Source organism: Mustela erminea, chromosome 4, assembly GCF_009829155.1.
Source record: "Mustela erminea isolate mMusErm1 chromosome 4, mMusErm1.Pri, whole genome shotgun sequence".
NCBI classification, from domain to species: domain Eukaryota; kingdom Metazoa; phylum Chordata; class Mammalia; order Carnivora; family Mustelidae; genus Mustela; species Mustela erminea.
The window spans coordinates 99,429,590-99,501,678 of record NC_045617.1 but is presented as its reverse complement, the minus strand read 5'-3'; positions in this window follow the sequence as shown (position 1 = coordinate 99,501,678).

Below are 72,089 nucleotides of genomic sequence, written 5' to 3'. Positions count from 1 at the left end.
CAATATGTAGTTTCAATGCAATCCCTATCAAAGTACTAACAGTACAAAGTAACAAAATAACAAAGTACTAACTAAGCATTTTTCACAGAACTGTAACAAATAATACTGAAATTCATATGGAACAACATTAACAAAAAAACCCCAACAGCCAAAACAATCTTGAGAAAGAGAACAAAATTGAAGGTATCATATCCCCAATTTTAAGATCTATTATAAAGCTGTGGTAAACAAAACCATATGTTCCTGGCACAAATGTAAACTTATAGATCAATGAATCAGTCTAGGGAACCCAGAAACAAACCTGCACTTAGAAGGGAGGGGGTTCGGGGGATGGGTGAGTTTGGTGGTGGGTATTAAGGAGGGCACATATTGCATGGAGCACTGGGTATGGTGCATAAACAATGAATCTTGGAACACTGGATCAGAAACTAATGATGTATGGTGATGAACATAACAGGATAAAAAAATAAACCCACACTTATATGATCAATTAATCTAAAACAAAGAGGCAAGAATATAAAATGGGGAAAATAATTTTCTTCAATAAATGATGTTGAAGAAAACTGGACAGCAACATGCAAAAGAATGAAACTGGACCACTTTCTTTCTTTCTTTTCTTTTCTTTTTTTTTTTACTTATTTATTTGAGAGAGAGAGTGAGAGAGAGCATGAGAGAGGAGAAGGTCAAAGGGAGAAGCAGACTCCCTGTGGAGCCGGGAGCCCGATGCGGGACTCAATCCCGGGACTCCAGGATCATGATCTGAGCTGAAGGCAGTTGCTTAACCAACTGAGCCAACAAGGCTCCCCAGAAATTGGACCACTTTCTTACACCATACACAAAAATAAACTCAAAATTAAAGGCCTAAATGTGAGACATCAAACCATTTAACTTTTAGTAGAAAACACAGTTGGTAAATTTTTGGATATTGATCATAGTGGTATTTTGGGGGCTGTATCTCATCAGTGATGGGCAACAAAAGCAAAAATAAACAATTAGGACTACATCAAACTAAAAAGGTTTTACACAGTTAAGAAACTATCAACAAATAAAAAGCAGCTTACTGAATTAGAGTATATAGATATTTGCAAATGGTATATCTCATAAAGGATTAATGTTCAAAATACATAAAGAATTCCTACAACTCAACTAAAAAAAAAAATCTTATTAAAAAATGGGCAGAGGATATGAATAGACATTTTTCCAAAGGCATACAGAGGGCCAACAGACACATGAAAAGATGTTCAACATCACTAATATATGAAATAGGGCATAGAACTTAATATGTGATATATCAGTTATGTAACAAATATAGGTGAGCAGACTAAAAAGAATGGAAACAATTTGAGATGTGTATGATGATTTCTTCTGGTTGGTCAGACTTGGGGCGATTTTATTTCAATCTTCATACTTTTTTTATTCGTTTTTTATTTTTTCCCCATGGTCATTCAAGGTCTTCAGTGGAATATGCGATCTTTACCTTCAGTTACCTATGAGCTCTGTGAGCCAGCGGTTCTCAATTAACTGACATTTGGGTTAACATCAATTAGCTCTTTTTCAGATCTCAAGTTTATATTTGTGTCCTAGACTCAAGTCAGACTTAAAATGAGTCCTAGCGGTCTTACTTTTTATTTATTTATTTATATTTTGTACTTATATTTGTATGTAGTAAGATATACACACAAGATTATTATAATTTTAATGACAATTAACATTATTTATTTTTAAGAGCAATTAAATATATTCCTAACAATATCACCACAATTCTTATATTGCCATAAATAAGCTTTGTTCAACTTTGTTCTGTAGAGTATCTTTCTGAAAAGCATTATCGGAGAAATCATAGAGAAAGAGGTTTCATTATAAAGTAAGTTTGGGAACCTTGCTACTTTTCTTTAAAACTTCTTTCACCATAAACTTCTGTTACCAAGTAATGGCTGTGAAACTAGGAACCCGTTCGTGAAGTGCTACAGTAATAGGAATGATAACAGAAAGCTGGTTAAACGTGAGAATGTACTTCTTGGAAAAAGTAGGGTTTTTGTTTCTACTATAATATGAACTAAAAATATATTTAATAGATGAATTCAGTGGTGTGATGGGCTAAATTATCTGAGACTGTGACTCTATTTGGAGATAAGATCTTTAAAGAGCTGATTAAGTTAAAATGGGGTCATTAGGATGAGCTCTTATCCAACATGACTGGTGTCCTCATAAGAGGAAATTTGAGCACAGACACACACACACACACAGGAAGAAGACAGAGGGAGAGGATGACCATCTACAAGCCAAGGAAGAGAACCCTCTAAAGAAACCAATTCTGCCAACACCTTGATCTTGGACTTGGCTCTAGAATTGGGAGAAATTTTATTGCTGTGCTTTAAATCACCCAGTCTGTGGAACTTCACTATGGCAGACTTAGTAAATGAGTACAAGTCATGCATACTACTGTTCAGTTGGAAGTAGGAGGAACATGACAGAAGTGGCAGGAAGTCCCCTGGTAAGGAGGAATACTGGACCACCGATGTTGCTTAGAATTCTGGGAGCATGGTGATAATAAAACTGCTTTCAAACTCTGTGTGGACAATGTAGACCTTATTACCTGCACCTGGATGTGTTACTCCCTTCACCATCTCTCATGGCACCCTTTGATTTAACTGTGCCCTGGTTTGGGCTGTGTTCCCCCAAAAGATGTGTTGATGCCCTAATCCCCGCTACCTGCGAATGTCACCTTATTTGGAAATAAGTCTTTGTAGATATAATTAAGACAAGGTCATATTGGATGAAAGATACCACCTTACACCAGTTAGAATGGCCAAAATTAACGAGACAGGAAACAACATGTGTTGGAGAGGATATGGAGAAAGGGGAACCCTTCTACACTGTTGGTGGGAATGCAAGTTGGTGCAGCCACTTTGGAGAACAGTGTGGAGATTCCTCAATAATTTAAAAATAGAACTTATCTATGACCCTGCAATTGCACTCCTGGGTATTTACCCCAAAGATACAGATGTAGTGAAAAGAAGGGCCATCTGTACCCCAATGTTTATAGCAGCAATGGCCACGGTTGCCAAACTGTAGAAAGAACCAAGATGCCCTTCCACGGACGAATGGATAAGGAAGATGTGGTGCATATACACTATGGAGTATTATGCCTCCATCAGAAAGGATGAATACCCAACTTTTGTAGCAACATGGATGGGACTGGAAGAGATTATGCTGAGTGAAATAGGTCAAGCAGAGAGAGTCAATTATCATATGGTTTCACTTATTTGTGGAGCATAACAAATAGCATGGAGGACATGGGGAGTTAGGAGAAGGGAGTTGAGGGAAATTGGAAGGGGAGGTGAACCATGAGAGACTATGGACTCTGAAAAACAATCTGAGGGTTTTGAAGGGGTGGTGGGGTGGGAGGTTGGGGGAACCAGGTGGTGGGTATTAGAGAGGGAACGGATTGCACGGAGCACTGGGTGTGGTGCAAAAACAATGAATACTGTTACGCTGAAAAAAATAAATAATTTTTTTAAAAAAAGAAAGTAAGTCTTAAATCCAAGGACCAGTGTCCTTATAAGAGAAAGATTTGAAAACCCACAGGGACAAAGGAGTTACGAGGATGAAAAGCAGAGATCGAAGTTGTTCCACCACAAACCAAGTAATGCCCAAGATTGCTGGCAAGGAAGGATCCTTCCCAAGAGTCTTCAGAGAGATGATGGCCCTGCCAACACTTTGGTTTAAGATTTCTAATCTTCAGGGCGCCTGGTTGGCTCAGTCGTTTAAGCAGCTGCCTTCAGCTCAAGGTCATGACCCCAGGGTCCCGGGATTGAGCCCCGCATTGGGCTCTCTGCTTGGTGGGGAGCCAGCTTCCCCACCCACTTCCATACTTGGGATCTCTGTCTGTCAAATAAATAAATTAAAAAAAAAAAAAGATTTCTAACCTTTACAACTGTTGCAGAATAAATTTCTGTTGTCTTAAGCTTCCCAGTTTGTTGTGTTTTTCTATCGCAGCCCCAGGAAACTAATAACAACAAAGAGAACTTGAAACTTGTTGATTACTGAGTTAAACAATTCACTTCATATTTCAAAGTTTACCTACCATGTGGAATGCAATTACTTATCTATATCCTCCTAATCTGAGCTCCTCGTTGACTGACCAATTAGAAAAGATGGACATGTCTTGAGCTCCCTGAATGATCTAGGCAGGCTACCAGCCCCTCTATGGATCTAGAATGTTTTATGATGACTCATTACTAAGAAAGGGAAAGGACCCTTCCCAACATCCTTTGATTTTTTTGGTAACTCTGTATAATATTTAAAACATGAAACAGCAGAATATAAGTTTCCTGCTATAACTGTGTCACCTTGAACAATGGCTGACATACAGGATGCACTCAATAAATTTTGATCAAAGAAATGCATAAGCACACAATTCCCACAGTGTAAGATGAGCACTGTCCATGCACACGTTTCCCATCACTCCCGAGACTTTCCTCAGTCAGATCAAGCACTGTTCTAAAGTCACTCTTTCTTCATAGGCAAAGAAAACTGAGGTGCAGCTTCCAGTCTTCACTCTCAGCAGTGAGGTAGATGTTCTCCTGTCCCACCTGACCCCCCCACCCCAACTGGACCTCTAAGATGGCCTTTAGAAACAAGTATCAAGTTGTCCTCCAGAAGCCTTCAAACATCCTGTAAGGCAGTGACCTGAAGCCTAATCAGCTAATATCCTTGCTGAGACCAAAGCAAAACCCTGGGTTGCGGGTGATGTGGGGTGCAGTAAAGGTTAGCCTCACCTGTGGCACGATTTCACAAGGGGCCATCTCTGTTCAGGATATGAAGAGAATTCCCTATTCCATACTTAGGAGATTGACCTATGACTCCTGGCCTGTGTTGTTTTGTAAAGTGCTGACATGAAAACAGCAATGAGGTAATTTAACAGAAATAAGGTCGCATCAGGCCTATGGGAACAGGCTGTCCTCAAAGAGAAGATTATGGCATTTGTTAGCCTCCCCCCTGGGTTCCAGCTTTGTTGCCTGCAAGCAACCTGGCACTTTGGAGTGTCTTCTCTCTTTTGCCCATTGTTTCTGACCCAAACTGCTCATTTGTTCATAAGCTTTTTCTCTTCCTTCAACCTCCTCACTCATAGGGCACAGGCCCCCATCCTGGTATATAATTCCTTTCATCTCAGAGAGCAGTAGCTTCCTGGGCCTTTGCTTCTGAGCTCAGGAAAGAACAAAGGGCCTGGACAAAGTGTTCTTTTGGCCAATGATACTGGATCTGAACCCACTGTCCTCCCCCTCCACCATTCCTGTTAGAACCTGCTATCATACCAGGCTCACTTCTTGCCCAACAATATCATACCAGGCTCACTTCTTGCCCAACAATGTGTGGCCACACTGCAAGGGGGGCTGGCGTGGTGATGGACATGTAGACCTTCACACAGTCAGCACACTGTGGCCTGGCCCTAACCTCCCTCACCGGCTCATCACTTCCTTAATCCTTGACTCCACCAGGATGATGAGCTCTCAGGTACTCTCTCAAAGCCATGAGGCCAGCCCCTCCTCTGTAATGTTGCATGTGCTCTTTCCTCTGCCTGGAACATTTCTTCCTCCTCCTCTGTTGGATGACTAATCATTTTTCAAAACTGAGGTCAGTGTCTCTTAGAATCCAAAATTCTTATTTTGGCTTGCAAAGACCACAGTGACCTAGCCCAGCTTCCTCTCTGATCTTATTCTCCTAAGACTCTCCCATCTCATTCTATTGAGATCACATTGGGCTCCCTCCTGTGCCTTGAGCTTCCAAACCCACACTGCCCCAGGACCTTTGGACATACTATTTCCTCTGCCTGATATGATCTTCCCCTCACTAGTCCCATAACTCACTCCTCATTTCAGTCCTCTTCCTACATAGAAGGAGCTCTCTCAGGAGGCTATTGCTGACCCCCATGTAAAATAGCATGTGCCCCCTCCTACACACACATCATCATGCTTGATCAACCCCCACATTTGTCTTCATGGCACATATTACAATCAGATTTTTTTTTTATTATTATTTTTTAGAGAGAGTACACATGCAATCCGGGGCAGGGAGGGGCAGGTGGGAGAGAATCTCAAGCAGACTCCACACCGAGTATGGAGCCCGAAGTAGAGCTCAGTCTCATGACCTCTGCCAAACCAAGATCAATCTCATGATCTCTGCCAAAACCAAGAGTCAGATGCTTAATCAACTGAGCCACCCAGGCATTGCCTCCTAATCTGATTTTATGGTACATATATATGTGTTCTGTTCATTGTCTGGCTTCCACAGGAGAATGTAAATGAGATGGCTGTGGTGACATTCGTGTTCACCAGTGTGTTCTAAGCTTCCTAGGACAGCACCTGGCATGCAGTGTGCCCCAGTACAGAGCAGCTGAATAAAGATTGTTTCGAACTTGATATTCTAGTTGTTCTAGGCATATCTGTGAATAAAGAGAGAACTCTAGGTAAGGCTCATCATGTGAATTTGACTCAAACGAGATATACACATGCACGCGGGTATGTGTATTACAGGTTCAAATCCCCAACGTGGAAGATTTATTTCAGGTTGTCTATATGAGGCATCATAAAATTGTAAGCGTTTCCCTCACAGTTCTTTTGGGGCACACTGCTCTGACAGTGGGTTCCCTTCCCACCTTCTAAGCAAGCAGGGATGCCAGTTTGAGCTATCCATTTACCCAAACTCTACACTGAAAATGAAGGCTGACTACATGGGTACGCAACCAGTCCGATTGTACCGGGTCCTGCACTCAGTCCCACACTTGTTTCAGTGCTCTGCTGTTGTTGTCTTGAAATTCTTAATAATTTTTTAAGAGGCCTCTCTTTTTCGTTTTGCATTAGCCCCAGCAAATTATGTTAGCTAGCCTTCCTTAAAATGGAGTCTGACTCAAAGTGCCTCAGTTCCCTGAAGATTCTCAGTTCTCAAATACCCACAGGACACCCCTCAGGGCTCCACTGAGACAAGAGAAAAGCAATTTGCTCCCTTCCCAAATAGCCCATTCTCTGACCCTCTTTTCCCAACCACTCCTGGATCACCGCTTGCAGACTCATGTACTCTCCTCATGACTGGCTCTGCATTTCTCTCTCTGAACCAGCCTGAGGTCACATCAAATGGCAACCTTGAAGAATTCTTTCTGAGTCTTCCCCTTGGACTGCTCTGCAGGGATTCGAGTTTCCTAAGCTCTAGTAAAGTCTATTCTGGCACCAGCCAGGCCACTGCTTCAGGGAGGTAGGATACTGCTCTGTCTTGGCTGCTACATTTCTGGAGAACAGGACTTGGGGCATCAAGAAGACTTCTCCTGGATATCCAAAGCTAAAAATTCTCCTGTGGCCGCTTGAAATATAAACTGTTTCCCTACACTCCACTATGCAAACTCTAGCCCACTTGCAATGTAACACAGTGTCTGGCACATAGTAGGCCCTCAATAAATAACTACTGGAAGAACATGGAGATTTCTCTGAAAGGAAAGTGAAGCAGTGGTCTGAGGCTATCCATCTTGCTATGACATTATGCAGGTTTATTTTCTCTTGAGTTTCCCTTCTGTCCCAAGCCGACTCAACTACTAGATCTTTAGCATGAGGATATTTCTAGGAAGCTTCATTTGTTTTCCAAGCCCCTCATCACAATCTGCCCCAAATTCTATATACATATATTTATATGTTCTTGTCTCCTTTGTAACTGCACACTGCTCTAAGACACTTTGGACACTTTTGATTCACTTTAGTGAACACCACAGCAACTAGTTCAGTGTCTTGCACATGATTGTTTCTTATAAATAATTGCTGAATCCATAAATAAAGAGAAAAGCAACATCTCATTGAGTCTGAAATACTTCAGCTGATTTCCATCCCATATCCATGATGAAATCTCACAGCTCTGAACATTTTGCTTCTATACTCACCCTCTCTGCCCTCCATCAATGGCCAAGAGATGTGACCCATCTGCTTGGAGATTAGACCCTTCAACTGTGCATCTGCCCCAGACCATCACATCCCCTCCAGGACCAGCCTCCTCAAGCACCCTTCCCATCAAAACCCTCAGTCTGTAATCACAGGCCCCCAAAACACCTTGTTTCTCCCACCTTTTTCTCTTTTTCCCCCTTTTCTTATACTGCCTTTTGAAAGAATGAGATACAATTCACTACATTCATTTACTCATTTATCATCAGGGCTGGCCTCATGGGCATAGGACTACTGCCTTCACTGGTCAGATGGGGCCCTGGCTTAATACTCTGCTGTTGCCCTAAAGCGCTTAATAATTTTATCTTTGAATCTGTCAGGTGGGACAGTGAAGTTTGGAGCCTTAGCTCATATGCAGTCTCACCTTTTTTGCTACCTGCTTCCCTCCCCGGGCACCTTGTGCCCTGCCAGCCTCCACCACTCAGTAACAACTGCACCCTGTGCCCCAGCCGAGGTCTGAGCATCCCAGTTCCTGGTGCCAAAAAGACCAGGGTCCCTGTCTGCCAAGTCTCAGGGAAGACCCTCCTGCCTGTGAGGGTCTGCACTTATTTCATGAGAATCCCTGTGCCCAAGGCAACATCATTTTTTTTTAAAGATTTTATTTTTTTATTTGACAGACAGAGATCACAAGTAAGCAGAGAGGCAGGCAGAGAGAGAGAGAGGAGGAAGCAGGCTCCCTGCTTAGCAGAGAACCCGATGGGGGGCTCCATCCTGGGACCCTGGGATCATGACCTGAACCGAAGACAGAGGCTTAACCCACTGAGCCACCCAGGTGCCCCCAAGGCAACATCATTTAAATAAAAAATAGAAAATTCTTTAAGAAATCTCCCCCCAAAACATATTGAATCACTATACTGCACAATTGAAACTAATGTAATACTGTATTTTAACTAACTGGAAATAAAATAAAAACTTAAAATAAAAAAGAAAATCCAAAAAGACCAAAACAGTTCAAGACAGATCAAGAGAGACTCTAGAAGAAAGGGAAGTGCTCTTATCTTGCCCTTTGAATGACAAGCCCTGCATTTTCATTTTGCACTGGACCCCAGTACACTATGTGATCAGCCCCATTTCACAGTTATTGATGGCCACCTGGTATATGTTAGGAAATGTGGGTAATTCTAAACAAATGAACACATGGTCCTACCTTCTCCATGTAGCAGCTCACAGTATAATTCCGGAGAAGTTCACATACTCAAATGAAATAGCTCCCTAACAATGGCATGTGGAATATAATCAACCTTTAGACAAGAGAAATCACTCCAGTCAGGTGGGGCCAGACTTGAGAACTTGGACCAGACCTTGAACAACAGGCGACTATAAGATTGCTGAGGAGCATATAGGATTCCCAGCATAACGGGATATTGCCATGGCCCTGTGATGTACCTTCAACCATTGTTTCAGTACTGAGGCAGCACATTTGGAGACTGTCAATGACCTTGAATCACCAAACCCACTGGACCTCCTAAGTGTGTACTCTGCTCCTTCTTTCCAGGCAACAGACATTGCTGAGAACTATCTATCTGGCTTAGGAAGTCTTTCATCTCTAAATTGTGATGAAGCCAGTAGGAATCAAAGGGAAGGGAAAGACTCGAGCAATATTATGGAGAAAGAATTGATAGAATTATGTCCAAGAGCAATTAAGAGAGAGGCTGACTAGAAAAGAAATGGAATTAAGGGAATGTTGAATCTCAAGCCTGGGTAACAAGGTGAATGATGGGCCATTGAAAGACAAGGAACATTTTGGAGTAAGCTCGTTTCTGACAAGGGTTGAAGGAATGAGAGAGGTGGGAAATGATCTCTGGGTGGTGATCATTGTTGCAGAATCACCCTTGGCTCAGTAACACCTCACCACACAAACCTGGGAGCATAATTCATGCAGAGAACCCTATGATGATGAGGTGGGCTGTGCCTCATAGAATCTCAGGTGACAGTGGAATATTCAAGTGTAAATATCTACAAGGAAGTTTTATTAATGAAACCAGTCCTCAAGTTATATGTCAGGGATAGAGATATGCTTGGGAATCATGGTGGGGAGAGCCAAAGTCATGGGGAATGGAGTAGGTCTTTGAGGAGAGGTAGAGAAACAGAAGAGCCAAGCAATCTGGATGGGAACTTTTCCAATTAAGTGGGTAAAGAGGAACCAACAAAACAATCTGAGCTGTACTTTGAGTAGAGGAGAGTTGTAGTGTCAAGAAGATTGGTAGAGGGGCGCCTGGGTGGCTCAGTGGTTTAAAGCCTCTGACTTTGGCTCAGGGCATGATCCCATGGTCCTGGGATCGAGCCCCGAATTGGGCTCTCTGCTCAGTGGCGAGCCTGCTTCCTCCTCTCTGCCTACTTGTGATCTCTGTCTGCCAAATAAATAAATAAAATCTTTTAAAAAAATTGTGAAAAATTAAAAAAAAAGATTGGTGGACATTGGTGCTATGAGCATTGGGGTACACATGGCCCTTTTTCTCCACTACATCTGCATCTTTGGGGTAAATACTCAGTAGTAAAATCGCTGGATTATGGAGCACTAGGTGTTATACACAAACAATGAATCATGGAACACTGCATCAAAAACTAATGATGTACTATATGTTGACTAACATAACACAATTAAAAAAAAAGAAGAAGAAGAAGAAGAAAGGAAGATTAGTGGAAACATTTCCAAAAAGAAGGGGTAGTGACCATGTCAGATGCTGAGACTCAAGAAAGGTTCTGGGAAGAGGGTTTGGATTCATCAGATGGGAGGTTCTTGATGAGAACAATTCATGTTTATACCTGTTGTTTAGTATCATTACTAACAGCATCTCTTTCACTCTCCAGAGCCCCTGTTTGGCCACTCTAGTTTCTGGTGACCTTTTCAAGAAACAGTTTCAGATTGAGGGTTAGAAACAAGTACCAGATTTCACGGGGTTAAGGATGTAGATGAAAACGTGGAGGTAGGAACTTTCTTCACATTCAGCTGCTCTCAGCTGCAATAGCTTGATAGTGAATAGAATAGAGAAAGAGTAATGCATCTAGGTTTTTTGTTGTTTGTTTGTTTGTTTAAGGTTTTATTTATTTGAGAGAGAGAAAATGAGCAAGAGAGAGAACACGAGCCACGGGAGGAGCAGAGGGAGAAGCAGGCTCCGCCCTGAGAAGGCAGCCTGACGTGGGGCTCTACCCCCATCTCAGAACTCTGGGTTCATGGCCTGAGCTGAAGTCAGATGCCTAACTGACTAAGCTAACCAGGCGCTCCTGCATCTAGGTTTACAGAGAGATGTTTATTCTTTGGTTTACTTGTTTTGTTTCAATAAAGAAAAAGATAAAAACAAAGAAACCATCTGTCCTCCGTTAACTGAGAATAAGGGCAGCGCATTCCCTCGCAATCTGCTGGGTGCTTCGATGGAAGGTCCTTGTGGAAATTCCCACATATCCCGTCTGTGGGGGAGTTGGCTGCCCTCTCCCTGCTGCAGGACTGCTCTTCAGAAAGCCTAGTGTAGCTAATATTTGTGTGTATCATTTTACAGAGAAGAATAGAGTTCAAAGCAATCAGAAGGGGATTGCAATGGCTTTTAATGTGTGTGTGTGTGTGTGTGTGTGTGTTTCATCTCCTTTTTCTTTTCTTTTTTTAAAATTTAAATTCAAGTAGCCAACATATACTAGATCATTAATTTCAAATGTAGTGTCCAATACTTTATCAGATGCGTATAACACCCAAAGTTCATCACATCACATGCCCTCCTTAATGCCCACCACCCAATTAGCCCATCCCCTCACCTACCACCACTTCAGCAACGCTGTGTGTTTCCTATAATTAAGAGTCTCTCATGGATTTTTCCCTCTCTGATGACTCCCCTTTCAATTTTCCCTCCCTCCCGCTATGACTTCTGCACCATTTCTTATACTCCACATATTCATCTCCTTGTTTTGTTGGAGTGTGAAATAGTGAGAACATTTTTAAAACCATGGTTTATTTATTGAAATGAACCTTTTTTTTTTCTTTTTCTGAGATGCATGAAGATGTGAAACAACAGAGAAAATAGACTTGAAAGGAGAGATTTTAGGGTTCAGGAAACTAGAAAATACTACGTTAGGAAAGAAAAAACACTGTGGTAAGGGGGAGCTGCCTTATTTGTTTGATAGATAAACAAATGGGAGAGTTATATAAAGTATATGAATGAGTATTCAAATAAAAGGAAAAGAGGACATTAGGACTTCTATTAAGTCAATGCTTTTCTCTAGAAAAACTACCTTCCTGGTCCCTTTCTTCTTCTGTGCAACCAAAGGATCTGGCTCAGAGATGGTGTGAGTTAAGAGCAACCATGTGGCAGGTTTGGTGACCATCTACAGACATCACAGGGGACGTTTTTTCGAGGCACAGCAAACTGTGTCTCCCAGATGAGTGACAACAAGTGAAGAGATGAATGCTGGTAACAGACGTGAAAGTCACGGCAGTTCCCTCAGGAGACTTAACTTCCAGGGAAGATGATGGAGTAAGAAGACCCTAGGCTCACCTCATCCCATGGACACAACTAGATAACACTCACATCAGAGTAAATAACCCAGAAAACAACTGGCTCAGGTCATGATCTCAGCATCCTGAGATCAAGCTCTGTGTTGTGCTCCACGCTCAGCAGGGAGCTGCTTGAGGATTCTCTTCCTCGCCCTCTGCCCCTCCCCCCAGTCACATGCACATGCACTCTGTCTCTCTCTCTCTCTCTCTCAAATAAATAAATAAATCTTTTTTTTTTTTTAACACAAGATGACAGAACGGATTAAAAAAACAAGGCCCATGTAATTGCTGCCTATAAGAGACTTATTTCAGATCTAAAGACACATGTGGATTGAAAGTGAAGGGACGGAGAAGCAAATGGATGTGAAAAGAAAGCCAGGATAGCAATACTTACATTGCACAAAACAGACTTTAAAACAAAGACTGTAACAAGAGACAAAGATGTACACTACACAATAATAAAGGGGACAATCCAACAAGAAGATACGACAATCATAAATACTTATACACCCACATTGGGAGCACCCAAATGCTTAAAGCAGTTAATAACAAAGAAAAATGAAATAATTGATAGGAATACAATAATAGTGGGGGACTTTAACATCCCACTTACACCAATGGAGAGATCATCCAAACAGAAAATGTACAAGAAAATTGATGGCTTTGAATGACACACTGGAATAGACGGATTTAACAGGTATAGTCAGAGCATTCCATATTAAAACAACAGAATATACATTCTTTTGAGTGCACGTGAAACATTCTCCTTAAAGATCGCATGTTAGGCCACAAAACAAGTATGAAAAATTTAAAAAGATTGAGGTCATTCCATGTATCTTTTCTGACTACACGCTCAGAAAAGAAATCAGCCACAAGAAAAAAAATCTGAAAGGAGCAAAAACACATGGAGGTTGAATAACATGCTACCAAATAATGAATGGGTCACCAAGAAATCAAAATGGAAACCAAATAATACATGGAGATAAAATGAAAACACTAAATGTCCAATATCTTTGGGATGCAGCAAAAGTGGTTCTAAAAGGAACCTTTCTGTTCATAGGCCTACCTCAAGATGCAAGAAAAATAAACAACCTAACCTTGAAAACATCAAAAAATTGATAAACCTTTAGCCAGACTCCTCAAAAGGAGAGAGAGTGAGGATTCAAATAAACAAATTCAGAAAGGAAACAGGAGAAATAAAAACTAACACAGAAAAACAAAGGATTATAAGGAAATATTATGAAAATTTATATGCCAATAAGTTGGACAATCTAGAAAGAGTAGATAAATTGCTAGAAACATATGAACTACCAAAATTGAATCAGGAAGAAATGGAAAGTTTTAACAGATTGATTACTAACAATGAAATTGAATCACTAATCAACTCCCAACAAACAAAAGTCCAAGACCACATGGCTTCAGGTGAATTCTACCAAACATTTAAAAAAGAGTTAATACCTATTCTTCTAAACTATTCCAAATAACAGAAGACAAAAGAAAACTTCCAAATTCATTCTATGAGGTCTGCATTACCTTGATACCAAAACCAGATAAAGATATTATAAAAAAGAGAGTACTATGGGTCAATATCTCTGACGAACATACGTGCAAAAATGTTCAACAAAATATTATCAAAAGGAATGCAACAGTACATTAAAAAATTATTCACCATAATCAAATGGGATTTCTTCCTGGGTTGCGAGGGTGGTTCAATTGTCATGAATCAATCAATGTGATATGCCACATTAATAAAAGGAAGGATAAGAACCATATGATCATTTCAATAGATGCAGGAAAAACATTTGATAAAGTACAACAACCAATCATGATAAAAACCCTCAGCAAATAGGTTTATAATATAATTATAGTACTTTTATAATATAAGTAGGTTAATATATATTATTAATATACAATAAAATTATATATGTTATATATAACATATATTATATTATATAAATGTATATAATATAAGTAGGTTAATTAATATAATTTAAGTAGGTTAACTAGGTTAATATAATTCAAGTAGGTTTAAAATATAATTTATAAGATAAAGGCCATATATGACAAACCCACAGCTAACACCATACTCAATGGTGAAAAATTGAGAGCTTCTTCCCTAAGGTCAGGAATAAGACAAGGATGTCCACTCTCACCACTTTAATTCAACATAGTACTAGAAGTTGTACCTGCAGCAATCAAACAAGAAATAGGAGTAAAGTCATCCAAATCGGTAAGGAAAAAGTAAAGTTTTCAATATTTGCAGATGACATGATACTCTATATAGAAAACATGAAAGACTCCACCAAAAAACTATTAAACCTTATAAATGAACTCAGTAAAGTCACAGGATACAAAATTAATGTACAGAAATCTGTTGCATTTCAGTATACTAGAAATGAAGCAGTAGAAAGAAATGAAGAAAGCAATCCTAGGTTCACCTGGGTGGTTCGATCGGTTAAGCATCTGCCTTTGGCTCAGGTCATGATCCCAGGATCCTGGGATCGAACCCCACATTAGGCTCTCTGCTCAGCAGGGATCGTGGTTCTCCCACTCCCTCTACTCCTCCTCCCAACTCGTGCTCTCTCTCTCTAAAATAAATAAATAAAATCCTTTAAAAAAAAAGAAAAAGAAAGCAATCCCATTTACATTTGCACCAAAAATAATAAAATACCGAGGAATAAACTTAACCAAGGGGGTGAAAGAGCTGCACTCTGAAAACTATTAGACACTGATAAAAGAAATTGAAGATAACACAAATGGAAATATATTCTATGCATATGGATTGCAAGAACAAATATTGCTAAAATGTCCATACTACCCAAGGCAATGTACAGACTTAATGCAATCCCTATCAAAATACCAACAACATTTTTCACAGAATAGAACAAAAAGCACTAAAATTTGTATGGTACTTCAAAAGACCCCGAATAGGCCAAGTAATCTTGAAAAGGAAAAACAAAGCTGGGGGTATCACAATTCCAGATTTCAAGTTTTACTACAAAACTATAATCAAAACAGTATGGTACTAACACAAAAATGGACACAGATCAATGGAATGGGATAGAGAGTCCCCAAACAAATTCATGTTTATATGGTCAATTAATCTTTGACAAAAAAGGCAAGAATATGCAATGGGAAAATGGCAGTGTCTTCAACAAATGGTGTTGGGAAAACTATACAGCCACCTGTAAGAGAAAGAAACTGGACCATTTTCTTATACCAAACACAAAGATAAACTCAAAATGGATTAGGGACCTAAATGTGAGAACTGAAACCATAAAAATCCTAGAATAGCGCATAGGCAGTAATTTCTCTGACATTGGCTATAGCAATATCCTTTTAGACATATATCCTGAGGCAAGGAAAACAAAAGCAAAAATAAACTATTGGGACTATATCAAAATTAAAATGTTCAGTATAGTGAAGAAAATAATCAACAAAACTAAAAGGCAACCTATTAAAATGGGAGAAGGTATCTCCAAATGACATATCACATCTGACAAAGGGTTATTATTCAAAATATATAAAGAACTAATACAACTCAACACCCCAAAACTAAACAACCCGATTAAAAATGGCAAAAGGCATGAACAGACATTTCTCCAAATAAGACACACAAGATGGCCAACAGACACATGAAAAGATGTTCAACATCACTCATCATCACGGAAATATAAATCAAAACCACAGTGAGGTATCACTTTACACCTGTCAGAATGGCTAAAATCAACAACACAAAAACAACAGGTGTTGATGAGGATGTAGAGGAAAAGGAACTTCCCCTTATGACCTGCTAGTGGGACTGCAAACTGGCACAGCCACTTTGGAAAACAGTACGGAAGTTCTTTAAAAAGTTAAAAGTAGAACTACCCTATAACCTAGAAGTTACACTACTAGGTATTTTCCCAAAGAATACAAAAACACTAATTCAAAAAAAACCCAAAAACCAAAAAACAAAACACATGCGCCCCTATGGTTACTGCAGCCGTTATTTACAATAACCAAATTATGGAAGCAGCCCAAAGGCTCATCAATTAATGAATGGATAAAGAAGATGCGGTGCATATGTATGCATGTGTGTGTGTGTGTGTGTGTAATGGATATTATTCAGCCATAAAAAGTATGAAATCTTGCCATTTGCATCAACATGGATGGAGCCAGAGAATATAATGCTAAGTGAAATAAGTCAGTCAGAGATAGATAAATATCATATGATTTCACTCATATGTGTAATAAGAAACAAAACAAATGAACAGCAAAAAAAAAAAAAAAGAGAGAGAGAGAAAGAGAAAGAGACAACGAAGAAACAGACCTTTCTTCAAGATTTTATTTATTTATTTGACAGAAAGAGGGAGAGAGAGCACACACACAAGCGTGGGGAGCAGCAGAGGGAGAGGAAGAAGCAGGCTCCCCATTGAGCAGGGAGCCCCATGCAGAGCTGGATTCCTGGGCCCTGGGATCACCACCTGAGCTGAAGGCAGATGCTTAACTGACTGAGCCACCCAGGGACTCCAAGAAACAGACTCTTAACTATAGAGAACAAACTGATGGTTACCAGAGGGAAAATAGATGGGAGGCATGGGTGAAATAGGTGGTGGGGATTAAAGAGTACTCTTACCGTGATGAGCTCTGAGTAATGTACAGAATTATCAAATCACTATATTGTACACCTGAAACTAGTATAACACTGTATGTTAACTATACTGAAATTAAAATAAAAAACAAAAACATGGCATCAACTCTGAGTCTATCCCTTCAACATACTTCAAATGAATATGGTATATTCCCCCATTGTTGCCTTTGAGAACATGTTTCCAGTTAGAGTTGTGAGATTTAGCAAATAAAAATACAAAATATCCAGTTAAATTTGCGTTCTATATAAACAACAAATAAATTTTTGGTGTAAGTATATCCCATGCAGTATTTGTGACATACTAAAAATTACTCTTTATCTGAAATTCAGATTTAACTGGTGGTTTTATCTGACAGCCCTGTAGGCCCCAATCCTTCTTTAAGCTTTCTCTAAAATAAGGAGAAATATATTCGACTCAATTCAATAAATATTTTAGCCCCTACTGGGAGGCCAATTGATAGTGGAGGGATATTTAAAGATGAAGAGGATATAATCTCTCATCTGGGGGAATTTACAACCTATAATCTAGACAGAGGTACAGAAATAACTGAAGCACGGAGTCGGGCCTTGATTACTTTGTGGGTGAAGGCAGGGTAGAAACATGAAATATATGTTGCATGAGAGATCCAAGCACACAAGGGAGGGTTCAAAGGAAAGGAAACCATATCTCTTATGATTGGTGGTCAGTCATTTGGTTTTGGCATGGAAAATGATAGTAAGAGGGGTTGGTAAAGGGGCAGGCTGGATTTCTGGGAAACATGCCTTTTAAAATGTTGTGAGCTTTCAGAGGAAGAGTGAGGAAAAAGAGCTCTGTGTTGAGGAAACTACAAGAGCAAGAGCATGGGGTCGGGGAGGGAAAAGGTAGGGTCTCAGTGGGCAGGGGTGTGCAGTGTGGATATCTGTTCCTGGGTCAGAAAAAATGTCAGATAGGGTCAAAACATATGGTGGGAACAGTGGGAATTAAATTTCAAAACTTAGTGTGAGGCCATACCTTAGTTTGAGGCCATACCCAGGCCTTGGGTAAGAGACAGACACATTTTTCTTCTCTGTAGACCTGACCTCAGTTGCTTGGTCAATGCTTACCTCTGTGCTCCTACTCAGTTCACTTCTCTTGGATGAACAGGGGACTAGGGCATGTTGGGATGGAGGTGGTATGCAGGGGGCAGCCTCTGTCTCTTTGTCCTTGGTCCGTATGGAAGGATCTCCTAACTGATACCAGAAAGTAGGAAAGAAGAATAAGTGAAGTCAGACAGGCAACAAAATAACATTTATGGACCCATACTTACACACAAGACATCACACTTCTTGTTCATGCCCTCTCTCACAAACTTTAGAGGGGAGGTATGGTCCCATGGTCCAGCTGATGACACCGAGGTTCACAGAGGCAAGTTAGAATCAGGGTTGGAATCCACATGCAACTGGAAGTAGGGCTAAAGGATGAGATGAAGAAGAAGGTTTCTGAAAGACAAGTGTGAAGGTGGGAGGAAAGGCAAGGATTTAATCGCACTAAAGCACTGGAGAATGGTTTTGTTCCAAGTAGCTTTAGAGTTTGTGAAGACAATGTATGAAGGGATCCAAGGTATAACAGAAAGGCTGTCTTGATAGAAACACTGTGCAATAGTCAGATCAAAGAATGTGCTTAATTAAGTCAGTAAATACAAGCAGATCTTCATCTTCCCCTAGTCCCCCAATTTTAATTTATCTCTTACACTCTAACAATGGATGAATAGTAATGGTTCTTCAAAACAAGCTGGGTGCATTTTCATTTCTCATGAACATTTATTCTTGGTTGAGTCTATGCTGACACGCTCATTTGTTCTTTCTCTCCATCTCTCCCCATCTGGCCTCTACACACACTGCTCACTCCTGTTGATTAAGCATTATGTGCCCACACATGTTTACATAAATTATGTTTACATGATTATGTGCCCATACATGTTTACATACATTCCATGACTGGTCCAGGTGCAAGCATGGGCTGGGCTACCCTTGTGTATCATGAAGATGAAACACAACATCATTTGCAAATTAGAAAGGACTGTTGAAAATAAGAACTTAAAAAGAGTAAAAAGAAAGAAAGAATAAATAATAAAGGACTGTAAAGTTATGCCTATTATTACCTGAAAGCTTTGGCCAGGGAGACTTTATTGCAACATTCAAAAAGTCATTCCATCCCAGGTCCTTCTCCTATAATTGAGAAATAATAAAAGCTTGACCTGGTTTTACGTTGGCTTTGATGACAATTATTCAGAAGAGTGACAAATAGCAGCTCATCTTATGTAGATTCTAAGGCTCCTTTCCATCCTTAACACAATTGAAATCATTTCCTACACTTAATAAATTATGCCAAATGAAATGCCATCTCTTTCAACCCCTCCTCAGATTATCTTTGTGAAAGGCAGGTATGTCACAGGTCAGACTGAACAAATTGCTCAGTTAGCTGGGTATGTGAGACTGTTCCCACAGGAGATCCATTTACTTCCAAGTGACAATGAGAAGAAATTCAACACAAGAGCTGGCTTACTTTAAATTTGTTAACTTTCAAGGTAGGTGTTGGTTTGATGTACTTGAGGAGTCCTTTATTTCTTCTACCATGTTGTTTGCTGAGTGAAACATCCAGAACTGAGATGGCAGAAGGCAATGGGACTTTCCAGTCAGGAGAGGCCCACATTGCAAAGTGCACAGAAGAGCTGAGATAGAACATGAACGTGGGGACATGCCCAGTTGCAGGAAAAGGAATGAAGATGAAGTCAAAGGTACAGGCCAAGAACAGCTGATGGGAAAGGAAAATTACAGGACCAAGCAGAGGGACAGAACTCTGAGATTCAGCATGAGGTCAGAGGCAGAGAGATTCTAATACTACAGTTGTTCTCATTTAATGTGAGCCTTCCATGTGCCAGGAACTGTGCTGGGTACTTTGCATATCTTATTTGATTCCTGTAGTAACATTGAACAGTGGAAGTCAGGATCCCCATTTTGAATGAATGGGGGTAGTGATTATGGAAGTAATTTAAGATAATTAGCTTAGAGAAATAAGTATTGTGCTAAGACTTCTGGGACACATTGACATTAGGTCCCAAGAGTGGAGCCCATTCAAAGATTTGTGCTGGGGAGCAGACTTTAGTTCCTACAGGACTTAAGAGAAGGACAGATTCCTAGTTTTATATAGAGTGGGACATGAGGCAAAGAACCACAGCGAGTTGAAGTAATTCTAGCAATGGGAAGAGAGGATTGATGGACAGGGTATCTGGCATGTAACAGCAAAGAGGTGATATCCGGGTTTTGAACAAATCACTTATGATCATGGAGATTCTCCAAGTTAGGATTCATATAACAGACCACAGTGTTGGAATCATTTCTCCAGCATTTCTTGGTCATTTCCAGGGTCAATACCAGTCTCCATGGGTAAGACATACTAAACATATAAGGACAGATTCCTAGTTTTATATAGAGTGGGACATGAGGCAAAGAACCACAGCGAGTTGAAGTAATTCTAGCAATGGGAAGAGAGGATTGATGGACAGGGTATCTGGCATGTAACAGCAAAGAGGTGATATCCGGGTTTTGAACAAATCACTTATGATCATGGAGATTCTCCAAGTTAGGATTCATATAACAGACCACAGTGTTGGAATCATTTCTCCAGCATTTCTTGGTCATTTCCAGGGTCAATACCAGTCTCCATGGGTAAGACATACTAAACATATATATAACAACATACTATGATGCACAAAGAGATCATGTAACTAGTATATTCATTTCCATTTGGTGACTAGCCAACCTGGTATTTGGGATAAGAATACATTTGTAGAAATTAAGCAGCAAAAAGAATTGGCAATGAAATCAGGTGAAATTCCACCAAACCCCATCTTTTGAGTGAGTTCAAAGAAGAGAAGAGCGAAAGTTAGTTGCCATGCACATGAATGTTTAATGTAGCACTATTCACAATAGCCAAAAGGTTGAGGAAACCCAAAAGTCCATGAATGGATGAATGGATAAACAAAATGTGGTATATTCATACAATGGGATATTACTCGGCCATGAGAAGGAGTGAAGTACTAAGGCACACTACAACATGAGTAAACCTTGGAATATGCCAAATAAAAGAAACCAGACACAAAATATCATATACTCTCTGATTCTGTTTTATAAAATATACAGGACAGGTAGACAGAATGCAGATAGGTGGTTGGGGGAAGGAGGCAATAGGAAGTAAAGCCACAGCATTAATAGGTATAGAGTTTTATTTTGGAGCAAGAAAATGTTTTGGAACTAGACAGAAATAGTGGTTAATGGACTAATGCCACTGAACTGTTTATCTTAAAATGGTTTATTTTATTTTATTTTATTTTATAGGAGTTTCATCTTGATTTTTTTAAAAGGCTATCTGTCATGAAAATTGCAGTGGATGCTACGTGACTCTATTTCTCCCAGTCCTTTTTCTAACTTCTGAACCCATGACAGTGGGGCCAATATCCCTCTAAACTGCATCCATTTGGTCATATGGATTGAATGACCACTTACTCTGGAGCAGAAACCAAGACACATGGCCCAATAAAGGGCTTTTTTTTTAGTTGAAAATTTACTCCTATGAGATATAAAAATAAAACCATGTTTACTTATACTTTAAAAGACTGTTTTTTTATTAAAAATGAAAAGGTACATGAAATCAGTATCACTCTGGAAATTCTGGGACCTATGTTTGCATAGTCTATCCCAAATAAGATGCTTATTATCCTCATACTTGGCTCATTAACTCAAAGATCTTTCTTTGTACTCATTATGATAACCGAATTTCTGAAGCTTCCATTTTTTCTTCCTCCAGCACCTCTAGACAGTTACAAGTAACTGAGGTCCAACACCTGCAGGTTGATTCCCTAGTGATTTATGAACCAGTCCACTCTCCGCCAACCAGCATAGTAACGAGTCCTATGTACCTACAGGATACCTGGAATCAGTGTTTTTCCCCTGTGGCTGGAGATCTCATGTACATTCTCCAGGTATAAACCTGTATTTTCACTAACTGTCTAGGTTTTCCTTATTCCCTGTCAACTTAGGACCTAAGGACACCCTACAAATCTATGAAGATTTGAATGTATATGAAAAATATTATAAGCATATATACATTTTTCTGATAAAAGTGTCTAGTCACACCGTTCAATCAGTGGTTCTCAAATTTAGCTTTTGTCAAAATCGGCTGGGGGCTTACTAAAACCTGGATTACTGGGCCCTATCTCCAAAGTTTCTGACTCAATAAATCGTGGGTGGGGCCCAACATCTTGTATTTCTAACAAGTTCCTGTAATGATGTTACTGCTGGTTAGAGACTAACTTTGTAAATCACACCATAAGTCTCAAAGAGGTCTGTGGTTTAGGTATGTGTTCTCCATCACAGCACATTCAGAATTGACCAAACCCTTGAGAACTCCTTTAACTTTAACTTTAATTGGCTTTTACTAAAATATTAATTACATAAACTTGGAACCACTGTAGAAAATCTTTGAACTGCACAGGTCCCCTAAGCCAGTAGCTAGAGTACTATTCCAAAACAGATGCACCTCCTCACAACTTGGACAAAACCAAGACAACTTGACCCATCCATCTACACATACCATGACCCAACTGAACAGTTTGTCCTGGCATTCCAGACAGTCAAATTATGGTTGTAGCTAACATCTGGATGACCTGCCCTACTGCCAAGTCAGTGTCTTCATCCTCAACTTCCTCTTCATTACTAGATTCCAAATTATAAATTACAACTTATTAGTCAAGCAATTTAGTATATTATAAATACACTCTATTTTTAGAGCTTCCCTATGACCCTGCAATTGCACTATTGGGTATTTACCCTAAAGATACAGATGTAGTGAAAAGAAGGCCATCTGTACCCCACTGTTCATAGCAGCAATGGCTACAGTCACCAAACTATGGAAAGAACCAAGATGCCCTTCAACAGACAAATGGATAAAGAAGATATGGTCCATTTATACAATGGAGCATTATGCCTCCATCAGAAAGGATGAATATCCGACTTTTCTATCAACATGGACGGGACTGGAAGAGATTATGCTGAGTGAGATAAGTCAAGCAGAGAGACTCAATTATCATATGGTTTCAGTTATTTGTGGAGCATAAGGAATAACACAGAAGACATGGGGAGATGGAGAGGAGAAGTGAGTTGGGGGAAATCAGAGCAGGAGACGAGCCATGAGAGACCATGGACTCTGAGAAACAAACTGAAAGTTTTGGAGGGGACGAGGGATAGGGGTTAGGTAAGCCTGGTGGTGGGTATTATGGAGGGCATTATTGTACGGAGCACTGGGTGTGGTGCATAAACAATGAATTCTGGAACACTAAAAAGAAATTATAAATAAATAAATACACTCTGTTTTTAATGCAATAGAACAGAGAAGAGAAGAAAAAATATCCCCGGACATTATTCCTGAAAATACTGCTTATAAAACATTTGTTTCCATTACATGTGTATGTCTCCTGTGTGTACATGGTGCATGCATATGTGTGGATGTCAGGGGTACAGAGACTGACCACAGTGTAAAATGTACTTCTCACTGTGCAACACAGTAAAAAATGTTTGTTTGAAAGCCTATCCTCTATTTGCTAGCTGGTCCTGAAAGACAGCAAAACAACAGGTTTCAATGTCATTTTCCATTAGATAAAATTATTTGCCAAAAGAATCTAGAATGTCTGATTGAAGCCTACAAAGTCAGCATCTTTCCTCATCCATCAACCAGTATACTGGGGAGCTTCTCAGCACTTCAGTGCTTTTTGGACAAGGATTATCTTGCTTTTCATTCCAAATTGCCATCAATTATTGTATCATTGACTTCTCATTTCCCTAGACTCCACGGACTCTTGATTACTCATGATAAAAGGGGACATGGCTACAACAGACCAGCTGAAATCCACAATGACCTAAAAACTTCTTTTCCAGTGATTTTCAACTTCCCTCTCAAAAACTCAGATTGAACTGAAGCATATAATGGTCATATTCTCTGTCCTTATCACCTCCATTTGTGCCGCCCACTCTCCTAAACAGAACAGGGTAGTTTTCACCAACCCAGATCTGTGAAACCCAAAAGAAAATAAAACAAAACAATGAGCAGATCCATGAAAAAAACAAAAACAGCACTGGGGTGCCATTTCTGTTAACTCCACCTTAACATCAGATTCTGCTCCCCCTTCAGTAAGTCATTCTTCTATTAAGACCAAAGTTGAATTTGGCCCCCAAGCATACTAGATTTCATCCAATGATCTGTGGAGGTAAGTAGCAGTGGTTGCTAACACTGAAGACTCCATGGTTAGCCTTCATATAATTTTACATATGATCATGAACTTCTTAGGGAGATACATGATAAAAGCAAGGCTTAATCAAGGTATTTCTGCTTATACAAGAAGACCTTGAGAATGGAAAGCTCATGGGAACATTTTACCTCCATCCCTCAGAATCCGAACCTCCCATCCACTTCAGGCCAGAACTAGCTTTCCTGAATGAACTATAAACTATGAACAGGAAGGGGTGTGTTTGTGTGTGTGTGTGTGTGTGTGTGTGTGTAAAGCCTTATAATTAAGAAATCTATGAAAATGAGAATTCTCTATCTACTGGTATTCTGTCCTAGGCTCTAAGATTTTCTGTTGATAGAAATAATATTGTTTGCATATAAATGACTAACAAAATTAAATTAAATAATTAAATTAAAAATTAATTAAAAACCCAGAAAAAATATTCATTTTTGTATGCGCCAAATCGTAGATGATTAAAAAATTTTTAAACTGTTCACCTCAACATCTATTGACTTCTATGCTCCTAATTCCACTTCCTTTTGTGTCCAAAGACTAATATGATCCTATCCTAATCTGAAATGCTAGAAACTATTACTGTGTTCTTTGAGACCTATCCTTGTAAATGTCCATAGGTATAAAGAAAAACCCAGCTAACGAGTTATTTAAGTCTGTGAAGCAAATGGATGCAGCTGCCTATCTTACCTAGAAAACTGTCTTGGCTTCGAGAATGCAGAATTATTAGAAGTTGCAAGAAAACTAATTGACAATTCACAAAGTGTTTGCATAGCTTATGTGCTCCTTATGTGCTTCAGAAAAAAAGACTGGGGGGAGACAAATATTTAAAGTATTTGCCCTTTGCAGTCACTTTGTCTGTTTCTAGAACTGATACTCATCTCTCCACCAATGAGGTTTGAACAAGGCTCAAAGTTTCAGTAGTATTAAGACAGAAGCTGTATTAAGGAACGGAGACCTATCATTTATCAAGAAGAAAACTGGTGTCTGAGTTCTGAGCACCCTGAAGGTCTCAAGCTATATTCATCCTTAACTATATTAAGCAGTTGGGGATTGGCGGGTCAGAACCAACCTCCTTCACATTCCTGTGGTCCTAAGGTACTGCCTCCCTGCAAGACTGACCATTGGGCATTCCCTAGTTAGGGCCTACTGGAGTAGTTTTGATGTTTATGAGATGGTCAAAAAGTCCAGCAAACACAAGTAACCCACCAATCCTTAAAAATATATACCTGAGAAAACAACCACATGGTTTCATTAAAAATAGCACATTGGTACTAAATAAAAATTGCTGCATTATAATTAAGTTACAATGGACAATATAAATTGAAGGCTGATGCTCTAACACTTTAGAGGAGAATCCGTAACCAAAGTGTAGCCAAAGATTTCTTGGTGGGTCTCAGGCTCCAAAAAGGGAATGTCCTAGGGATAGCTTCCAAGACAAAGAATTTTCTCAGTTTGTGAATTTACTTATATGAAAAAAACTTTTTTAAAAAAAGATTTTATTATTTATTTGACAGAGATCACAAGTAGACAGAGAGGCAGGAAGAGAGAGAGGAGGAAGCAGGCTCCCTGCTGAGCAGAGAGCCTGATGTGGGACTCGATCCCAGGACCCTGGGATCATGACCTAAGCCAAAGGCAGAGGCTTTAACCCACTGAGTCACCCAAGCACCCCTGAAAAAAACTTTTGAAAGGTGTAAGTTAAATTGCATTTATTTGAAATTGGGGTTATCACAAAAAAACGCTGTTTGATCACTGTAATATAATATCTGAACATTTTATTTTTGTGTATCTTCCTCCATGAAAAAGGAAATTGGGGTTAATACAGATACCTCTCAGCTTTAGAACAACAACCAAAAAAGTATTTTGTATTTTTCCCCTGATTAAGGGGTTTGCTTTTATTTCTAAATCCATAGACATATAAATAGAAAAATAAGGTTTAACCCAGGAAACTGAGTCACATTGAATTGATGGGAGAATAGCCAATAACCCTTAAACTTTTGTCTCTCCAACTGTACCTTGACCCCTTACTACCTTATTTTGTAGGGTGTCACTGGAAGTAAATCCAGTTCCAATGAAAATAAAAACTTCATCTAGTTGGAGTCTTTTAATGAGACAGCATTGTGGACACTCAGGGATCTTCTTGCAACACTATGCAAGTCCTTGGAAGCTGGGAAAGTGCTATTTCAGGTTTACGATAACATGCAAGCAGAGGTTCAAACTAAAAAGTTCTCTATCTTTTCCTCAGGCTAGTAAACCTGGAGCAACCATGTTGCTTTTAAGAAAGACTGAGTTGCTGAGCAAGATAAAGTTTACTTTCTAACTTACTTTTTGAAGCCTATTCAGTAGGTTAAGTACTAAGAATACTACAGTACTAGAGTACTAAGGGTACTAGAACAAACAAAATACTAAGAGTACTAAAAACAAATAAAATATCCATAATCTCAAAGAAGACTCACAGACATGTACAAATAAAGCAGGAGACAGAAGTGACATAACTCAAAGGGACCAGAGACTAAATATAAAATGCACAACTATAAAACTTCTGAATGATAGGGGATAAATCCAGATACATTTATATTTAACTAGATAAATATTTGCATATTTATTTAGATAGCTCTAAGTGACCTTAAGTTTAGCAATGGTTTTTAAGATACAGTACCAAGGGGGGCCTGGATGGCTCAGTGGGTTAATCCTCTGCCATTGGCTCAGGTCATGATGTCAGGGTCCTGGGATCAAGTCCCGCATCAGGCTCTCTGCTAGGCAGGGAGCCTGCTTCCTCCTCTCTCTCTGCCTGCCTCTCTGCCTACTTGTGATCTCTACCTATCAAATAAATAAATAAAATCTTTAAAAAAAAAAGGATACAGCACCAAAAGTCCAATCCATGAGAAAAAACATCGATCAATTGGACTCTACTAGAATTAAAAACAACTGCTCTACCAAAGATACTGCTAAGAGAATGAAAAGACAAGCCACCAACTAGGAGACTTCACTGGATATGTTTTAAAGCATATCTGATAAAAAAAAACTTACATCTAAAATACACAAAGAACTATTAAACTCAGCAATGAGAAAACAAACAATCCAATTTACAAATGAGCAAAAGATCCAAACAGGGACCTCACCCCAAAAGATGGCAAGTAAGCATTTGAAAGGTGCTCTACATATGTCATCAGGAATTGCTAATTAAAACAATGAGTTAACATTGCACACATACTAAAATAGCTAAAGTCCAAAACACTGGCAACACCAAATGCAGGTGAAGGTATGGAGCAACAGGACTCTAATTCAGTGTTATTAGGAATGCAAAATGGTACTGCCACTTTTGAAGATACTTTGGTGATTTCTTATAAAACTAAACATACTGTTACCATACAACTCAGCAACTGCACTCCTTGGTATTTACCCAAAGGAGTTGAAAACTTATGTCCCCCTAAAACTCACATGTATGTTTAGGAAATTCTTATCCAAAATTACCAAAATTTGGAAGCAACCAAGTTGTCTTTCAATAGGTGAATGGATAAATAAATTGTAGAACATCCAAACCAATGGAATGTTATTCAGCAACAAAAAGAAATAAGCTTGCAAGCCACAAAAGGACATAGAGAAAATGTAAATGAACATTGTTTTTAAAGAAGAAAATCTGAAAAGACCACATACTATATGATTTCAGTTATGTGACATTCTGGAACAAGCAAAACTATGAGGACAGTAAAAACATCCATGGTTGCCAAGAAATGAGGAGGATAGGGAGAGGCCCAAATAGGTAGAGCATGGGACACTTTGAGCACATGAAACTATTCTGTATAATAAGGTCAAGGTGGGTGTAGAACATTGTCCATTTGTCAAAACCCATAGAATTGCATAACAATAAAAGTGAACCCTAATGTGAATTTTGGACTTCCATTAATAATAATGAACCAATATTGGCTCATCAATATGTTAATAATAGGAGAAACTGTGAAGAGGGAGCAGGAAGGGGGAGTATATGGAAACTGTACTTTTTACACAATTTTTCTCTAAACCTAAAACTGCTCTACAAATAAAGTCTATTTTAGAAAAAAGATAGCATGAGGGTTCAGGATAGTATGGGAGCGAAGAGGAACAGAATTACATCTGGCACTGGGAAAGTGATGGAAGGCTTCCTGGAACAGGCAAACTCTGCACTAAGTCTCTAAGAGAAGGAGGAATCGGAGAGAAAAGAGGACTATGGGTCAAGAGGATAACACACGTGTAGCAGACGGAATAAACGCCACCCAATGAGGTCAAATGCTAATCCCTAGAACCCTCAAATGTTATTAAGAAAAGGGGTCTTTGCAGAAGTGATTAAATTAAGAATATTTCCATGGGGGATTACCCTGGATTCTCCAGGTGGGCTCTAAATCCAGTCATAAACACCCTTTTAAGATAGTGGTAGAGGGAAGCTACATACATGCGCGTGTGCGCACACACACACACACACACACACACGCACGAGAAGGTTTTGTAGAAGTGCAGGCACAGATTGGTGTGATGTGACCACAAGCCAAGAAATGTAGGCTGCTACTAGAAGTTGAAAGAGACAAGGAATGGATTCTCTCCTGAAGTTTCTGGAGGCAGTGCTGCCCTATGGACACCTTGATTTCAGCCCAGTGAAACTGACGTTGAACTTCAGCTGAACTTTGCAAGATAAATTCCTGTTGATTACAAGCCATCACATTTGTGATGTGGGACTCTCATTAGTTACAAAAGCTCTAGGAAACTAATTCAACAAGCAAATACAATAATGTATTTCTAGAACACCTACTATACTGGCCAATATTCTTAGTGCTCCACATATACTGTTTCATGTAATCCTTACGACAATGAACTAAGCAGATAGTATTACTACCTTCATCCCCATTTTATATAGGGGAAACTCTATGACTCGGCTTAGGTAGCTCAGTTAAGGCTGCACGTACTACTAGTAAATGGCATAGGTGGCTTTTAAGGTCAGGAAGCTTGGTTCAGAAGCCTTGTGTTTAACCACCAGCTGACACTGTTCTTGGACAGGAAGAAGCTGTGGTGTATTCAGTGATACAAAAATACGGTTTGATGAGAGAAGCAATGAATGGCAAGAGAAGCTAAAGAAGTAAGCCTTATCACAGATGGGTTTTGAATGTCATCTAAAGATCAAGCTTCCCCATACAGCAACAGAATCACCCAGAGAACTTGTTTATACCCTGATTTCTGAGCCTCATCCTCCATTTCTGACTTGTTAGGTCTAAGGTGGAACATGAGAATGTGCATTTTTAGCAATTCCCAAGTGATGCTGATGCTGCTGGTCTGAGGGACCATGAGGAGAAGCTATTTAATGGTTTCAAGCAGAGAAGTAACACTTTTAGAATTGCATTTTATTTAGTCCCCTAAAGGCTATGTGGAAAGCACTCAACAGCATCAGAAAAAAGAGTTCAGTATTTAAAATAAATAAAAATGTGACTTCTCTGTTTCAAGAAGGAAGTGGTAGAGTCGGTGTATTCTTCAACTTGTGGGCTCTAGCCTCTGTGAGACCTTGGCTAAATTATAGAATCTGTCCAAACTTCAGATATCGCATCTGTAAGTGGAAGTTGGGTCTTGAGGGTGAAATAAGCTAAAAAAAACAAAACAAAACAAAACAACAACAACAACAACAACAAACCTATAATGGTTCACACATGAAAGATATCTTTCTGTTTAGTATTATTGCAAAGAGGAGTAAGGCAGAGGTTCACCCCTCAGGATAGATTCTGAGTGACCTGAGACTTTCTTTTTGTATTTTAGTATAGTTTATTTTCACAGAACTATTCCTACAAAAATCCACTCATATTGGTTAGTACAGCGTAATTTAGTTAAAGTTATCCAACACAATTTGCACCAAAGTTGTATATGGTTTAAATTTTAAAAAGAAAAAAAAAACATGATTTTCAATCTGGATCATTTTTCATCTTTCACAGCCATGCAAAAGACCCTCCTTCAAATGTGGCTAAAGAAGGCAGCATGAACCCTGAGAAATTTGATTTTAGTTTACTTCAGAAAAATAATGTGTTACATTGTAAAAGCTTAAAAATTAGAGCCACAAAGAATTTTTGTAATGTTTGAATGCCAACTTACAGAAATTCAATGATTGTGATGTAGACGTAGGGTAGGGAAAGGGTATGTTCACATGTGACACAAGTACAATAGCTGGGTACAGTGGGTTACTATTGTATGTAGCTTCTAAATTTATACACTGTAAGATTCAACCAGTTCCCTAAGTCTGAGTTAATACTATCTATCAGTCTGAAAGACATTTCAAAAAGTAAATCAGTTTTAAAAAGCTCTAAAACTGAATGGTTTTAAGTAAGCATTTTTTTTTTAACTAAGTGAATTAGACTGGTTGGTACCAGATATAGAGATTCAGACATTGAGTAATGTGCCCAGTCTTTCAAGGTGCTGAAAATATTTTCTGTGTTAGGCCATTCATCATGATCACATTCCAGTAATACATAGAAAAAGTAGGTCTGTTCTCTTTAGGTTTTATATGGAGAATAGGCACTGAAAGTCTGCACGTAAGGTCACTGAAGAAATCTGTTTTAGAATTGCCACTGGATTCTGGGCTTTCTGAATCTCTTCTGGAGAATTTTGTGTTAGATTTCCCTGATGACCTTAAATAGAATTCATGTGGATTTTTAATCAGGAGGCATCTGGTCAACCAGAGTATTAAAAACTTTAACATTTATATTAGAAAGCATGTCAGAAGATTATCAGCTCTTTTCTTGTTTTCCAATATACTGACCAAAAATTGCTTCATTATTGCTTACTTTATAGTTCTTTCAGAAATGTTTTTTTCATATAGGCATAGACCATTTTATTCTCTGAATTGCCTTTTCCAAACTAGTTTTCCTACTGTTATGTCTTTTCTTTTTTTATTAAAAATGTTATTTCTTTTTATTGTTTTTTATTTTAATTGTAAAAAATTTTAATTTTAACTGATGAGATGCAGCTTTCAAAGAAAGAGTGATCAAGGCTAGTGATGTTGATGATGATTGATGACAGGTAACATTTATTAAGTGCTTATATGTACTATTCACTATTCTAAGTGTTTTACATATTTTTAATTAATTTAACCTGTATGACAGCCCCCTGGTGTTGTGCTATTATCCCTATTTCAGAGATGAGGAGACTGAGGTATAGCCTGTGAATGTTTTAAAGTGGCCCTGCTTGTCTGCATCATCCTATAAATCTTAGATAGCAAGAGCTACTAACGACTCAATGCTATGTCCACCTTAGGACTTGGCATGGAAAGGGTACTCAGGGGCTGTAAAATGAAGTAATGAATTAATAATTGACTTGAAGTTCCTTCATACCATCTTATTTTATCTTTTTTCTAATGTTTTAAATTAACATATGATGTATTATTTGTTTCAGAAGCACAGGTCTGTGATTCATCAGTCTTACACACTTCACAGTGCTCATCATAGCACATACCCTCCCCAATGTCCATCATCCAGTCACCCCATCCCTCCCCTCCCCCAGCAACCCTCAGTCTGTTTCCTGAGATTAAGAGTCTCTTACGGTTTGTCTCCCTCTCTGGTTTCATCCCATTTCATTTTTTCCCTCTCTTCCTCCATGATCCTCTGCCTTGTGTCTCAAATTCCTTAGATCGGTGAGATCATATGATAATTGTCTTCTCTGATTGACTTATTTCGCTTAACATAATACCCTCTAGTTCCATCCACATCCTTGCAAACGACAAGATTTCATTTTTTGATACAATATGGTATATATATACCACTTCTTTATCCATTCAGCTATTGATGAACATCTAGGCTCTTTCTATAGTTTGTCTCTTGTGGACATTGCTGCTATAAACATGTGGGTGCATGTGCCCCTTCGGATCACTATATTTGTATCTTTGGGGTGAATACCCAGTAGTGCAACTGCTGGGTCATAGGGTAGCTCTATTTTCAACTTTTTGAGGAATCTCCATACTGTTTTCCAAAGTGACTGCACCAGCTTGCATTCCCACCAACAGGGTAAGAGGGATCCCCTTTCTCTACATCCTCACGAACATCTGTGGTTTTCTGACTTGTTAATTTTAACCATTCTGATTGCTGTGAGGTGTTATCTCATTGTGGTTTTGATTTGTATTTCCCTGATGCTGAGTGAAGTGGAACACTTTTTCATGTGTCTGTTGACCACTGTGATATTTTCTTTGCAGATATGTCTGTTCATGTCTACTGCCGATTTCTTGGCTGGATTATTTGTTCTTTGGGTGTTGAGTTTGATAAGTTCTTTATAGATTTTAGATACTAGTCCTTCATCTGATATGTCATTTGCCAATTCTGTCGGTTGTCTTTTGTTTTTGTAGATTGTTTCCCTTGCTGTACATAAGCTTTTTGTCCTGATGAAGTCCCAATAGTTCATTTTTGCCCTTGTTTCCCTTGCCTTTGGCAAGTTAATTCTTTGTTATATTTTTGAAAAGTTTTCTTCCAAGGTTATAGTTGAGTACAGCCACATGTATTCTGTAGGCATCTACTTATGGCATCTTCAGCTGGTGACACCAAGGTTGATTTAGTCTCAATTTAGAAAGAACCACAGCCCCACTCCTCATTTGCCACTACCACCACCTTGGCTTCTCCGAGTCCTTGCAGAGTTGCAGACTCCCCTACGCATCTGTCACATATTTTACCCTGCCTTCCAACCCAGATGACCAACAGTCAGGGTTTGGGGCGAGGCTAACTCACCCTCGTGATAGTGAGTTCCATGGCTTTCAGCTCAGCGTTCCCACTTAGCATTGCAGGAACTCGGAAACATAAAACACTCTACTTATCTCTCACCTTCTCCTAACCTTATTGGACAACACCAATAGGTACACAAGACCTCCATACAGCTGTTTCCTCCAAGACCCATACACAGGGTAAAGGAGCCCTTCTGCCTTTGATATTCCCCTCAGTTGATGTGCCATGAAACTCCTTTCTACTTTCCTGCCATGTTGCCTGGTTCCTCTTCTAAAACTCCCTCAGATCTAGAAATGGTGATATTTTCCTGTTTATCCTCCTGTCCAGCTGAGACTAAGGTGAAAATGTTATGGTCTGTCTCCAGTTTTTGTCTCTTGATATGCTTATTTCTTACAGAAAAATTTTCTTCTAAATGTCAGATGCTATTAACTCTTTCTCTTGGCATTTCTGTTAAATCAATTATTTTTTAAATCTTATAAATGTGATTTATGCTGTCTTTCATTGTTCACAAATTTTTGAATATTCAAATCCATCTGTCTTTTCCTTTGTGGATGTTTTTTCTCTTTTCACCAGAAGACTGTATATAACTTGAAATTATAATAATATGTTTTCAATAATTGCTTTTGGTTTCTTATTTTTTATGTTTAGCCCTGTAAGCCATACAAATTTGGAATCTAACTTTATTCTTTTCTACATGGACAACTACTTGCTACAATATTATTTACTGAATCCAAACTACAGAATTGTATCACAAACTAAGTTTTCATTATGCATTGATCTGTTTCTAAATTTATTCACCTTGGTCTGCCATCTCTTGGTAAGCAATAGGTGCAAATGTTCTGAGTCACTTTTTCTTCTATGTTGAGTTTCTGTCTTTTGCCTGCTATATTCCATTTCACTATATATGAATATAGATATGTATGTATTCATATAGATATGTCTGTATATCTGTATCAGTCTGGTAAAATTTCTGTACATTTTCTCTCATCTTGCTGATGCTTAGAAGTACTGTTCAGATATTCTATTTGTTCTTACCTAGTATGTGTAACTTCTTTATTTTCTTTTCTCTACATTTGAAAATATTTTACTTCCCTGAATCTACCTGTTGAGGTCTGGCTATCTCACTTTTCTGTTACTTAATGGATGAAGGTTGTGTCAGGGAAAAACAATTGTTCGCTAGAAGCAGCTCTATACTCGGAATATCTGGGCTCCATTTTCTCTTCTGTGATGTCACCCATGCCCTGTTCCAGGCTTCTTTCACCTAGGGCATGAATAGAAGTGAAACAGCCTTCGCCTTGGCTTCCCTTTAGAGTAAGTGCCAGAGAACTTAGGGTACCTGAATGCCAGCATGGGAATTTCCTTTGATTTTCTTGACTTAGATTAATCATTAAATATTTGCTTTGTGGATGCCCCTGAATTATTGTGGGTTTCGACTTTTTAAAAAAATACCTTACCATCTTTTTTTCTTAGAGAAAGTAAGAGAGAGTGCATGCACACCTGACCCCGGAGGGTGTGGGAGGTATGGGCAGAGGAAGAGAGAAGAGAGAGAATCCCAAGCAGGCTCCATGTCCAGTGCAGAGCCAGATATGGGGCTAGATTCCATAATCCTGAGATCATGACCTGAGCTGAAATCAAGAGTCAGACACGTAACCAACTGAGCCACATAAGTGCTCCCCATACCATTCTTTTAATGGGGTCTGAGTAGGAAGAGTAGATACTGGTTTGTACTTAATCCAAGACCTGAATTAAAATAATTTCTGTCTGGTTTACATGTCTTCTGTTTACATGTCGAGTGTGCATGTGTGTCCTGTGATTTCAGGGGATGAACCTGAGGGGAGAAAGATATGTGCCCAGTCTACAACTTAATCCAGTCTCTCCTAAAGCCTTCTTTCACTGTAAAGCAATCCCTTGAGACCTGTATTTCCATGAATATGCTTTAGGTAACATTAGACGGCAATACACATTCATTCTTAGCCTCAGACTGGATTTCAGTCTCAGTGTTTTGCAGACTAATTAAGTATTGGAAGAAGACTCTCTGACACCTCCAGCACCCTGAAAGTTATTCAGCTTATAACTGGTCACTACAAGGTCCTGGTAGGGTTGGCAATACATAGTATGGATACTAACATCCCCTACAGAAGGCACATATTCCCAAAGTTAACTTTCCCCTAAACTTTCCTCTTCTGCCAGCAACATCACTGAAGGGCCCAGCACCCCTATTTTCTAGGAGCTATCATGACATAGAAGCTTGGAAAAGCCACCTTTAGTAGTACCTTCTTTTTTCTTCTTTAACTAATCTATCCCAAATCAGGCCTTCACACGGAACCCAAATGCCACATCAGGTCTCCTTAAAGCTAAAAGTAACAGAGCCCCATCCATCTAATTCCAATAGAAATAGATGTTGTTGTTGTTTTTTTCACTCTTTATATTTTTTTAAATTTCTTTTCAGCATAACAAAATTCATTGATTATGCACCACACCCAGTGCTCCATGCAATACGTGCCCTCCATAATACCCACCACCTGGCTCCCCCAACTTCCCACCCCCCGTCCCTTCAAGACCCTCAGATTGTTTTTCAGAGTCCATAGTCTCTCATGGTTCATCTTCCCCTTCCAATTTCCCTCAACTCCCTTCTCTTCTCCATCTCCTTATGTCCTCCATGCTATTTGTTATGCTCCACAAATAAGTGAAACTATATGATAGTTCACTCTCTCTGCTTGACTTTATTTCACTCAGCATAATCTCTTCCAGTCGCATCCATGTTGCTAAAAAAGTTGGGTATTCGTCCTTTCTTTTTTTCTTTTTTTTTTTTATATTTTTTATTTTTTATAAACATGTATTTTTATCTCCAGGGGTACAGGTCTGTGAATTGCCAGGTTTACACACTTCACAGCACTCACCAAAGCACATACCCTCCCCAATGTCCATAACCCCACCCCCCTTCTCCCAACCCCTCTCCCCCTAGCAACCCTCAGTCTGTTTTGTGAGATTAAGAGTCACTTATGGTTTGTCTCCTTCCCAATCCCATCTTGTTTCATTTATTCTTCTCCTACCCACTTAAGCCCCCATGTTGCATCACCACTTCCTCATATCAGGGAGATCATATGATAGTTGTCTTTCTCTCCTTGACTTATTTCGCTAAGCATGATACGCTCTAGTTCTATCCATGTTGTCACAAATGGCAAGATTTCATTTCTTTTGATGGCTGCATAGTAATCCATTGTGTATATATACCACATCTTCTTGATCCATTCATCTGTTGATGGACATCTAGGTTCTTTCCATAGTTTGGCTATTGTGGACATTGCTGCTATAAACATTCGGGGGCACGTGCCCCTTCGGATCACTACGTTTGTATCTTTAGGATAAATATCCAGTAGTGCAATTGCTGGGTCATAGGGCAGTTCTATTTTCAACATTTTGAGGAACCTCCATGCTGTTTTCCAGAGTGGTTGCACCACTTTGCATTCCCACCAACAGTGTAGGAGGGTTCCCCTTTCTCCGCATCCTCGCCAGCATCTGTCATTTCCTGACTTGTTGATTTTAGCCATTCTGACTGGTGTGAGGTGATATCTCATTGTCGTCCTTTCTGATGGAGGCATAATACTCCATAGTGTATATGCACCACATCTTCCTTATCCATTCGTCCATTGAAGGGCATCTTGGTTCTTTCCACAGTTTGGCGACTGTGGCCATTGCTACTATAAACTTGGGGTACAGATGGCCCTTCTTTTCACTACATCTGTATCTCTGGGGTAAATACCCAGTAGTGCAATTGCAGGGTCATAGGGAAGTTCTACTTTTAATTTCTTGAGGAATCTCCACACAGTTCTCCACAGAGGCTGCACCAACTTGCATTCCCACCAACAGTGTAAGAGGGTTCCCCTTTCTCCACATCCCCTCCAACACATGTTGTTTTAAGCGAGGGTGTATAGAACCATAAAAGACCCTAAATAGCTAAAGCAATTTTGAGAAAAAGGAAATTTGGAGACATTCTGTTTCCTGATTTCAAACAATATTACAAACCTACAGTAAGCTAAAAGCATAGTATTGGTGTAAAAACAGACACAAAAAAATCAATAGAACAGAATAGAAAATCCAGAAATAAAAGGAACCAAGAATATACAATGGAGAAAGTATTCTCTCATCAACAAATTGTGTTGGGGAAACTAGTCAGCCATGTGACAAAAGAATTAACTGAGCCAATTTTACATCATGCACAAAAATCAACTCGAAATGAATTAAAGATTTAATATAAGACTTGAAACCATCAAAATTCTAGAAGAAAACATAGGTGCCAATCTCCTTCACATTGGTTTTGGCAAATTTTTTTTTATTTGACACCAAAAACAAAAATAAACAAGTGGGACTACATTAAACTAAAAATCTTCTCCATAGCAAAAGAACTTATCAACAAAATGGAAAGGAGAAAAATATGTCTCACTCATAATCTGAAAAGGGTTTAACATCCAAAATATATAACGAATTCATACAACACATTAGAAAAAACAAACAAACAATGCATTTTAAAATTGGGCTGAGTATAAGGTGGATGTGAGGAGCTTGGGAAGATGGCGGAGTAGGAGGATCCTGAGTTTACCCCAAGCCACGTTTACAACTAGATATTATCCACACCCAAGTAAATAAACCAGAAAACAGCCTAAGTATTGACAGAACAAACTCCAACTAAATATGGAGAAGAAGCTGTACTTGAGAGGTTAAGAAGGTCAGAAAGCTAGAGGGACACTGCCTGCAGGACAGAGGGAGCTGTGCACATGGAGAGGGCAGAGAAATGGGCACTTGCACCAGGGAGCTTGCACAGGGAAGACTAATCCCCACAGCATTTGACTTTAAAAAAACAGAGGGGTTGAATTTCATGAGCTTGTATAACCAATAGGACTTAGAGCCTAGAGCCTGACTCAGCACTGGACAAGCAGAAAGGGCCAGTGATAGCTGGGTCATTGCCCTTAGAAAGAGAACAGCCTAGACAGAGAGGCAATATAAAAATGAAAATCTACACAACAGCAGGGACAAAAAGGAGGCAGATTTGTTCATACTGATTTCAAAGCATTTTGGAGGACTTCTCCAAAAATGAGGGAGCTGGCAGGTGTCACTTTCCTCCTCCACCCCCCAGCATAAACACAGGGCCATCTGCAAGCAGTGGGACTGCACAGACATTTTGCTACCTAACATGATAGCAGTATGTTCCACCCACAAGTTCTCCTGAGGACTCACCCACTCCAAAGCCTGCTAGCCTCAGCCTTGGGCTCAGGGCAAATTTTGTTAAAGCCATGCTAAGCACCTGCCCTGCACAGCCATCAGGTGCACAAATGCCATGCAGTGCCCAGCCACCACACCATACCCAGCCATTCACCCCCAGTCACTGTGGTACACGGAGCCCAGACAAGTCCAGCCATCACTGCACACCATGCCGAGCCTCATCTCCCTGGTCACACAGCCCCCAGCTACTACAACACTTCAGGGAATCCAGAATAAGACTAGAGACCCAGTACGAGTTTTGCTAACACTGTCATTCCACTCCCAAGTTCTCCCACAGGTATGACCACTCAGACCTAGCCTGTTTGGATCCCACTAACACCACAGAGAGCAAGCACAGCTCACAACAGGCGGGAAGTCAGGGCAGATGGCCTCACTGAAAGGAAAAATGACACAGACCCAACAGCAGGGTATAAGTAACATACATAGGATACTCTCCTAAAGTGCCAACTTCTGGTGAACAAGGGACACTATGCTGCAGGGCACTCTGGGACTTCTTCTTCATAAGGTCATCACTTTCAAGTACAGGAGAAATAGCTGACTTTCTTAACACAGAGAGGCAGACAAAATGAGAAGACAGAAAAATTTATCCCAAATGAAAAAACAGGACAAGGGGTGCCTGGGTGGCTAAGTGGAATAAGCCTCTGCCTTCAGCTCAGGTCATGATCCCAGGGTCCTGGGATCGAGCCCCGCGTCGGGCTCTCTGCTCAGTGGGGAGCCTGCTTCCTCCTTTCTCTCTCTCTGCCTGCCTCTCTGCTTACTTGTGATCTCTGCCTGTCAAATAAATAAATAAATCTTTAAAAAAAAAAAAGAAAAAGAAAAAACAGGACAAGGCCAAAGCCAGAGACCTAAGCAAAACAGTTGTAAGTAACATGCCTGATAGAGAATTTAAATCATTGATCATAAGGATATTCACTGAACTTGAATAAAGATTGGAAGACATCAGTTAGACCCTTAATACAGAAATAAGGAATAACATAGCAAACATGAAGAGCTCAGCAAATTAAATGTTTGACAGAATGAACAGTAGGCTGGAAGAAACAGAGGAACAAATTAATGACCTGGAAGACAGAGTAATGGAAAGTAATCAAGCTGAACAAAGGAGATAAATAAGAATTATATAAAACAAGAACAGACTGAGAGAACACAGTGACTCCATCAAACATAATAACATTCATATTACAGGAGTCCCAGAAGAAGAAGAGAGAGAAAGGGGGGCAGAAAATTTATTTGGAGAAATAATAGCTGAAAACTTCCTGGCTCTGGAGAATGAAACAGATATCCAGATCCAGGAGACACATAGAACTCCCACCAACAAGCATCAAAAGCAGATTCACACCAGGATATATTATAATTAAATTGGCAAAATATAGTAATAAAGAAAAAAATTTAAAGCAGTAAGCTGAGAGAAGACAGTAACATACAATGGAAAAAGCCATAAGGCTAGCAGGGGATTTTCAGCAAAAATATGGAAAACCAGAAGGAAGTAGCATGATATACTCAAAGTGCTGAAGGGGAAAAATCTGAAGCCAAGAATACTCTATCCAGCAAGGCTATCATTTAGAATAGAAGGAGAGATAAAGAATTTCCCAGAAATTAAAAAGTAAAGTTCACGGCCACTAAACCAGCCTTGCAAGAAATATTAAACGGGATCCTTTGAGTGGAAAGGAGAGGGCAAAAGTGACAGTATAAAAGTAGGAAACACATAAGCAGTAAAAATGAATATTCCTGTAAAAAATAAGTCAAGAAATTCATAAGACAAAAAGATGCAAAATATGGCAACATTTACCTAAAATGTAGGAAACAGGTGAATAAAGAAAATGTGGGGAAGAGAAGAATAAAGAATAGGTTCAAAGGTAAAAGACCATCAAGTTAATATAATTAATCAAGTTAATATGCAGAAGAGATTATATACAAACCTAATGGTAACTATAGATCAAAAACCACTAATAATATTCAAAGAATAAATAGAAAGAAATACAAATATATCACTAAAGAAAATCAGTAAACCATGAAGGAGAGAAAGATAAGAACAGATCAGGGAAAACCTTCAGAAATAACCACAAAACACATAATAAAATGACAATATTTACATATCATTTGATAATTATTTTGAATGCAAATGGACCAGATGTTCCAACCAAAAGCCATCACAGGGTGACAGAATGAATTAAATAAACAAGACCATGAAGCAGGGAAAATCGGAGGGGGAGATGAACCATGAGAGACTGTGGACTCCAAGAAACAAACTGAGGGTTTTAGAGAGGAGGAGGGTGGGAGGATGGGTTAGCACAGTGATGAATATTAAGGAGGCACATATTGCATGGAGCACTGGTTGTTATCTGCAAACAATGAATCATGGAACACTACATCAAAAACTAATGACGTATTATATGGTAACATAACATAAAAATAAAATAAAAATAAGACCCATCTATATGCTGCCTCCAAGAACTCATTTTACATCTAAAGACACCTGCAGATTGAAAGTGAGGAGAGTGAAAAACATCTATTATGCAAATAAATGTCAAAAGAAAGCTAGAGTAGCAATACTTATATTGGACAAAATAGACTTTAAAACAAGGACTGTAATGAGAGACAAAGAAGGATGCTATATAACAGTAAGGGGGAAATTCCAGTAAGAATATATAACAATTGTAAATATTTATGCACCTAACACAGAACCATTAAAATACATAAAACAATTAATAACAAACATAAATGAACTAATCAAGAATAATAATAATAATAATAATAATAATAGTGGAGGACTTTACCACCCCGGTTACATCACTGTACAGGTCATCTAAACAGAAAATCAACAAGGAAACAATGCTTTGAATAACACACTGGAATGGAGGGATTTAACAGATATATTCAGAACACTGAATCCTAGAACAGAATACACATCTTTTTCCAGCATACGTGGAGCATTCTCTAGAAAAGATCACGTGTTAGTCCACAAAACATTCTCAACAAATTCAAGAAGATCAAAGTCACACCATGCATCTCTTCTGACAATAATACTATGAGACTAGAAGTCAACTCTAAAAAATATCTGGAAACACCACAAATACATGGAGGTTAAATAACATGCTATTAAACAATGGATGAGTGAACCAGGAAATAAAAGAAGAAATTAACAAGTCCATGGAAAAAAATGAAAATGAAAACACAAAAGTCCAAAACCTTTGGGATGCAGCAAAAACAGTTCTAAGAAAAAAGTTTATAGCAATAGAGGCCTACCTCAAGAAGCAAGAAAAATCTCAAATAAATAACCAAACCTTATACGAAAAGGAACTAGAAAAAGGACAACAAAAACCCCTAAAACCAACAAAAGGGGGGAATTAATGAAGATTAAAACAGAAATAAATGATCGAAAGGATACAAATAGAATGACTTGAAGGGGCACATGCACCTCAATGTTTACAGCAATGTCCACAACAACCAAAATATGGAAAGAGCCCAGATGTCCCATCAACTGATGAATGGTTAAAGAAGATATAGTACATACATATACAATGTAATATTACTCAGCCATCCAAAAGAATGAAATCTTGCCATTTGCAACAACGTGAATGGAACTAGAGAGTATTATTCTAAGTGAAATAAGTCAGAGAAAGACAATTACCATTGATCTTACGTGAAATTTAAGGGAAAAAAAAAACCCAGAAGAACATAGGAGAAGGGAAAGAAAAATAAAGTAAGATGAAATCAAAGAGGGAGACAAACCATAAGAGACTTTAACTCTGGGGAAAAAACTGAGGTTTGCTGGAAGGCTGGTGGGTGGGGTGATGGGATAACTGGCTGATGGGCATTAAGGAGTGCTCTTGATGTAATGAGTACTGGGTATTATATGCAACTGATGAATTGCTGAACTCTACTTCTGACACTACTAATACACTGTATGTTAATTGATTCTAAATTTTAAAAAAGAAATAAATGATATAGAAACTAAAAAAATAAAATAAAATAAAACAGATCAATGAAACCAGGGGCTGGTTCTGTGAAAAAAAAAAGAATAAAACTGATAAAATTCTAGTTAGACTTATCAAAAAAAGGAGAAAGGACTTAAATAAATAAAATCACAAATGACAATAAAAAAAGCAACTGAAATACAAACAATTATGAGAGAATATTATGAAAAACTATATGGCAACAAATGGATAAATTCCTAGAAACATAAAAACTATCAATATTGGAAAAGGAAGAAATAAGAAATGTGCATAAAAATGAAGTAGCAAAAATAGAAATTATGAAAGCAATCATATTTGCAGCTGCACCAAAAACAATAAGATACCTAAACATAAACCTAATCAAAGAGGTGAAAGACCCATACTCTTAAAACTATAAAATGCTGATGAAAGAAACTGAAGTTGACACAAGGAAATGGAAGGACATTCCATGCTCATGGATTCAAAGAACAAATATTGTTAAAAAGTCTACACTACCCTAAACAATCTACACACTTAATGCAGCCCCTATTAAATACCAACAGCATTTTTCACAGAACTAGAATGACCAATCCTGTAATTTGTATGGAAACACAGAGACCCTGAATAGCCAAAGTAATCCTGAAAATGAAAAATCAAAGATAGAGTCATCATGATTCTGGACTTCAAGCTCTATTACAAAGCTATAGTCCTCAAGACAGTATGTACTGGCACAAAAACTGACACATAGATCAGTAGAAATCCCCAGAAATAGATTGACACCTATCTGGTCAATCAATCTTCAACAAAGCAGGGAAGAATATCCAATGGAAAAAAGACAGTCTGCTCAACAAGTGGTGTTAGGAAAATTGGGCAGCAACATGCAAAAGAAAGAAAATGGATTTAAGACCTAAATGTGAGACCTGAAACCATAAAAATCCTAAAATAAAACATAGTGGTAATCTCCTGAACATCATCCTTAGGAATATATGTCTAGAGAAATGAAAGGGGAATATATCAAGGGATATAGGGATTAGGAATATATGCCAAGGGAAATGAAAAATAAAAATAAAGTGTTGGAATCGAACTAGGCTAACACCATCTCAGACAAATCTTCCATGATAACTGTTCTGTGACATGAAGCCTTCTTGAGCACAGCCTCATTCATATTATTTCCTTTTGTCTAACCACACATGTAATAACCCTTAGGTACAATCTTGGGGCATAAGATAGACCACCGGGCAAATGCTGTTCTTGTGCCTTTATGAAAGGAGGCCACTGCCCTCCATGGGAGGAGAAGGAGGAGGTGAAGGAAGAGGAAACAACCAAGCCACAGATGACTTCTTACTAAGTCCAGATACCATTGTCAAGAGACTAGGGGTGAGGCCAAGGTTGATCTGTGTGAGAACTGTGGGGGCAATCAGAGGCCCCACATAGAGCTCACAACTTAGTGTTTGCTAAAAATAAATAAACAAACAAACAAACAAACAAAAACCTATGGCCTTAGTGGATAATAGAGCAGAAGGCACTCTAATTCATGGTCCAGAATGGCACTCAAGGATTTTGGCAGCCATTAATTGTGAAACCCTTATGGAAAGACCATAAGGGTGAAGTACACAGTGGTGTACTTGGGAATAGGTAAAATCCCACCCACCCCTTATGGGGTTTTTATTTTCCCAATACCAGAGAATATATTAGGAATGGATACTCTCTTGGGAAAAATGCTACAAACCTCTGTAGGAGAATTTCACCTTTGAGATAGGGTAATCAAAGCTGTCCTATGTGGAATGGCAAATTGGGATCCTGTGTTACTCCCTCTCCTGCACCAGGCTATAAATGTAATGTATTATCAGTTACTAAGAGGATTTGAGGAAATATCTGCCACTATACAGGAATTAGCAAAAGTATAAATAACCAGGCCGGCACAAAGTTCCTATAATAGCTCTATATGGCCATGTGAAAAAACTGGACAGCACCTAGAGAATGACTGTTGATTATGGTTGTTCTGTGTCTAGTATCACCCAAATCATTGAATAAATGGTACATGGTTTTGGATTTAGCCAACATTTTCTTTAGTATTCCTTTGCATCTGGAATCACAAAACCAATTCATTTTTGCATGGAATGGTCAAGAATGGGTATTCCAGGCATTGCCACAAACTTATTTGCATGGTCCCACTATCTGCCATGGTAGGATTGCCCATGGTTTGTCTTTGTCCCCACCCACCACCTATAGTTAAATGTTCCATTATATTGATGATATGATTCTAAATCCTGAAGACTTTTCTCTGTTATAGACTTATTTGAATGGTCTCTGCTCTCATTTGAAAAAGTGAGGATGGGCCATCAGTCCACAGGAAGTACAAGACCCCGGCTCAAGTTTTAGGGGTTACTTGGTCAGCTAAAACACATCTTATATCAGGCTCTGTGAATGACTAGATCCAACAATTTCCCATCCCTAACACAGTGGAGCAACTGTAAGTTTCGGGTGTACTGGAGAACGTTATCCTGCATCTAGCACAGTGCCTGAACCGTCTCTACTGTATGGTAGAAAAGGGAACACTTTGGCATTGGGTAGAATATCAAGCTGCCTTTGATCAAGTTCAGATATCAGTTGTTCATGCACAGGCTTTAGAAACACCTTCATCTGGTATCCCCATGGCCCTAGATGATACCTAAGTGACCCTAAATGTGACACTAGTTGGGATAAATTGGGCATTATGGCAGGAATAGCATGGAAAGATAACCCCATTAGGCTTTTGGTCACAACTCTGGAAGGGAGTAGAGTTACAATACTCTTCTATTGAACAATAAGTTTTGGCCCCTATCACGCCCTTAAATAAGTGGAGCCCTTAACGGCCACTCCTGTGGTAATTGTACAGACTGGATTGCCTATAAATGTGTAGACAGCTGACATATTCAGAAGACTAGCATCTGCCACAGCACCAGCCCCTACGCTGCAAAAATGGCATGCTGACTTTGAACCGGGGAATATTCTCTCCACTAGTCCACTGAGAGCTGACTTGCACGCTATCCTGGGGTGAGTAAATTATGAAATCTTTAATTTTCCCCCAGAACCTCCTATGGAGACTTCCTCACAAGTAAATGAAGACACATGCCCTATTCCTGAAGTTTCTTCAGTAGAAGAAATCCTAATCACTGGACTGTGGTAACAATCCAACCTCAGACTACCTGGTTTGAAACTGGGGATCATAAAAGCAGCCAGTGGGCTGAGTTGAGGACTTCCTGGATGGTATGCATGCATAAATCCTTAACTTCTATACAGTTGAGCTGTCTATAGGCGTTTGACAACCTGGATGGCCCAAAGGTCTTGGGACAACTGTTAAGTTTTACAGAAACCATTATGGAAAGCAGCACTATGGAAAGATAAATGGGAAGGGACCCTGCTGCCTCCCTTATTGTCCTTCATGTCTCAGTACATAGGCCTGTTTTACTGCCTGGGAATACTGACGCGAAGAGTAACTATGAGGGCCCTTACCCCTGTACAAAGTTCAGAATTGGCTGTATGAGTTCATATACACAGTGGGCATCACAGTGCTAATACGGGTTGGAACACAGCAAAGAGAGCTGCCCATAGTGACATCCTAGTAGCTGTCAGCAAGTGTCTTATCTTCTCCCTTCTGAGACTTTCGAAGGGTTCACATACCACAGGGTGCAATCACTGTGCAGCAATCAATTTTAGACAGACAAATTGATTGTACAGGCCCTTTACTCATGAGTCAAGCAAAAAAAAAAAATACACCCTAACTTGTGTGGATACAACCGCTGGGCTCATGCAAGACTTCTCCTATAAAAGGGCCAATCAAAATGTTATCATCAATGACCCTGAACAATTTTGTGTTATATACAGATATTCCTGAAGGATAGTGATAGGGGAACACACTTCACTGGACATGAAGTATAGGACTGAATTCATTAGTGGGACATAAATTGACAATTCCATTTATCTCATAATCCATAAGCTGTCCAGCTAATTGAAAGGAAAAATAGCCTTCTTAAAGCTCAACTCAGAGCCCTCCTATGGACACCACAGGTGTATGGATGGATGAAAATCTTGCCAGAAGCCATACCCTTGTTAAATTTAATTCAAATAGGCTATAGCACCACCCTCTACATGTGATTAGATACCAAAACCAGTGCACCTATGACTACTGCTGTCCAGAAAACAAGGCCTGAGGCACTGGCTCCTGAGCTCACACCAGACAGGAGACAAGTGTGATTCTGCAATTCTTAGCCCATCCTCCCATGGGAGAAAAAATCTGGGTGGTAGTTGGAATGGCAACCTCCCCCAGGATGGATAGGTTATTTCTTGCCAGAATGTAAGAAATGTACTGGACAGCTAAAGTGGTCCCTGCTGATCCTGCTGAAGTCAGGGCCAAAATAGCCAATATATACATATTCTGGACAGGTAACTATACTCTGAGCAGATTACCAAATATGGTCATTTGCACCACCTTTAATTATATATATATATATATATATATATATAGAGAGAGAGAGAGAGAGAGAGAGAGAGAGAGAGAGAGAGACTGCCACTTAAGGCATGCTTTTTCTGTGCATAGGTCTCTAATAAGCCACAAGCTGGACTTGTCAGCCTTTTCCTTTGGTCTCGTTGCTCCTCTCTCTATATATAGAGAGAGGGAAAGGCTAATTCCTTTCCTCCTGGGCAACAGGTCTGGTATGTCCTTTCCTCTCATGAACTTTAGGCTACCTCTGTCCTCATGACAAAGAGAGAAGCCACCAATGTCATCTTAATAGATGGAGAGGATCTTCCCAGACAAGTACCTACTAAGCATTTACTCTTTCATCCCTAGCTGCTGCTCCTCTCTTTTTCAAGTGAAGGAAACATTTCTCTGCAATGGGCATAGACCTATGTGGACATTTTACAATGGGACTCATGCTAGATATGTCATTTTCTCCCTTTATTCAAGTTACCTTTTTCCAGGTTATGATGGTGGGTGTTACTCCTACAGGGAAATGATCCCAGGCCCACTTTAAGCCAGTGGTTGTCAAGCTGGTTTAGAACCTGGGACTCAGTGCTGAAGAATATTCTTCATTCTCTGTTGTATCACCAGGAGAGATGTATTTTCTCATTACTCTCCATATTACTTCTGTGGTTTATGCCTTCAACTTGAACACCATATGGGGAAAACCCCACCTCAAAGAGCCCCTTTCTGATGACTCAGGGGATATCACAAAAGAGGTGGGTACATGAAATTGTAAGAGCCAGAATCAAGGAGTGTGGTGTGTGCACAAGACTAAATGCCATTTTGGACAAATCTGCCATGATGATTACTCTGTGACCTGAAGTCTTCTTGACCATACTCCCTTCCTCCTTATTATTTTTTTTTCATCCCACCACACATGTAATAACCCCATAAATATACTCTTGTGTCTAACATCCTTGATCTGCTCAGATATGACTGCATTTCCTCCCAGGTGGTCTACCAACACATACTCACTGGCCTCTAGGGCTATAGAGTTAGGTCTTATGGGAGATAGGGTTGCAGAGATCTACTTGTCTTGCAGCCACTTAAGGCATGCTTTTTCTGTGCATAGGTCTCTAATAAGCCACAAGCTGGACTTGTCAGCCTTTTCCTTTGGTCTCGTTGCTCCTTTTGCTTTCAAGGTGGTTTTACAAATACTTTCAATGGAATGGGACTACACCAAAATAAACATCTTTTGCACACCAAAGAAAGCTATCAACTAAACAAAAAGGTAACCTGATAAACTGGAAACTATATTTGCAAATGACATATTTGATAAGGAGTTAATATTCAAAAAGAATTTTATAACTCAACACATAACCAAAAAAATCCAATTTCAAAATGAGCAGAGGACCTGAATAGACATGTTTCTGAAGAGGACATACAGATGGCCAAGAAATGTATGAAAAGATATCCAACATGACCAGTCATCATGGAATTATAGATCAAAATCACAATGAGATATCACCTTATACCTGTCCAAATGGCTAGTGCTAAAAAGAAAGAATAACAAATGTTGGCAAGAATGTGGAGCAAAGGAAACACTTATGCACTGTTGGTATGAAAGTATGTTGGTGCATCCACTGTGGAAAATAGTTTAGAGGTCCTTCAGAAAAATAAGAATAGGAATATGATCCAGTAATTCCACTACTAATTCTATTACTGGGTATTTACCCAAAGAAAATAAAAGCACTAATTTGAAAAGATATAGGTACCCTTATGTTTATTGCAGCATTCATAATAGCCAAGATATGAAAGCAACCCATGTCCATTGATAAATGAATGGATGAAGATGTGGTACACACACACACACACACACACACACACACACACTGGAGTATTACTCAGTCATAAAAAATAATGAGTCTTGCCATTTGCAACAGTATGGATGGGCCTAGAGGGTATTATGCTATGAAATAAGTCAGACAGCAAAAGACAAACACCATATGATTTCATTTACATGTGGAACCAAAAGAAAAAGAAGAAGAACAACTAACAAACAGTGACAACAACAAAACCCTCAGACTCTTATATACATAAAAATCTTTTACACACTGGGGCACCTGGGTGACTCAGTGGGTTAGGGCCCCTGCCTTTGGCTCAGGTCGTGGTCCCAGGGTCCTGGGATCGAGCCCTGCATCGGGCTCTCCGCTCAGTGGGGAGCCTGCTTCCTCCTCTCTCTCTGCCTGCCTTTTTGCCTACTTGTGATCTCTGTCTGTCAAATAAATAAATAAGATCTCAAAAAAAAAATCTTTTGCACACCAAAGAAAGCTATCAACTAAACAAAAAGGTAACCTGATAAACTGGGAACTATATATATATTTTTTAAAGATTTTATTTCTTTATTTGACAGAGATCACAAGTAGGCAGAGAGGCAGGCTGAGAGAGGAAGCAGGCTCCCTGCAGAGCAGAGAGCCCGATGTGGGGCTCATTCCCAGAACCCTGAGACCATGACCTGAGCCAAAGGCAGAGGCTTAACCCACTGAGCCACCCAGGCGCTCCTGGAAAATATATTTGCAATATAGTTGCAAATATATTTATACATGCAATATATTTGCAATATATATTTGCAATATATATATATACATAAAACAAACTGGTAATCACCAGAAAGCAGACAGATGGGGGGGGGGGGTGGGCAAAATTGACAAGAAGATCAAGAGGCACAAACTTTCAGTTATAAAATAAATTTATCACAAAGATGAAAAGTATAGCATAAGGAATATTGTCAATAATAGTGTAATAACATGATATGGTGACAGATGGTTACTACAGTTACTGTGGTGAACACTAAGTAAGGTGTGAAACAGTTGAACCAATATGTTGTATGCTTAAACTAATATGTTACTGTATGTTAATTATACTTCAATAAAATATAAATGTATTACTTTCAAACTCATTTCCCCAAAATACAGGTCTTCATTGGCTTACAGTGGGGTTACATCCTGATAAACCCAATGTAAGTTGAAAATACTCTAAGTAAAAAATACATTGACTACATCTAACATACCAAATATAGTAGCCTAGCTTAAGTGTGCTCAGAACACTTACACTAGCCTGCAGTTGGATGAAATCATCTAACACAAAGTCTACTTTACAATAGTGTTTTTTTTTTTTAAAAGATCTCACGTACTTAACTGAATATTATACTAAAAGTGAAAAACAGAATGTTTTATGAGTAAAGAATGGTTATAAGTATATTAATTGTTTACCCCTGTGATTACAGGGCTGATTGGGAGCCACGACTTGTGGCTGATGCCCAGCATCACAAGAGAGTATTATTGCATTTAGCTAGCCTGGGAAAGATCAAGATTTATATTCCAAGTATGGTTCTTATTGAGTGTGTGTTGCTTTCATACCATAGTGAAGTCAAAAAACCTTAAGTCAAACCATTGTAAGTTAGAAGCTGTCTGTATTTGTTAATACTTTCAGTATTTTTTTCTGATTTTTTTGCACATTTTTGAACAAAATTGGAATCATTTTATACACATATACACACATGTAAAAACTGCACTGTGCTCTTAAAATATCTTAATATACCATGAATATTCTAAAACATAAAAGTATTAATTTTTTAAAGATTTAATATTGACTGGAATTATAGAACTCAAAACAAAACAAAATTATATGCACATTAAGAGCACGAGGAAAACTTCCAGACTCTTTTTATGAAGCCAGCATTATCCTGATCCCCAAACCAGGCAAAGACCCCACCAAAAAGGAGAATTTCAGACCAATATCCCTGATGAATATGGATGCTAACATTCTCAACAAAATCCTAGCTATACAAGAGTACATTAAAAAGATTACCCACCATGACTAGGTGGGATTTATCCATGGGATGCAGGGGTGGTTCAACATTCACAAATTAATCAATGTGATAGAACAAATCAATAAGAGAAGAGAGAAGAACCACATGGTCCTCTAAATTGATACAGAAAAAAACATTTGACAAGATACAGCATCTGTTCTTGATTAAAATCCTTCAAAGTATAGGAATAGAGGGAACATTCCTCAATATCATAAAATCTATCTATGAAAAACCCACAGTGAATATCATCTTCAATGGGGAAAAGCTGACAGCTTTCCCTTTGAGACCAGGAACATGACAAGGATGCCCACTCTCACCACTCTTGTTCAACATAGTATTAGAAGTCCTAGCAACAGCAATCAGACAACAAAGAGAAATAAAAAGTATTCAAATTTGCAATGAAGAAGTCAAACTCTCTCTCTTTGCAGAGGACATCATACTTTATATTGAAAACCCCAAAGACTCCACCCCCAAACTAATAGAACTCATACAGCAATTCAGTAATGTGGCAGGATACAAGAAATTAGTTGCTTTCTTCTTATACACTAAAAATGAAAATACAGAAAGGGAAGTTAGAGCTATTTACTAAAGCACCAAGAACCATAAGATACCTGGGAATAAACCTAACCAAAGAGGTAAGGGATCTGTACTCAAGAAACTATAGAACACTCATGAAAGAAATTGAAGAAGAGACAAAAAGACAGAAGACCATTCCATGCTCAGGATTGGAAGAATAAACATTGTTAAAATGTCTATACTGCCTAGAGCAATCTATACTTTCAATGCCATTCCGATCAAAATTCCACCAGCATTTTTCAAAGAGCTGGAGCAAACAATCCTAAAATTTGTATGGAACCAGAAGAGACCCTGAATCGCTAAGGAAATGTTGAAAAAGAAAAACAAAACTGTGGCATCACGTTTCCTGATTTCAAGCTTTACTATAAAACTGTGATCACCAAGATAGCATGGTACTGGCACAAAAACAGACACATAGACCAGGGGCACAGAGTAGAGAGTCCAGTTATGAACCCTCAACTTTAACAAATCTTTCCTGTTTAATCTTTAACAAAGCAGGAAAAAATGTACAGTGGAAAAAAAGTCTCTTCAATAAATGGCGCTGGGAAAATTGAACAGCTATGTGTAGAAGAATGAAACTCGACCACTCTCTTACACCATAAACAAAGATAAACTCAAAATGGATAAAAGACCTCAACATGAGGCAGGAATCTCTCAGAATCCTGGAGGAGAGGATCGGCAGTAACCTCTTCAACATTGGCCACAACAACTTCTTTCAAGATAAATCTCTGAAGGCAAAGGAAACAGAAGTAAAAATGAACTTTTGGGACTTCATCAAGATCAAAAGCTTCTGCACAGCAAAGGAAAGAGTCAACAAAACAAAGAGGCAACCCACGGAATGGGAGAAAATATTTGCAAATGACAGTACAGACAAAGGGCTGATATCCAAGATCTACAAAGAACTCCTCAAACTCAACACATACAAAACAGATAATCACTTCAAAAAATGGGCAGAAGACATGAACAGACACTTCTCCAAAGAAGATATACAATTGGCTAACAGACACATGAAAAAAATGCTCATCATCACTAACTGTTAGGGAAATTAAAATCAAAACCATGCTGAGATAACCACCTTACACCAGTTAGAATGGCCAAAATTAGCAAGACAGTAAACAACAAGTGTTGGAGAGGATGTGGAGAAAGGGGAACCCTCTTACACTGTTGGTGGGAATGCAAGTTGGTGCAGCCACTTTGGAAAACAGTGTGGAGATTCCTTAAGTAATTAAAAATAGAGCTTCCCTATGACCTTGCAATTGCACTATTGGGTGTTAATCCCAAAGGTACAGATGTAGTAAAAAAGAAAGGCCATCTGTACCCCAATGTTCATAGCAGCAATGGCCACAGTTGCCAAACTGTGGAAAGAACTAAGATGCCCTTCAACAGACGAATGGATAAAGAAGATATGTCCATATATACAATGGAGTATGATGCCTCCATCAGAAAGGATGAATACCCAACTTTTGTATCAGCATGGATGGGACTGGAGGAGATTATGCTGAGTGAAATAAGCCAAGCAGAGAGAGTCAATTATCATATGGTTTTGCTTACTTGTACAGCATAAAAAATAACATGGAGGACATGGTGAGATGGAGAGGAGAAGGGAGTTGGGGGAAATTGAAGGGGGAGATGAAGCATGAGAGACTGTGGACTCTGAGAAACTGAGGGTTTTGGAGAGGAGGGGGATGGGGGCTTGGTTGAGCCTGGTAGTGGGTATTAAGGATGGCATGTATTGCATGGAGCACTGGGAGTGTTGCATAAACAATGAATTATGGAACATTGAAAATAAAATTTAAAAAATTTAAAAAATAAAGAAACCTCACTCCATCTTGCTCTAACCACCCATCCACCATCATTCCCACCACCAAGATTCCACCCAAGTACCATCTTTAGTATCATCATCACTTGTACTATTACCATCACCACCATCACCCTCTCTGCACTATAGAGTAACCACTTCATCATTAACTGTTCTTTTACTTTGGGGCATGTGGGATGCTTCCAATATTTTTACCATCATAAATAATATTTACAACAATTTTTACAGTATTGTCACGACTTGGCAGTTCCATGACATTCTATTCACTATATTCTATTTTTCTGCCAAACACCAAAGAAGAAATGTATTATTCATTAATTTGTACTTCCATGTTTTACCAAAATCGTAAAGCTAAAGTGTTCCTTAGAATTAATCTCATTTAGTTCAATTCCCTCACTTAATAGAACCAGGAAAGTAAAACAGAGTGTGTGGCATGTCCACGGACATAAGTTATTTAGCAGAGGGAAGGGGATGGAAAATAGGACAGTCTGGCTTCACTATCTGCTTCACTACTGCTCCCCAAGCCCCAGGACTGATTTTCTGGCTGGTATGACTGACTGGAGTATTAGCTGCCCCCCTTCCATCAGTAGTCCCATATATTGGGACTTGAATCTACATATATGGTTGATGTAGACAAACTTCCCAGAAAGAAAGATTGTTAAAGTGAAAAGTGCATGCATTTCTGTGCTAGAACATCCTAGTTGAACCATCTTCATGTTAAACATCAGATACATAAGTACGAAACAAAGTGAAAACTGAGAAACTAAGAAGGGGGATGTTCCCAGATATTCAGCATTTCTTCTAAATCATGCAGCAGAATCCAGCCAGCTGCCAAGGCAAGAGACAATCTGTGAAACTAGATTCCAACCAAGCTCCTTGTATATCCTCCCTTTCCTTGTTCTTTTCTCTTAGGGCAATATGGAAAATTCCTGGGACTGAGAAACCTTTCTCAGCAATATATATCTGAGAATTTATTTCAAGATAGTACACAGATAAGTGCACAACATATATGTAAAATGAGCACTGGGTGTGGTGCATAAACAGTGAATCTTAGAACACTGAAAAATAAAAATAGTTTTTAAAAAATGGTTTTCATTGCAGCCTTGGTTATAATGAAATTTGGAGAATAAACTATAGTTCTTCAGTGTATATCTTATTTGCCTCCACAGGTTCTCCCAGCCTTACTTATGTTTTAGACCCTGGTTCACTTTGCATTCTTTACTTTAGCTATTGCTATGCAAACCCATTCTGCATAGACTCATAAAAGTCCACCTGCTGAGTCCATTCAGCTACACTCAAAGTCTCTGGCTCTTTCTGACACTTCAAGTGGAGCACTGCACTGCAGAACAGATCTGGCTTGGCAAATGGCTGCCAAAGAGGCTGAGTGATGAGAGAGGGTATGAGAAAGTAAACTTCCTTGTGAGGAAAACTTTGACCAACGAAAAAGAGGAGAAGAGAGCTGGCAGACAAATTCTTTCTCCCCTCCTCCCTCCAAAGACTCTTCTGACTTCATATTGTCTTTCTGGGTGTATGTTGCATCATAGGACAAGTATACCTGTGAAGGAACAGGTTTTACCTCTTGTAGTTTCATCATGAAGTGAAAGACATCATGTGGCATGGTTCCCATCTTCCATTACTTTACACACCTTTTCCTCCTCTCTGGCTGCCTTGGGCTTGCACCTCCCAAATAAAACATAAACATTTATTGCTTGTCTTAGGTTCTGTTTCATAGGGAACCTAGGCTAAGGCAAATTGGTTTTAAAAATGGGTCTTGAAAATTGAAGTCGTTGGGCACCTGGGTGGCTCAATTGGTTAAGCATCTGCTCTTGGCTCAGGTCATGATCCCAAGGTCCTGGGATAGTCTTCATGGCAGGCTCCCTGCTCAGCAGGGAGTCTACTTCTCCCTCTCCCTCTGCTCCTTCCCCCTCTGCTCACACTGTTTTTCTCTCAAATAAATAAAATCTTTTTGAAACAATTGAAGTTGTCAACAGTAGCAACCCAAAATGATGATGTGTACCCATATTTGTTAGTTTGGATAGAGCTCTGAGTCATATTTTTGGAGGGAAGTTAACCCTGGTTATTTCTAGATAGTAAGATTTCAGACATTTCTTTTTCTATTTTTTTTTTCAACCATCACGGATTATTACTACAGTTTTTTAAAAGATGTTATTTATTTACTTGAGAGAGAGAGCATGTACAAGCAGGGGGAGGAACCGAGAGGGACAAGTAGACTCCAGCCTGATTACAGAGTCCTACACGGGGCTCAATCCTATGACTCTGAGATCATGATCTGAGTTGAAACCAAGAGGCACCCAGGTGCCCCTATCATTACAGGAGCAAAAAGTATGCATTAAACTTATAAACAATAATTTCTAAGAGTGCAATTTTTACACTAATGTGCTGACAAAGTTTTCAACACTACATAATTTGTTGTAATGAATATATTTTGAGTATAAATGTCTTATCAATGCCAAATCTACATGGAAGTAATTTTTAAATGTGTAAATAGATACATAATATATAAAGTAAATCATTTTTAATGGAACTTTTATCTAATCAATTTCTTTTTCTTAAATTAAGTTGGTTATTGATAAATTACTCAGTGTCCAGTTTCACAAAGGCTATTTAATAATTGTCTGTTTACAAAGAACAACAGTCCTTTTATGACACTCAAAGATTTTTGGCTTGTAGCCTTGTAGACAGAGTTCACTGTACTATTTTTAACTGTCCACATAAATTGGTCATAAAAGGATGGTATCTGGGGTTATTTCTGTCAGTTCCCTGCAGAATTCAATAATAAACCTGTAGCTAAAGTTAGAAATGTTATTTTATCCTTTACATGTGAAGTGGGCTTTTTTCCCCATTTATGGTATATAGGCCAATTTAAATAAGCAACTTATATTTGAGTAAAGCTTTTCATCCAACTGTGCAACATAAGTGGAAAAATTTAAAGCCAAATAAAAACATACTGAAAAATAAAGATGCTGCCGAACTTTAGATCCAAGTAAATTATAAAACAGGGTTCTAAATTCAGATACGATGTCAAAGTACAGAGATAGTATGACAACGGTTAGTTACAGAAAGAATCACAATGAACTCTGGAATATCACTTCTGGTGAAGAGGAGATGAATATTAAAATCAATGGCTTAGTCATAAGATATCAACTTCTAACACACATTCCCCATGCCCGGTGAGATACGTAATTAAAAGGGTATATGGAATTTGCATTGACATGGATGGAACTGGAGGGGATGATGCTAAGTGAAATAAGTCAAGCAAAGAAAGACAATCATCATATGGTTTCACTCATATGTGGAACATAAGGAATAGCACAGAGGACCATAGGGAAATGAAGGGAAAACTGAAAGGGAAGAAATCAGAGAGGGAGACAAGCCATGAGAGACTATGGACTCCAGGAAACAAACTGGGGGTTTCAGAGGGGAGGGGGCTGGGGAGATGGGGCAGCCAGGTGGTGGGTATCGGGGAGGGCACATGTTGCGATGAGCACTGGGTGTTATACACTACTAGTCAATCACTGAACACTACATCAAAAACTAATGATGGCTAACAATACAATGGCTAACCAAACATAATTTTAAAAAAAAGGGGGGGGTGGATAACACTCTGAAACAAGAATAAAAGAATCATCATTGTTTTAAGCCTAACTAATGAAATTACCAGCACTCCCTCATCTCCTTCTAACTGGATGGATTCTGGAGTTTCTTGCACATTTTCCCTGCAGTATCTAAAGTTCTCTGAAGACCAGGGCATGTAGCACAAGTGGTCTGTTCTGTCTTGACCTCCAGGCTCCACCTGTGGTCCAACAGTGACAATACTAAGAAAATTCCTTCCTTCCCTTGTGGCTCTCCCCAGTCCTTCCTCACTTCTCATGCTAGGAGTCAAACTTCCATTAACTATATGATATACTCTTCCTCTTTTCATTACTAATATCATTTTAGTCACGTCTAAGGATATTTTGTTGCCCTTATGAGAGGGAAAAAAAATACCCAACTTTTCCCATAAGCATTTCGACACTTTGGTAAGGCCTCAGGCAAAAACATGTTCCCATTTTGCTTGTATGCACCTGGAGCCACTATACAGCTCTCCCATATTTTTCCCCTGTTTTCCTTCCCACTCTACCATCTTCACCGTTTTATATGATGTTCTGTCATACATCCACCTATTCATTTAACAAGCATTTTTCAGCGTACGCTGGACTCAGTCACCGTGCTCAGTTCTGGAAATCTCAGTCCTCTTGGTGTTCGCTTTCTGGTGAGGGAGTAGACATGGATCAAATTATCACCGAATGCTTAATTATAAATTCTGGTAAATGTTGTGAAGAAATGTTCCCAAAAGCTAATAGATCACATAATGAAGATACTGATCTATTTTGGCAGAACCAAAAGCATGTTCCCGGGAAGGCTTCTCTAAGCAAGTAACATTTCACTTGCTTCCCTAAGTAACAATCATGCTCATATCCAAAGGAGTTTTCTAGGCAAAAAGAAGGACTGTGCCTGGCAGAAAGGTGAAGGGAGTTGAGGGAAATTGGAGGGGAAGATGAACCACGAGAGACTATGGACTCTGAAAAACAATCTGAGGCTTTTGAAGGTGGGGGGGGTTGGGAGGGCCTGGTGGTGGGTATTATGGAGGGCATGTATTGTGTGGAGCACTGGGTGTGGTGCATAAACAATGAACTCTGTTACACTGAAAAGAAATTAAATTAAATTTAAAAAAAAGAAATGGTAAAAAAAAAAAAAGAAGAAGAGGTTGTGACAATTCATGATATGTTCAGTGAAAGAGAGAATTTTTATGTAATGGAGCTACATAAATTTGGAAGTTTAGAGGGTGCCTAAATTCTACAAAATTATGGCCAGGACATGTAGGCACAAAGCCATTCATCACCCTCCACACTTTCGGTAGTATCTCATTTCTGGAGCTGCCCTTTGTAACATGTTCTAGTGTTCTCCTTTCCAGAGACTTTACACCTAGGAGACTTTACAGAAGCAGAACAGCCAGTGTCCCAGCCAGAAACACAGTGATGACAAAATGAACTGACTTCTGGTTTGGCACATTGTATGCAACTTTAGATTATGAAATGTGATCAGTTTGTATCATAGAAACAAAGGATGGTACAGTCCACCAGGCTGGCGAGAATCAAGAGCTACTTTCACTTATTTGTGGAGCATAACAAATAGCATGGAGGACATGGGGACTTAGAGTGGAGAAGGGAGTTGGGGGAAATTGGAAGGGGAGGTGAACCATGAGAGACTATGGACTCTGAAAAACAATCTGAGGGTTTTGAAGGGACGGGGGGTGGGAGGTTGGGGTACCAGGTGGTGGGTATTATAGAGGGCACGGATTGCATGGAGCACGGGGTGTGGTGCAAAAATAATGAATACTGTTATGCTGGAAATAAAAAAAAATAAAAAATAAATTAAATATTAAAAAATAAATAAATAAATAAATAAATAAATAAATAATAAAAATATAAAAAAAAAAAAAAGAGCTACTTTCATGCGCAGGTCAAAAGAGAAATGGGAAGAGAGTAGTTTCTAGAATCTGAGTAGATAAACTGTGTGGAGAGGACACCTTTCAAAAGATATTATCCTTGATAAAGGTATCCTACATCCTGGAGGAAGAAGGTATCCAACCTCTTTCTTCTCCCACCCGCCAAGTTTTTGCCACAGTTGGAACCCCACCAAAGCCATTCATGTGGGTCATCCTCCCAAAATATAGAAGAGAATGGAGAACAGGCAAACCAAGTGACCTAGTCGGTGTGGGTTAAAGTCTACTGCCCTATTTTAAATCTTAGGTGAGCCACTTAGAATGTGTATGATCTCAGGGAACGTTAACTCATCTCCAGGTGCCTCAGTTTCTTCATCCTTAAAATAGAAGTGATGAGGGGCACCTGGGTGGCTCAGTGGATTAAAGCTTCTGCCTTCGGCTCAGGTCATGATCTCAGGGTCCTGGGATCGAGCCCCACATTGGGATCTCTTCCCAGCAGGGAGCCTGCTTCTCCCTCTCTCTGTCTCTGCCTCTCTGCCTACTTGTGATCTCTGTCAAATGACTAAATAAAATCTTTTAAAAAAATGGAAGTGATGACAATTACACATTGGTTTGCTTCAAGTGTTCATCAAGGGTTCATATTAGTGCCTGACATGTGATCAGTGCCTCTAAGTGTTCTTAATATTCTGTTATAGAAGAAACTGAAGTTTAGACAAGGTAAGTGACTCACACAAGCTTCCATTGTAAGAAGGGACACAGTCAAAGCCAGAATCCAGGCCTCTTACCTCTGCCTTAACCGGTCTCTTTTCTTCTCTTCTCCAGAATTGATAACATAGCTACCAAACTGACTAAAATTTAGTTCAGTAAGCATATTCTGGATCTTGTCTCTGTCCATTTTTATAATATTCACATCTCCCCCCCCATACTTCATTGAGATATAATTGACATATAACATTGTATAATTTTAAGGCATGAGATATTCAACTTGATGCACTTATTTATTACAATGTGATTACCACTGTAGTTTTAAGTAACATCTCTACTACATCACATAATTACTATTTCTTTTTTGTGGTGAAAACATTTAAGATCTACTCTCTTACCAACTTCCAAGCACACTTCTTAAAAATTTATTAACAGAGGACAGGGAAATGTCTCTCATATTCTCTATAACTTAATGTATATAGGAAACTATAACTTCCAGATAGCTTATAATTGTACGTCCTATCACAGTAAATGTGAGGTTGGCAATAACAGGGTCTTTTGGGACTTCTCAATGGAGGCTTTTAGATGTGCAATCAATTTAGGAGCCTCCGTGGTGTTCTCAATTACTCAAAGAAGAGCTGAGGTAATTATGCATCATATTTCAGAAACTGAAATGCCACAAAAGAATTAAAACTTCAAATAATTGGAGTGGGTGGAACCAACCATCCTCTCATTCTTAAGAAAAATTCTCCAAGAAGTTCCTGATCTGAGACAAGTATCCACAAGCCATCCATTGGGAAGCCTCCCTGTGTGGATAGCCCTGAGAACCCTCAGACTGTGCACTTCTCAGTTCCACCACAAGGCCGGGGCACTCATGCATGGGGTACAAGAGAGAACAACAAAAATTATATGTCAACAAATTAAACAACTTAGAATAAATGGGAAAGTTTCTAGAAACATACAATCTCCCAAAAGTAAATCAGAAAAAATAGAAAATCTTAAACAGACCAAGTACTAGTAACAAAATTAAATTGGATTCACAGGTGAATTCTACCAAACATTTAAAGAAGAATTAATACCTAGTCTCCTTAAATTATTCCAGCAAAAGAGATGACAAAGTAATACTTTCAAATTCATTTGAAAATGGCAGCATTATCCTGATATTAAACCCAAAGACACTACAAAAAAAAAAAAAGAAAGAAAGAAAAGAAAAGTACAAGCCAATATCTCTGACAAACATAGATGCAAAAGTCCTCAATAAAATATTAGCAAACTGCATTCAACAATAATAAAAGGATCATTTACCATGATTAAGTGGCATTTGTTTTGGGGAAGCAAGTTTGGCTTAATACTCACAAATCAATCAGTGTGATATACCAATTAACAATACAAAAAATAAAATCATATAATCACCTCAATAGATGGGGAAAAAAGCATTTGACAAAATTCAACATTTTTTCATGATAAAAACTCAATGAAGAGTGTTTAAAGGGAACACACCTCAACATAATAAGGATAGCTTGTGAAAAACCCATAACTAACATCAAACTCAATTGTGCAAAAAATGGAAAATCTTCCTCTATGATCAGGAACAAGACAAAGATGCTCAGTACCACCACTTTCTTTCTACATAGTACTGGAAGTTCTACCTACAGCAATTAGACAAGAAAAAGAAACAAGAGGCATCCATATTGGTAAAGAAGAAGTAAAACTGTCACTCTTTGCAGATGACATGATACTATTTATAGAAAACCTAAACATTTTACCAGAAAACTATTAAAAATAATAAATGATTATGCTGAGTGAAATAAGCCAAGCAGAGAGAGTCAGTTATCATTTGGTTTCACGTATTTGTGGAGCATAACAAATAGCATGGAGGACAAGGGGAGATGGAGAGAAGGGAGTTGAGGGAAATTGGAAGGGGAGGTGAACCATGAGAGACTATGGACTCTGAAAAACAATCTGAGGGTTTTGAAGGGACGGGGGTGGAGGGTTGGGGGAACCAGGTGGTGGGTATTATAGAGGGCATGAATTGCATGGAGCACTGGGTGTGGTGTAAAAACAATGAATATTGTTATGCTGAAAAAAATAATTAAATTTTTAAAAAATACAAAAAAATGATTTAATAAGGTCACAGGATACAAAATTAATATATAGAAGTCTTTAACATTTCTTTTTTTAATTTAATTTAAATTCAATTAATTAATATATAATGTATTATTAATTTCAGAAGTAGAATTCAGTGATTCATCAGTTATATGACACCCAATGCTCATTACATCATGTGCCCTCCTTAATGTCCAACACCCAGTAACCCCATCTCCCCTCCCCTCTCCCCTCCAGCAACCCTCAGTTTGTTTCCTATGATTAAGAGTCTCTTATGGTTTGTCTCCCTCTCCGGTTTCATCTTGTTTTATTTTTCCCTCCATTCCTCTATGCTCCTCTGTTTTGTTTCTTAAATTCCACATATGAGTGAAATCATATGATAATTGTCTTTCCCTGACTGAACTATTTCACTTAGCATAATACCCTCTAGTTCTATCCATGTCATTACAAAGGGCAAGATTTCATTTTTTTTTTTTTGATGGCTGAGTAATCTTTCATTTTATATATATACCACATCTTCTTTATCCATTCTAAATAGATTCCTTTTTTAATTTAAATTCAATTAGCCAACTTATAGTACATCGTTTCAGATATAGTGCTCAATAATTTACCAGTTTGATGTAACACCCAGTGCTCATCACATCATGTGCCCTCCTTAATGCTCATCACCCAATTACCCCATCCCCCAACTCCCCTCCCCTCCAGCAACCCTCAGTCTGTTTCCCATCATTAAGAATCTCTCATGGTTTTTTTCCCCTCTCTGATGACTTCCCTTTCAATTTCCCCCCCCCTTCCCCTACACACACACAAAAATAAATTCCAAATGGATTAAAGAACTAAATGTGAGAACTGAAACCATAAAACTCCTAAAAAATATCATAGGTACTAACTTCTTTGACTTGAGTCTTAACAACATTTTTCTAGATAAATCTCCTCAGGCAAGCAAAACAAAAGCAAAACCAAACTATTGGAACCCTACCAAAATAAAAATCTTTTGTACAGCAAAGAAAACCATCAAGAACATGAAAAGGCAACCTACTGAATGGGCAAAGATATTTGCAAATGATATATCCAAAGGGGTTAACCTCCAAAATACATAAAGAACTTAAACAACTCAGTACCAAAAAAGCAAATAATCTGATTTTCTAAGTGGCAGAAGACCTGAATAGACATTTTTTCCAAAGAAGACATCCAGATGGCCAAGAGACACATGAAAAAGTACACAACATCATTCTTCATCAGGAAAATGCAAATCAAAACCATAATGAGATATCACCTTATACAAGTCAGAATGACTAATATCAAAAAAACAATAAATAACCAGTGTTGGCATGAATGTGGAGAAAAAAGATCTCTTGTACACTGTTTATGGGAATGTGAGTTGATGCAATCACTGTGGAAAACAGTATGGAGGTTTCTCAAAAAAATAAAAATGGAGAACATCCAGTCCAAGATGGCAATGTAGGAGGACTCTGAACTCACCTCCATAGACATGCCAAATCTATGCCTAATTATAAAGCAATTCCTCAGAAAAACTGAGGGCTGACTGAATAGCTTCTATACAACAAAAGATAGAGGGAATGGCAAGATAGAGGGAAACACAGTAGCAAAGGTGTTGCAAACAGTGGGGAGGGAGAGTACAGAGGGACCAAGAACAGATTCATCATTTCACAGAAAACAGTCAGTTTAAAAGACAAACTATTGCATAAGAGATTCAGCCTTACGACACTGCCAAACTGCAGGGGAACTTCTGGGACTTTCTCTGCATCAGAAGGGTTGTTGAATGCTACTACGGTTTATACTCCCTGTCCACCTCTGGAGTGCAGATGAGAGCAGTGTCTGGATGCAAACATAGCCAGTCTACCACATCAGGGGCACTGGGTCCCTAGTCCACACCAGCCCCAGATGCTTTGGGGCACAGAAAAATAGTGATGGTTTAAAAGAGCAACTAGTATAAAATAGCAACCCTAGAACTCTGCCAAATGGTGGGATAGCCATTATAACTTGTCACAGTTTACACCCCCTCTCCACTTTGATAACGAATGGGAGTAGTGTCCAGGTGCCCTAACTGGCTTGCCACCTCACACCACAACAACTCCAGCAATCCCACCAAGGTGGCTCCTGGTACACAACAGGATACCTCTGGTCAGTGCTCACTACAGCTTCAGCTGTCACACTAAAGTGACACGAATGCAGAGAAACCTGGAACATTCCATGCCTGTACCACTCTGGTTTCATACAGATTGCTAGGGTACCCCGGGCACAGAATGCTCCAAGTTCTCCTGACTGGTACCTGCTTCAGTTCTAGCCACCTCACCACTATGTCCCCTGCATGAAGCACCCCAGAAAAGTCTGGCCCAAGTCTGCTTCAGTTGTGGCCACTTGGCCAAGACACCTTCTGAGCAAATCCCTCCAGACACCCTGGCCAGCATGGGCCTTGGCTTCCGTCACCCTAACAAGGTGACCTGCTCTGAGCAGCCCGGGGAAGCCCAAGACACCCTGACTTACATCCAATGGCCTGCACTCAGTTTGGTTTTAGCTGTCCTGCCAGGGTACCTCTGTGTGATGAGCTCCAGGACTCCCCATCTTGCACCCACCTCATCTTTAGCTGTCCTTAGAAGATGCCTCTACACATACAGTCCCAGGACCCTTTCTGTCTCTTCAGCTTTAGCTTTTGTGCCAGGGCACCCACTGCATGAAACACCCCGGGATTTCCCCAGGCTAATTTCAGCCCCTGTTGCCCCACCAGGGACCCCTGATGCTGAGTACCTCAGGACATATTGCACCCACTTTGACTTCATGTCTCCCTCTTCTCTGCATAGGCTTGAGACCCTCCTTGCCTATACCTATTTCAACTTTAGCTGCCCACTTCATGGAGAGCCCCTGGCTAAAACTCCACCTCAACTCTAGCAACTTACCAGGGCACCTACTGTGCAAAGCCTTGAAACACCCAAGTGTATATCTGCTTCAGCTTCAGCTGTCCTGCCAGGGCACCCTCTATGCAGGGAGCCCTAGGAACCACCAGCTTGCACTTACTTCAGCCATACTGCCAGGGAACCCTATGTGTGAGGAGCCCCAAGACAGCCTAACCTATGCCCGTTCAGTTCCAGCCATCCCACCAAGGCAGAGAGTGCCCTGTGACCTTGTCACGCCACAGCTCCACCCAACCAAAAAAGCCACCAAACACACAGTCTACACAGGGGATGAACATACACAAGACCATTTTTCAAGTTTAGGAGAAGTAACTATTCCATCTAATTCATAAAAACAAACACCAAAAATCAAACAAAATGAGGTGACAGAAGAATATGCTCCAAGAAAGAGAATAAGAAAAAAACCTCCAGAAGAAGAAGAAATGAGGACACACAATAGTGTGATAGCCTGATAAATAGTTTAAAGTAATGATCATAAACATGCTCATCAGGCTGGAGAGAAGACTGGAAAAAATCAGAGAGGCTTTCAACAAAGAAATAGAAAATATTAGAAAGAAATAAGAGTGTCTTGCGGTTTTTTTCCCTCTCTTATGACTCAACATTCAGTTTTCTCTTCTTTCCTCTAGGATCCTCTGTGTTGTTTCTTATATTCCACATATGAGTGAAACAAATGACAATTGTCTTTCTCTGATTGACTTGACTCTTAACTATGGGAAACAAACTGAGGGTTGCTGGAGGGTAGATGGGTGGATGGTTTAGGTAACTGGGTGATGGGCATTAAGGAGGTCACATGATGTGATAAGCACTGGGTGTTATATGCAACTGATGAATTACAGAAATCTACATCTAAAGGTAGTGATGTACTATATGTTAGTTAATTGAATTTAAATAGGAAGGAGGGAAGGAAGGAAGGGACGGACGGAAGGAAGGAGGAAGGGAAGAAGGGAGGGGAAGAAAGAAAGAGAGAAATCCAGAAGAACAGATCACCAGTTTATAGGATAATGGAAAGTACACAAGCTGAACAGCAAAAATAAAGAGAATTTTAAGAAGTGAAAATAGATTAAGGGATCTTTTGGACAACAAGCACAAAAATATTTGCAATATCAGGATCTCAAAGGAGAAGAAAGAGAGAAGGGGGAAAAAATCTTATTTGAGGAAATTATAGCTGAAAACTTCCCTAACCTTCCCCAAGGAACTAGATATCCAGGTTGAGGAAACATAAAGCTCCAAGCAAGAAAAGCCAAAGGAAGTTCACACCATGACACATGATAATTAAAATAGCAAAGATTAAAGATAAAAAGAATTTTTATACATTTTTTTACTTTTTAATTTAAATTCAATTAACCAACATAAAGTAGATCATTAGTTCTTTCTTTTTAAGATTTATTTATTTATTTACTCTAGCAATGGCAAGATATATTCAATGTGGTGAAAAGAAAAAACTCTACAACCAAAAATTTCTACCCAGTTAGGTTATCATTCAGATTTAAAGGAAAGATAAAGAGTTTAGCAGACAAACAAAAATTAAAGATTATCACCACTAAACCAGTCCTACAAGAAATGTTAAAGGTAATTCTTTAAGTGGAGAAGAAAAATGCATAATTATAAAAAAGAAAATTATGAATAAAAAGTAAAATATGACATATACATAAAACATGGAGGAGTGTGCAAAAAAATGTTCTTTTTAGAATGTGTTTGAACTTAAATTGCCATCAACTTAATAGGGACCACTATATATAAAGGAGGTTATATATAAATCTCAGGGTAACTACAAATCCAAAACCTGTAGCAGATATGCAAAGAATATAGAAAAAGAAAACCAAAAATAACAGATATGCACCAGGAAACTGGGAAGAAATCAAAGAAAGAGGGACACAAACCATAGAGACCCTTGGCTCTGGGAAACAAACAGGGTTGCAGAAGGAGAGGTGTGTGTGTATGGGGGGTAACCAGGTAATAAGCATTAGGGAGGGCACATGTTGTGATGAGCACTGGGTGTTACACACAATTAGTGAATCACTGAATTCTACACTAAAAACTAATGATCTAGGGGCACCTAGGTGGCTCAGTGGGTTAAAGCCTCTGCCTTCAGCTCAGGTCATGATCCCAGGGTCCTGGGTCCTGGGATAGAGCCCCGCATTGGGCTCTCTACTTGGCGGGGAGCCTGCTTCCCCCTCTTTCTCTGCCTGCCTCTCTGCCTGCTTGTGATCTCTCTCTGTCAAATAAATAAATAAATAAATCTTAAAAAAAAAAAAAACTGTAACAAGAGACAAAGAAGGGCAATACATAACGATAAAGGGATTAATCTGACAAGAAGTTCATAAATATTATAATTATAATAATTATAAATATCTATGCACCCAACATGGGAGCACCTAAATACATAAAGCAAATATTAACAGATATAAAAGGAGAAACTGAAAGTAAACCAATAATAATAGGGGACTTTTAACACCCTATTTACATCAATGGATAGATTATCTAGGCAGATAATCAGTAAGAAAACAGTGTCTTTGAACAAGACAACAGACCAGATGGACTTAACAGACACAGACAGAATAGTTCATTCAAAAACAGAATACACATTCTTCTCAAGTACACATGGAAAATTCTCCAGGATAGATTATATTAGACTTCAAGAAAAAGTCTCAATATGTTGAAGAGGATTAAAATAGCATCATGCATCTTTTCCTACCACAATGGTTGAATGATATGAATGAAAATGAAACTGGAAATCTATAACAAGAAAAAAATTGGAAAACACACAAACACATGGAGGCTAAACATCATATTACTAAGCAACCAGTGGATCAACAAAGAAACCAAAAATACGTGAAGACAAATGAAAATGAAATACAATGGTCCAAAATCTTTTGGATACAGCAAAAGTAGTTCTTACTGGGAAATTTATAGTGATATAGGTGTAACACACACACTCACACAGGCTCAAATAAACAACCTAACCTCACACTTAAAGTAACTAGAAAAAGAGAAATGAAGTCCAGAGTGAGTAGAAATACAGAATAATGAAGATCATAGCAGAAACAAATGACAGACATTAGAAATCAATAGAAAAGATCAATGAAACCAGGATCTGATTTTTTGAAAAGATAAACCAATTGATAAACCTTTGGTCAGATTCATCAAGAAAAAAGAGAGAGGATACAAGTACAATAAAAAATGAACAAGGAGAAATAATCACTGAAACCACAGAGATACAAAAGATTTTAAGAGAATACTGTGAAAAATTATGTCAACAAATTAGAAAACATAGAAGAAATGGATAAATTTCCAGAAATCTATAATCTTCCAAAACTGAGTTACAAGGAAATAGGAAATCTGAACAGACTTATTATTAGTAACTAAATTAAATTTTTTTAAAGATTTTATTTATTTATTTGACAGAGAGAGATTATAAGTAGGCAGAGAGGCAGGCAGAGAGAGAGGAAGGGAAGCAGGCCCCCTGCCGAGCAGAGAGCCCAATGTGGGACTCGATTCCAGGACCTTGAGATCATGACCTGAGCCGAAGGCAGTGGCTTAACCCACTGAGCCACCCAGGCGCCCAGTAACTAAATTAAATTATTAATTTAAAAGACCACCAAAAAAACAAAAGTCCAGGACAGATGGGCTCACAAGTATCTTCTACCAAATATTTTTAAAAGATTTAACAACTATACTTGGTCAAAATGTTCCAAAAAATAGAAGGGGGATGGGTACAAAGGCAGGCACTTGTTGTGGGCACTGGATATTGTGTTTAAGTGATGAATCACTAAATTCTACACCTGAAACTAATATTACACTGTATGTTAACTAACTGGAATTTAAATTAAAATTTGGAGGGAAAAAAAAGGGAAGGAAAGTTTCCAACTACAGTCTATGAGACCAGCATTACCCTAATATCAAAACTAGACACAGACACTACAAAAAAAAAAAAACCTACAAAATGATAGGCCAGTATCCATGATGAACATAAATGCAAAAATCCTTGATATAATATTATCAAACTGCATTCAGCGAACCATTAAAAATCATTATACAGCAATGAAGTGGGATTTATTCCAGAGACTCAAGGATAGTTTAATAATCACAAACTCATCAGTGTGAAACATAAATCAAGAAAACCAAGTAAAAAATTATATGATCATCTCAGTAGTTGCAGAACAAGCATTTGACAAAATTCAACATTCATTCATGATAAAAACTCTCAACAAAGTAGGTTTAGAGGAAACATAGCTCAACACATAATAAAGGCCATATATGACAAATCCAGAGCTAACCTCATAATCAAAGATGAAAAACTGAAAGCTTTTCCTTTAAGATCAGAAACAAGACAAGGATATCCATTCTCATTATTTTATCCAACTTTCAATAGTACTGAAAGTCCTATCCATTTCCATCGAATAAGAAGAAACAGAAGTGATTAAAATTGGTAAGGTATTAAAAAAAAAAACTGTCACTCATTGTAGAGGACATAGTATTATACATAGAAAACCCTAAAAATTCCAGCAAAGAATAATTCAAAGAATCAATGAATTCTGTCAAGTTGAAGGACACAAAATTAATACACAGAAATTGGTTGTGCTTTTATACACTAATGACAAAGTAACAGAAACAGCAACTAAGATAACATTTCCATTTACAATTGCATCAAAAATAATAAGATACCTAGGAATAAATTTAAATAAGGAAGTGAAAGACCTGTAGTCTGGGAACTATAAAACATTGAAGAAAGAAATCAAAGTGACACAAACAGAAGGATATACCATTCTCATGGAGTAAAAGAATATTGTTAAAATAATCATACTACCCAAAGCAATCTACATATTCAATGCAGTCTCTATCAAAATACCAACAGAATTTTTCACAGGACTAGAACAAATGTTACTAAAATCTGTATGGAACCACAAAGGACCCTGAATAGTCAAAGCAATCTTGAGAAAAAAGAACAAAGCTGGCTGTATCACGATTCCAGATTTCAAGATATACTACAAAGCTATAGTATTCAAACAGTATGGTACTGGCACCCACAACTATATGTTCAGTTAATCTATGACAAAGGAATCAAGACTATACAATGCAGAAAAGACAGTGTCTTCAAATAAATGGTGCTGTGAAAACTGGATGGCTACATGCAAAAGAATTAAACTGGACCATTTTCTTACACTATACATAAAAATAAACTCCAAATGGATTAATGACCTAAATTTGAGACCTGAAACTATAAAACTCCTAGAAAATAACATCAGCAACAATTTCTTTGACATCAGCTGTAGCAACATTTTTCTATTTAGGTCTCCTAAAGCAAGGGAGACAAAAGCAAAAATAGACTGTTAGGACTACATCAAAATAAAAAGCTTTTGCACAGTGAAGAAACTATCAACAAAATTAAAAGGCAGTTTACTGAATGGGAGAATATATTTGCAAATTACATATTCAATAAGGACTTAATAACGTATAAAGAATCTATATATCTCACAAATAAACCCCACAAATAATTCAATTAAACAAATGGACAGAGGACCTGAAAAGACATTTTTCCAAACAAGACACACAGATGGCCAACACATAAAAACATACATCAACATCATTAAGCATCAGGAAACACAAATCAAAACCAGAATGAGATATTAACTTATCCCTGTCAGAATGGTGGAATCAAAAAGACAAGAAATAACAAGCATTGGTAAGTATGTGAAGAAAATGGCACCCTTGTGCACTGTTGATGGGAATGTAAACTGGCGCATTTCCACTGTGGAAAACAGTATGGAGGTCCTCAAAAAAAAATTAAAGATTAAAATACTCTATGAAGGGTGCCTGGATGGCACAGTCAGTTAAGCATCCAGCTCTTGGTTTTAGCTTAGATCATGATCTCAGGGTCCTAAGATTGAAACCCACATCAGATAATTGGGGTTGAGAAATACAGGCTTCCAGTCATGGAATAAATAAGTCACAGGAATAAAAGTTACAGTCTAAGGAATATACTCAATGGTATTGAAATAGCATTGTCTAATAACAGATGGCAGCTAAACTTCTGGTGAATATATCATATAAACTTATCAAATCACTATGTTTACATCTGAAACTGAAGTATCATTGTATGTCAACTATACTCAAATTTTAAAAAATAAGAATATATATATATATATGTACTGCATTTTGTTTATGCATTTATCTGTTAATGGACTTAAGTTGCTTCTATTACTCTATTACTTAGATATTGTTTAGAATTCTGCAATATAAGAGTAGATACCTGCTTTCAAATTAGTGTTTATATATATATATATGTATATATATATAGATATATGTGTATATGTGTATATATATATACACCAGAATATCTCTTGGCTATAAAAAATGAATGAGATCTTGCCATTTACAATAACATAGATGGACCTAGAGGGCATTATGCTAAGTGAAATAAGTCCAATGGTAAAAAAAAAAAAAAAAAAAATTCTATATGATTTCTCTTATATGTGGAACCTAAAAATCAAAAGATTGGACACACAAGAAACCAAAAATACAGATACCAAACTCATGGTTGACAGAGGGGAGGAGGTTAGGGGTATGGTTGAAACAGATTAAAAGGTTTCTAGTTACAAAATAAATGTTAAATTAATTAATTAAAAGTAGAGAACAGGTTATATAGTTGATAATATTATAATAATGTTTTAGGGTGACATGGTAACTACACTTACCATGGTGAGCATAGCATAATATATAGAACTTTAAATCACTATATTGTACACCTGAATCTAATATAACATTGTATGTCAACTATATTTCAACTTAAAAAAGAGCAAAACTAAAACCCTTAGAATAAAACATAAAGGTAAATCGTCATGACTTTGGATTTGGCAAAGGATTCTTAAATTCAACACCAAAGGTACAAGCAGTCAAAGAAATAGGTATGTTAGCCTTCATCAAAATTAGAAAATTTTGTTCTTCAAAAGACAGCATCAAGAAAGTAAAAGACAACCCATATGATGGGAGACAATATTGGTATTCATATATCTCAAAAGGGATATGGCTCTGGAATACATAAAGAACACCTACAGCTCAATTAAAAAAAATATCCCAACTAAAAATGGACAAAAGATCTTGCATTAGTAGTTTCAAGCTTCCATAAAAAAATATCATGGACTGTGTAGTTTAAACAACAGATATTTGTTTCTCACATTTCTAGAGGCTGAAAAGTCCAAGATTAAGGTGATACCAGATTCAGTTCCTGTGGTAGGCCCTCTTCCTTAGCCTGCAGACAGCAGCCTTCTCACTATTTCCTCACAGAGAGAGAAAAAAAAAGCTAGACCTTCTTCCTCTTTTAATCCCATCATATGATCCTACACCCGTGACCTTATCTAAACCTAGTAACCTCCCAAAGGCACTGTCTCTAAATACCATTACAATGAGGGTTAGGGATCTAACATATGAAATTAGGCAGGGACACACATTTAGTCCATTATAGATCTGAATAGATATTTCTCAAAAAATATGCAAAGATAAACTCAAAATGGATAAAAGACTTCAACGTGAGACAGGAATCCATCAGAATCCTAGAGGAAAACATAGGCAGTAATCTCTTCAATATCAGCCACAGCAACTTCTTTCAAGATATGTCTCCAAAGGCAAAGGAAACAAAAGCGAAGATGAACTTTTGGGACTTCATCAAAATCAAAAGCTTCTTCACAGCAAAGGAAACAGTCAACAAAACAAAGAGGCAACCCACGGAATGGGAGAAGATATTTGCAAACGACAGTACAGACAAAAGGTTGATATCCAGGATCTATAAAGAACT